Raw genomic sequence first — 69,630 nt, 5'->3', positions numbered from 1 at the left:
CCTGGGGCCTGATTTTTCAGTCGTCATCGATGCCGGCTAGGGCTATGTTTAGGGATGCTCAGAAACGGCGAACCCGGAGGGTCCAGTTGCATGTGGGGCTGCGTAAAGGCTCCCCTGGGGAGTTCTCTTGTACCCAAAGCCTTCCTTTGGGGGCACTTTTGGATGGGCGAAAGGGGCTCGCAATTCTTTTTCTGGGGCCCGGTTTTTCAATCGTCTCTGATGACGGCTAGAATTATATTTTTGGGTTGCTCGGAATGAGTGACCCCGGAGGGTCCAGTTGCATGTGGGGCTGCGTAAAGCCTCCCCTGGGGAGTTCGCTTGTACCCAAAGCCTTCCTCTGTGGGAATTTTTGGGTGGGTGAAAGTGGCTAGGAATGCGTTTCCTGGTGCTCAGATTTTCAGTCTTCTCCCATGCTGGTAAGGGCTATATTTAGGCTTGTTGTGAAAGGGTGAACCCGGAGGGTCCAGTTGCATGTGGGGCTGCGTAAAGGCTCCCCTGGGGAGTTCACTTGTACCCAAAGCCTTCATTTGGTGACACTTTTGTATGGTCCAAAGGGTCTCGTAACGCATTTCCTGGGTCTGATTTTTCACTCTTCTCCGATGACTGCTAGCGCTATGTTTAGGGTTGCTTGGAAACAGCGAACCCGGAGGGTCCAGTTGCATGTGGGGCTGCGTAAAGGCTCCCCTGGGAACTTCAGATGTACCCAAAGCCTTCCTTTGGGGGCACTTTTCGATGGGCGAAAAGGGCTCGCAACGCATTTCCTGGGCCTTGATTTTTCAGTCGTCTTCGATGCCGGCTACGGCTATGTTTAGGGATGCTCGGAAACAGCGAACCCGGAGGGTCCAGTTGCATGTGGGGCTGCGTAAAGGCTCCCCTGGGGAGTTCTCTTGTACCCAAAGCCTTCCTTTGGTGACACTTTTGGATGGTCCAAAGGGGCTCGCAACGCATTTCCTGGGGCCTGATTTTTCACTCGTCTCCGATGACTGCTAGGGATAGGTTTATGGTTGCTTGGAAACAGCGAACCCGGAGGGTCCAGTTGCATATGGGGCTGCGTAAAGACTCCTCTGGGAACTTCAGATGTACCCAAAGCCTTCCTTTGGGGGCACTATTGGATGGTCCAAAGGGGTTCGCAACGCATTTCCTGGGGCCTGATTTTTCACTCGTCTCCAATGACGGCTAGGGCTACGTTTAGGTTTGCTCAGGAACAGCGAACCCGGAGGGTCCAGTTGCATGTGGGGCTGCGTAAAGTCTCCCCTGGGGAGTTCACTTGTACCCAAAGCCTTCCTTTGGGGGCACTTTTAGATGGGCGAAAAGGGCTCGCAACGCATTTCCTGGGCACTGATTTTTCAGTCGTCTTCGATGCCGGCTAGGGCTATGTTTAGGGATGCTCGGAAACAGCGAACCCTGAGGGTCCAGTTGCATGTGGGGCTGCGTAAAGGCTCCCCTGGGGAATTCACTTGTACACAAAGCCTTCCTTTGTGGGCACTTTTGGATGGGTGAAAAGGGCTCGTAACGCATTTCCTGACGCCTGATTTTTCACTCGTCTCCGATGCCGGCTAGGGCTATGTTTATGGATGCTCAGAAACAGCGAACCCGGAGGGTCCAGTTGCATGTGGGGCTGCGTAAAGGCTCCCCTGGGGAGTTCACTTGTACCCAAAGCCTTCCTTTGGTGACACTTTTGGATGGTCCAAAGGGGATCGCAACGCATTTCCTTGGGCCTGATTTTTCACTCGTCTCCAATGACTGCTAGGGCTACGTTTATGGTTGCTCAGAAACAGCGAACCCGGAGGGTCCAGTTGCATGTGGGGCTGCGTAAGGGCTGCCCTGGGGAGTTCACTTGTACCCAAAGCCTTCCTTTGGGGGTACTTTTGGATGGGCGAAATGGGCTCACAACGAGTTTTCTCGGGCTTGGTTTTTCAGTCTTCTCCCACGCAAGCTAGGGATATATTAAGGCTTGCTGTGAAAGAGTGAACCCGGAGGGTCCCGTTGCATGTGGTGCTGCATGAAGGCTCCCCTGGGGAGTTCACTTGTACCCAAAGCCTTCCTTTGCGGGAATTTTTGGATGGGTGAAAGGGGCTAGGAATGCGTTTCCTGGTGCCCAGATTTTCAGTCTTCTCCCATGCCGGTAAGGGCTATATTTAGGCTTGTTGTGAAAGGGTGAACCCGGAGGGTCCAGTTGCATGTGGAGCTGCGTAAAAGCTCCCCTGGGGAGATCACTTGTACCCAAAGCCTTCCTTTGGGGGCACTTTTGGATGGGCGAAATGGGCTCGCAACGCGTTTCCGTTGGCCCGATTTTTCAGTCGTCTTCTATGCCGGCTAGGGCTATATTAATTCTTGCTCGGAAACAGCGAACCCGGAGGGTCCAGTTGCATGTGGGGCTGCGTAAAGTCTCCCCTGGGGAGTTCACTTGTACCCAAAGCCTTCCTTTGGGGGCACTTTTGGATGGGCGAAAGGGGCTCGCAATTCTTTTTCTGGGGCCCGGTTTTTCAATCGTCTCTGATGACGGCTAGAATTATATTTTTGGGTTGCTCGGAATGAGTGACCCCGGAGGGTCCAGTTGCATGTGGGGCTGCGTAAAGCCTCCCCTGGGGAGTTCGCTTGTATGCAAAGCCTTCATTTGGTGACACTTTTGGATGGTCCAAAGGGGCTCGGAACGCATTTCCTGGGGCCTGATTTTTCACTCGTCTCCGATGACGGCTAGGGCTACGTTTAGGTTTGCTCATGAACAGCGAACCGGGAGGGTCCAGTTGCATGTGGGGTAGTGTAAAGGCTCCCCTGGGGAGTTCACTTGTACCAAAAGCCTTCCTTTGGTGACACTTTGGGATGGTCCAAAGGGGCTTGCAAGGCGTTTTGTGGGGCCCGGTTTTTTAGTCTTCTCCCATGCCGGCTAGTGATATAGTTAGCGTTGCTCGAAAAAATCGAACCGGGAGGTTCCAGTTGCATGTGGGGCTGCGTAAAGGCTCCCCTGGGGAGTTCACTTGTACCCAAAGACTTCCTTTGGGGGCACTTTTGGATGGTCCAAAGGGGCTCGCAACGCATTTCCTGGGGCCTGATTTTTCACTCGTCTCCAATGACGGCTAGGGCTACGTTTAGGTTTGCTCAGGAACAGCGAACCCGGAGGGTCCAGTTGCATGTGGTGCTGCGTAAAGGCTCCCCTAGGGAGTTCACTTGTACCCAAAGCCTTCCTTTGGGGGCACTTTTCGATGGGCGAAAAGGGCTCGCAACGCATTTCCTGGGCCTTGATTTTTCAGTCGTCTTCGATGCCGGCTACGGCTATGTTTAGGGATGCTCGGAAACAGCGAACCCGGAGGGTCCAGTTGCATGTGGGGCTGCGTAAAGGCTCCCCTGGGGAGTTCTCTTGTACCCAAAGCCTTCCTTTGGTGACACTTTTGGATGGTCCAAAGGGGCTCGCAACGCATTTCCTGGGGCCTGATTTTTCACTCGTCTCCGATGACTGCTAGGGCTAGGTTTATGGTTGCTTGGAAACAGCGAACCCGGAGGGTCCAGTTGCATATGGGGCTGCGTAAAGACTCCTCTGGGAACTTCAGATGTACCCAAAGCCTTCCTTTGGGGGCACTATTGGATGGTCCAAAGGGGTTCGCAACGCATTTCCTGGGGCCTGATTTTTCACTCGTCTCCAATGACGGCTAGGGCTACGTTTAGGTTTGCTCAGGAACAGCGAACCCGGAGGGTCCAGTTGCATGTGGGGCTGCGTAAAGTCTCCCCTGGGGAGTTCACTTGTACCCAAAGCCTTCCTTTGGGGGCACTTTTAGATGGGCGAAAAGGGCTCGCAACGCATTTCCTGGGCACTGATTTTTCAGTCGTCTTCGATGCCGGCTAGGGCTATGTTTAGGGATGCTCAGAAACAGCGAACCCGGAGGGTCCAGTTGCATGTGGGGCTGCGTAAAGGCTCCCCTGGGGAGTTCACTTGTACCCAAAGCCTTCCTTTGGTGACACTTTTGGATGGTCCAAAGGGGCTCGCAACGCATTTCCTTGGGCCTGATTTTTCACTCGTCTCCGATGACTGCTAGGGCTACGTTTATGGTTGCTCGGAAACAGCGAACCCGGAGGGTCCAGTTGCATGTGGGGCTGCGTAAGGGCTGCCCTGGGGAGTTCACTTGTACCCAAAGCCTTCCTTTGGGGGTACTTTTGGATGGGCGAAATGGGCTCACAACGAGTTTTCTCGGGCTTGGTTTTTCAGTCTTCTCCCACGCAAGCTAGGGATATATTAAGGCTTGCTGTGAAAGAGTGAACCCGGAGGGTCCCGTTGCATGTGGTGCTGCATGAAGGCTCCCCTGGGGAGTTCACTTGTACCCAAAGCCTTCCTTTGCGGGAATTTTTGGATGGGTGAAAGGGGCTAGGAATGCGTTTCCTGGTGCCCAGATTTTCAGTCTTCTCCCATGCCGGTAAGGGCTATATTTAGGCTTGTTGTGAAAGGGTGAACCCGGAGGGTCCAGTTGCATGTGGAGCTGCGTAAAGGCTCCCCTGGGGAGATCACTTGTACCCAAAGCCTTCCTTTGGGGGCACTTTTGGATGGGCGAAATGGGCTCGCAACGCGTTTCCGTTGGCCCGATTTTTCAGTCGTCTTCTATGCCGGCTAGGGCTATATAAATTCTTGCTCGGAAACAGCGAACCCGGAGGGTCCAGTTGCATGTGGGGCTGCGTAAAGTCTCCCCTGGGGAGTTCACTTGTACCCAAAGCCTTCCTTTGGGGGCACTTTTGGATGGGCGAAAGGGGCTCGCCATTCTTTTTCTGGGGCCCGGTTTTTCAATCGTCTCTGATGACGGCTAGAATTATATTTTTGGGTTGCTCGGAATGAGTGACCCCGGAGGGTCCAGTTGCATGTGGGGCTGCGTAAAGCCTCCCCTGGGGAGTTCGCTTGTACCCAAAGCCTTCCTCTGTGGGAATTTTTGGGTGGGTGAAAGTGGCTAGGAATGCGTTTCCTGGTGCTCAGATTTTCAGTCTTCTCCCATGCCGGTAAGGGCTATATTTAGGCTTGTTGTGAAAGAGTGAACCCAGAGGGTCCAGTTGCATGTGGGGCTGCGTAAAGGCTCCCCTGGGGAGTTCTCTTGTACCCAAAGCCTTCCTCTGGGGGCACTTTTGGATGGTCCAAAGGGGCTCGGAACGCATTTCCTGGGGCCTGATTTTTCACTCGTCTCCAATGACGGCTAGGGCTACGTATAGGTTTGCTCAGGAACAGCGAACCCGGAGGGGCCAGTTGCATGTGGGGCTGCGTAAAGGCTCCCCTGGGGAGTTCACTTGTACCCATAGTCTTCGTTTGGGGGCACGTTTGGATGGGCGAAAAGGGCTCGGAACGCATTTCCTGGGGCCTGATTTTTCAGTCGTCATCGATGCCGGCTAGCGATATGTTTAGGGATGCTCGGAAACAGCGAACACGGAGGGTCCAGTTGCATGTGTGGCTTCGTAAAGGCTCCCCTGGGGAGTTCACTTGTACCCAAAGCCTCCTTTGGGGGCACTTTTGGATGGCCAAAAATGGCTCGGAACGCATTTCCTGGGGCCTGATTTTTCAGTTGTCATCTATGCCGGCTAGCGATATGTTTAGGGATGCTCGGAAACAGCGAACCCTGAGGGTCCAGTTGCATGTGGGGCTGCGTAAAGGCTCCCCTGGGGAGTTCACTTGTACCCAAAGCCTTCCTTTGGGGGCACTTTTGGATGGTCCAAAGGGGCTCGCAACGCATTTCCTTGGGCCTGATTTTTCACTCGTCTCCGATGACTGCTAGGGCTACGTTTATGGTTGCTCGGAAACAGCGAACCCGGAGGGTCCAGTTGCATGTGGGGCTGCGTAAGGGCTGCCCTGGGGAGTTCACTTGTACCCAAAGCCTTCCTTTGGTGACACTTTTGGATGGTCCAAAGGGGCTCACAACGAGTTTTCTCGGGCTTGGTTTTTCAGTCTTCTCCGACGCAAGCTAGGGATATATTAAGGCTTGCTGTGAAAGAGTGAACCCGGAGGGTCCCGTTGCATGTGGTGCTGCATGAAGGCTCCCCTGGGGAGTTCACTTGTACCCAAAGCCTTCCTTTGGGGGCACTTTTGGATGGGCGAAAAGGGCTTGCAACGCATTTCCTGGGGCCTGATTTTTCAGTCGTCTTCGATGCCGGCTAGGGCTATGTTTAGGGATGCTCGGAAACAGCGAACCCGGAGGGTCCAGTTGCATGTGGGGCTGCATAAAGGCTCCCCTGGGGAGTTCACTTGTATGCAAAGCCTTCATTTGGTGACACTTTTGGATGGTCCAAATGGGCTTGCAACGCGTTTTCTGGGGCCCAGGTTTTCAGTCTTCTCCCATGCCGGCTAGTGATATATTTAGCGTTGCTCGGAAAAATCGAACCCGGAGGGTCCATTTGCATGTGGGGCTGCGTAAAGGCTCCCCTGGGGAGTTCACTTGTACCCAAAGCCTTCCTTTGGGGGCACTTTTGGATGGGCGAAAAGGGCTCGTAACGCATTTTCTGGGGCCTGATTTTTCAGTCGTCTTAGATGCCGGCTAGGGCTATGTTTAGGGATGCTCAGAAACAGCGAACCCGGAGGGTCCAGTTGCATGTGGGGCTGCGTAAAGGCTCCCCTGGGGAGTTCACTTGTACCCAAAGCCTTCCTTTGGGGGCACTTTTGGATGGTCCAAAGGGCTCGGAACGCATTTCCTGGGGCCTGATTTTTCAGTCGTCTTCGATGCCGGCAAGTGTTATGTTTAGGGATGCTCGGAAACAGCGAACCCAGAGGGTCCAGTTGCATGTGGGGCTGCGTAAAGGCTCCCCTGGGCAGTTCACTTGTACCCAAAGCCTTCCTTTGGGGGCACTTTTGGATGGTCCAAAGGGGCTTGCAACGTGTTTCCTGGGGCCTGATTTTTCAGTAGTCTTCGATGCCGGCTAGGGCTATGTTTAGGGTTGCTCAGAAAAAGCGAACCCGGAGGGTCCAGTTGCATGTGGGGCTGCGTAAAGGCTGCCCTGGGGACTTCACTTGTACCCAAAGCCTTCCTTTGGGGGCACTTTTGCATGGGCGAAAAGGGCTCGTAACGCATTTCCTGGGGCCAGATTTTTCAGTCGTCTTCGATGCCGGGTAGCGCTATGTTTAGGGATGCTCGGAAACAGCGAACCCGGAGGGTACAGTTGCATGTGGGGCTGCGTAAAGGCTCCCCTGGGGAGTTCTCTTGTACCCAAAGCCTTCTTTTGGGGGCACTTTTGGATGGGCGAAAAGGGCTCGCAACGCATTTCCTGGGGCCTGATTTTTCACTCGTCTCCAAGGTCGGCTAGGGCTACTTTTAGGTTTGCTCATGAACAGCGAACCCGGAGGGTCCAGTTGCATGTGGGGCTGCATAAAGGCTCCCCTGGGGAGTTCACTTGTACCCAAAGCCTTCCTTTGGGGGCACTTTTGGATGGTCCAAAGGGACTCGCAACGCATTTCCTGGGGCCTGATTTTTCACTCGTCTCCGATGACTGCTAGGGCTACGTTTAGGGTTGCTCGGAAACAGCAAACCCGGAGGGTCCAGTTGCATGTGGGGCTGCGTAAAGGCTCCCCTGGGGAGTTCACTTGTACCCAAAGCCTTCCTTTGGGGGCACATTTGGATGGGCGAAAAGGGCTTGTAACGCATTTTCTGTGGCCCGGGTTTTCAGTCTTCTCCCATGCCGGCTAGGGATATATTTAGGGTTGCTTGGAAAAATCGAACCCGGAGGGTCCAGTTGCATGTGGGGCTGCGTAAAGGCTCCCCTGGGGAGTTCTCTTGTACCCAAAGCCTTCTTTTGGGGGCACTTTTGGATGGGCGAAATGGGCTCGCAACGCATTTCCTGGGGCCTGATTTTTCACTCGTCTCCAAGGACGGCTAGGGCTACGTTTAGGTTTGCTCATGAACAGCGAACCCGGAGGGTCCAGTTGCATGTGGGGCTGCGTAAAGGCTCCCCTGGGGAGTTCCCTTATACCCAAAGCCTTCCTTTGGGGGCACTTTTGTATGGGCGAAAAGGGCTCGCAACGCATTTCCTGGGCCTGATTTTTCAGTCGTCTTCGATGCCGGCTAGGGCTATGTTTAGGGATGCTCAGAAACAGCGAACCCGGAGGGTCCAGTTGCATGTGGGGCTGCGTAAAGGCTCCCCTGGGGAGTTCACTTGTACCCAAAGCCTTCCTTTGGGGGCACTTTTGGATGGGCGAAAAGGGCTCGTAACGCATTTTCTGGGGCCTGATTTTTCAGTCGTCTTAGATGCCGGCTAGGGCTATGTTTAGGGATGCTCAGAAACAGCGAACCCGGAGGGTCCAGTTGCATGTGGGGCTGCGTAAAGGCTCCCCTGGGGAGTTCACTTGTACCCAAAGCCTTCCTTTGGGGGCACTTTTGGATTGTCCAAAGGGCTCGGAACGCATTTCCTGGGGCCTGATTTTTCAGTCGTCTTCGATGCCGGCAAGGGTTATGTTTAGGGATGCTCGGAAACAGCGAACCCAGAGGGTCCAGTTGCATGTGGGGCTGCGTAAAGGCTCCCCTGGGCAGTTCACTTGTACCCAAAGCCTTCCTTTGGGGGCACTTTTGGATGGTCCAAAGGGGCTTGCAACGTGTTTCCTGGGGCCTGATTTTTCAGTAGTCTTCGATGCCGGCTAGGGCTATGTTTAGGGTTGCTCAGAAAAAGCGAACCCGGAGGGTCCAGTTGCATGTGGGGCTGCGTAAAGGCTGCCCTGGGGACTTCACTTGTACCCAAAGCCTTCATTTGGTGACATTTTAGATGGGCGAAAAGGGCTCGCAACGCATTTCCTGGGGCCTGATTTTTCAGTCGTCTTCGATGCCGGCAAGGGCTATGTTTAGGGATGCTCGGAAACAGCGAACCCGGAGGGTCCAGTTGCATGTGGGGCTGCGTAAAGGCTCCCCTGGGGAGTTCACTTGTACCCAAAGCCTTCCTTTGGGGGCACTTTTGGATGGGCGAAAAGGGCTCGTAACGCATTTTCTGGGGCCTGATTTTTCAGTCGTCATCGATGCCGGCTAGGGCTATGTTTAGGGATGCTCAGAAACAGCGAACCCGGAGGGTCCAGTTGCATGTGGGGCTGCGTAAAGGCTCCCCTGGGGAGTTCACTTGTACCCAAAGCCTTCCTTTGGTGACACTTTGGGATGGTCCAAAGGGGCTCGCAACGCATTTCCTGGGGCCTGATTTTTCACTCGTCTCCGATGACTGCTAGGGCTACGTTTAGGGTTGCTCGGAAACAGCAAACCCGGAGGGTCCAGTTGCATGTGGGGCTGCGTAAAGGCTCCCCTGGGAACTTCACTTGTACCCAAAGCCTTCCTTTGGGGGCACATTTGGATGGGCGAAAAGGGCTTGTAACGCATTTTCTGTGGCCCGGGTTTTCAGTCTTCTCCCATGCCGGCTAGGGATCTATTTAGGGTTGCTTGGAAAAATCGAACCCGGAGGGTCCAGTTGCATGTGGGGCTGCGTAAAGGCTCCCCTGGGGAGTTCTCTTGTACCCAAAGCCTTCTTTTGGGGGCACTTTTGGATGGGCGAAAAGGGCTCGCAACGCATTTCCTGGGGCCTGATTTTTCACTCGTCTCCAAGGACGGCTAGGGCTACGTTTAGGTTTGCTCATGAACAGCGAACCCGGAGGGTCCAGTTGCATGTGGGGCTGCGTAAAGGCTCACCTGGGGAGTTCTCTTGTACCCAAAGCCTTCCTTTGGGGGCACTTTTGGATGGGCGAAAAGGGCTCGCAACGCATTTCCTGGGCCTGATTTTTCAGTCGTCTTCGATGCCGGCTAGGGCTATGTTTAGGGATGCTCAGAAACAGCGAACCCGGAGGGTCCAGTTGCATGTGGGGCTGCGTAAAGGCTCCCCTGGGGAGTTCACTTGTACCCAAAGCCTTCCTTTGGGGGCACTTTTGGATTGTCCAAAGGGCTCGTAACGCATTTTCTGGGGCCTGATTTTTCAGTCGTCATCGATGCCGGCTAGGGCTATGTTTAGGGATGCTCAGAAACAGCGAACCCGGAGGGTCCAGTTGCATGTGGGGCTGCGTAAAGGCTCCCCTGGGGAGTTCACTTGTACCCAAAGCCTTCCTTTGGTGACACTTTGGGATGGTCCAAAGGGGCTCGGAACGCATTTCCTGGGGCCTGATTTTTCACTCGTCTCCGATGACGGCTAGGGCTACGTTTAGGTTTGCTCATGAACAGCGAACCAGGAGGGTCCAGTTGCATGTGATGCTGCATAAAGGCTCCCCTGGGGAGTTCAGATGTACCCAATGCCTTCCTTTGGTGACACTTTGGGATGGTCCAAAGGGGCATGGAACGCGTTTTCTGGGGCCCGGGTTTTCAGTCTTCTCCCATGCCGGCTAGTGATATATTTAGCGTTGCTCGGAAAAATCGAACCCGGAGGGTCCAGTTGCATGTGGGGCTGCGAAAAGGCTCCTCTGGGGAGTTCACTTGTACCCAAAGCCTTCCTTTCGGGGCACTTTTGCATGGGCAAAAAGGGCTTGCAACGCATTTCCTGGGGCCTGATTTTTCAATCGTCTTCGATGCCGGCTAGGGCTATGTTTAGGGATGCTCGGAAACAGCGAACCCGGAGGGTCCAGTTGCATGTGGGGCTGCGTAAAGGCTCCCCAGGGGACTTCACTTGTACCCAAAGCCTTCCTTTGTGGGCACTTTTGGATGGGAGAAAAGGGCTCGTAACGCATTTCCTGGGGCCTGATTTTTCACTCGTCTCCGATGACGGCTAGTGTTATGTTTAGTGATGCTCGTAAACAGCGAGCCCGGAGGGTCCAGTTGCATGTGGGGCTGCGTAAAGGCTCCCCTGGGGAGTTCTCTTGTACCCAAAGCCTTCCTTTGGTGACACTTTTGGATGGTCCAAAGGGGCTTGCAACGCGTTTTCTGGGGCCCGGGTTTTCAGTCTTCTCCCATGCCGGCTAGGGATATATTTAGGGTTGCTCGGAAAAATAGAACCCGAAGGGTCCAGTTGCATGTGGGGCTGCGTAAAGGCTGCCCTGGGGACTTCACTTGTACCCAAAGCCTTCCTTTGGGGGCACTTTTGGATGGTCCAAAGGGCTCGGAACGCATTTCCTGGGGCCTGATTTTTCACTCGTCTCCGATGACTGCTAGGGCTACGTTTAGGGTTGCTCGGAAACAGCAAACCCGGAGGGTCCAGTTGCATGTGGGGCTGCGTAAAGGCTCCCCTGGGGAGTTCACTTGTACCCAAAGCCTTCCTTTGGGGGCACATTTGGATGGGCGAAAAGGGCTTGTAACGCATTTTCTGTGGCCCGGGTTTTCAGTCTTCTCCCATGCCGGCTAGGGATATATTTAGGGTTGCTTGGAAAAATCGAACCCGGAGGGTCCAGTTGCATGTGGGGCTGCGTAAAGGCTCCCCTGGGGAGTTCTATTGTACCCAAAGCCTTCTTTTGGGGGCACTTTTGGATGGGCGAAATGGGCTCGCAACGCATTTCCTGGGGCCTGATTTTTCACTCGTCTCCAAGGACGGCTAGGGCTACGTTTAGGTTTGCTCATGAACAGCGAACCCGGAGGGTCCAGTTGCATGTGGGGCTGCGTAAAGGCTCCCCTGGGGAGTTCCCTTATACCCAAAGCCTTCCTTTGGGGGCACTTTTGTATGGGCGAAAAGGGCTCGCAACGCATTTCCTGGGCCTGATTTTTCAGTCGTCTTCGATGCCGGCTAGGGCTATGTTTAGGGATGCTCAGAAACAGCGAACCCGGAGGGTCCAGTTGCATGTGGGGCTGCGTAAAGGCTCCCCTGGGGAGTTCACTTGTACCCAAAGCCTTCCTTTGGGGGCACTTTTGGATGGGCGAAAAGGGCTCGTAACGCATTTTCTGGGGCCTGATTTTTCAGTCGTCTTAGATGCCGGCTAGGGCTATGTTTAGGGATGCTCAGAAACAGCGAACCCGGAGGGTCCAGTTGCATGTGGGGCTGCGTAAAGGCTCCCCTGGGGAGTTCACTTGTACCCAAAGCCTTCCTTTGGGGGCACTTTTGGATTGTCCAAAGGGCTCGGAACGCATTTCCTGGGGCCTGATTTTTCAGTCGTCTTCGATGCCGGCAAGGGTTATGTTTAGGGATGCTCGGAAACAGCGAACCCAGAGGGTCCAGTTGCATGTGGGGCTGCGTAAAGGCTCCCCTGGGCAGTTCACTTGTACCCAAAGCCTTCCTTTGGGGGCACTTTTGGATGGTCCAAAGGGGCTTGCAACGTGTTTCCTGGGGCCTGATTTTTCAGTAGTCTTCGATGCCGGCTAGGGCTATGTTTAGGGTTGCTCAGAAAAAGCGAACCCGGAGGGTCCAGTTGCATGTGGGGCTGCGTAAAGGCTGCCCTGGGGACTTCACTTGTACCCAAAGCCTTCATTTGGTGACATTTTAGATGGGCGAAAAGGGCTCGCAACGCATTTCCTGGGGCCTGATTTTTCAGTCGTCTTCGATGCCGGCTAAGGATATGTTTAGGGATGCTCGGAAACAGCGAACCCGGAGGGTCCAGTTGCATGTGGGGCTGCGTAAAGGCTCCCCTGGGGAGTTCACTTGTACCCAAAGCCTTCCTTTGGGGGCACTTTTGGATGGGCGAAAAGGGCTCGTAACGCATTTTCTGGGGCCTGATTTTTCAGTCGTCATCGATGCCGGCTAGGGCTATGTTTAGGGATGCTCAGAAACAGCGAACCCGGAGGGTCCAGTTGCATGTGGGGCTGCGTAAAGGCTCCCCTGGGGAGTTCACTTGTACCCAAAGCCTTCCTTTGGTGACACTTTGGGATGGTCCAAAGGGGCTCGCAACGCATTTCCTGGGGCCTGATTTTTCACTCGTCTCCGATGACTGCTAGGGCTACGTTTAGGGTTGCTCGGAAACAGCAAACCCGGAGGGTCCAGTTGCATGTGGGGCTGCGTAAAGGCTCCCCTGGGAACTTCACTTGTACCCAAAGCCTTCCTTTGGGGGCACATTTGGATGGGCGAAAAGGGCTTGTAACGCATTTTCTGTGGCCCGGGTTTTCAGTCTTCTCCCATGCCGGCTAGGGATCTATTTAGGGTTGCTTGGAAAAATCGAACCCGGAGGGTCCAGTTGCATGTGGGGCTGCGTAAAGGCTCCCCTGGGGAGTTCTCTTGTACCCAAAGCCTTCTTTTGGGGGCACTTTTGGATGGGCGAAAAGGGCTCGCAACGCATTTCCTGGGGCCTGATTTTTCACTCGTCTCCAAGGACGGCTAGGGCTACGTTTAGGTTTGCTCATGAACAGCGAACCCGGAGGGTCCAGTTGCATGTGGGGCTGCGTAAAGGCTCACCTGGGGAGTTCTCTTGTACCCAAAGCCTTCCTTTGGGGGCACTTTTGGATGGGCGAAAAGGGCTCGCAACGCATTTCCTGGGCCTGATTTTTCAGTCGTCTTCGATGCCGGCTAGGGCTATGTTTAGGGATGCTCAGAAACAGCGAACCCGGAGGGTCCAGTTGCATGTGGGGCTGCGTAAAGGCTCCCCTGGGGAGTTCACTTGTACCCAAAGCCTTCCTTTGGGGGCACTTTTGGATTGTCCAAAGGGCTCGTAACGCATTTTCTGGGGCCTGATTTTTCAGTCGTCATCGATGCCGGCTAGGGCTATGTTTAGGGATGCTCAGAAACAGCGAACCCGGAGGGTCCAGTTGCATGTGGGGCTGCGTAAAGGCTCCCCTGGGGAGTTCACTTGTACCCAAAGCCTTCCTTTGGTGACACTTTGGGATGGTCCAAAGGGGCTCGGAACGCATTTCCTGGGGCCTGATTTTTCACTCGTCTCCGATGACGGCTAGGGCTACGTTTAGGTTTGCTCATGAACAGCGAACCAGGAGGGTCCAGTTGCATGTGATGCTGCATAAAGGCTCCCCTGGGGAGTTCAGATGTACCCAATGCCTTCCTTTGGTGACACTTTGGGATGGTCCAAAGGGGCATGGAACGCGTTTTCTGGGGCCCGGGTTTTCAGTCTTCTCCCATGCCGGCTAGTGATATATTTAGCGTTGCTCGGAAAAATCGAACCCGGAGGGTCCAGTTGCATGTGGGGCTGCGAAAAGGCTCCTCTGGGGAGTTCACTTGTACCCAAAGCCTTCCTTTCGGGGCACTTTTGCATGGGCAAAAAGGGCTTGCAACGCATTTCCTGGGGCCTGATTTTTCAATCGTCTTCGATGCCGGCTAGGGCTATGTTTAGGGATGCTCGGAAACAGCGAACCCGGAGGGTCCAGTTGCATGTGGGGCTGCGTAAAGGCTCCCCAGGGGACTTCACTTGTACCCAAAGCCTTCCTTTGTGGGCACTTTTGGATGGGAGAAAAGGGCTCGTAACGCATTTCCTGGGGCCTGATTTTTCACTCGTCTCCGATGACGGCTAGTGTTATGTTTAGTGATGCTCGTAAACAGCGAGCCCGGAGGGTCCAGTTGCATGTGGGGCTGCGTAAAGGCTCCCCTGGGGAGTTCTCTTGTACCCAAAGCCTTCCTTTGGTGACACTTTTGGATGGTCCAAAGGGGCTTGCAACGCGTTTTCTGGGGCCCGGGTTTTCAGTCTTCTCCCATGCCGGCTAGGGATATATTTAGGGTTGCTCGGAAAAATAGAACCCGAAGGGTCCAGTTGCATGTGGGGCTGCGTAAAGGCTGCCCTGGGGACTTCACTTGTACCCAAAGCCTTCCTTTGGGGGCACTTTTGGATGGTCCAAAGGGCTCGGAACGCATTTCCTGGGGCCTGATTTTTCAGTCGTCTTCGATGCCGGCAAGTGTTATGTTTAGGGATGCTCGGAAACAGCGAACCCAGAGGGTCCAGTTGCATGTGGGGCTGCGTAAAGGCTCCCCTGGGCAGTTCACTTGTACCCAAAGCCTTCCTTTGGGGGCACTTTTGGATGGTCCAAAGGGGTTCGCAACGAATTTTCTGGGGCCTGATATTTCACTCGTCTCCGATGACGGCTAGGGCTACGTTTAGTTTTTCTCAGGAACAGCGAACCCGGAGGGTCCAGTTGCATGTGGGGCTGCGTAAAGGCTCCCCTGGGCAGTTCACTTGTACCCAAAGCCTTTCTTTGGGGGCACTTTTGGATGGGTGAAAAGGGCTTCTTACGCATTTCCTGGGGCCTGATTTTTCAGTCGTCTTCGATGCCGGCTAGGGCTCTGTTTGTGATGCTCGGAAACAGCGAACCCGGAGGGTCCAGTTGCATGTGGGGCTGCGTAAAGGCTCCCCTGGGCAGTTCACTTGTACCCAAAGCCTTCCTTTGGGGGCACTTTTGGACGGTCCAAAGGGGTTCGCAACGCATTTCCTGAGGCCTGATTTTGCACTCGTCTCCGATGACGGCTAGGGCTACGTTTAGGTTTGCTCATGAACAGCGAACCCGGAGGGTCCAGTTGCATGTGGGGCTGCGTAAAGGCTCCCCTGGGGAGTTCTCTTGTACCCAAAGCCTTCCTTTGGTGACACTTCGGGATTGTCCAAAGGGACTCGGAACGCATTTCCTGGGGCCTGATTTTTCACTCGTCTTCGATGCCGGCTAGGGCTATGTTTAGGGATGCTCGGAAACAGCGAACCCGGAGGGTCCAGTTGCATGTGGGGCTGCGTAAAGGCTCCCCTGGGGAGTTCTCTTGTACCCAAAGCCTTCCTTTGGGGGCACTTTTGGATGGGCGAAAAGGGCTCGTAACGCATTTCCTGGGGCCTGATTTTTCAGTCGTCATCGATGCCGGCTAGGTCTATGTTTAGGGATGCTCGGAAACAGCGAACCCGGAGGGTCCAGTTGCATGTGGGGCTGCGTAAAGGCTCCCCTGGGGAGTTCACTTGTACCCAAAGCCTTCCTTTGGGGGCACTTTTGGATAGGAGAAAAGGGCTCGCAACACATTTCCTGGGGCCTTATTTTTCAGTCGTCTTCGATGCCGGTTAGGACTATGTTTAGGGATGCTCGGAAACAGCGAACCCTGAGGGTCCAGTTGCATGTGGGGCTGCGTAAAGGCTCCCCTGGGGAGTTCACTTGTACCCAAAGCCTTCCTTTGGTGACACTTCGGGATGGTCCAAAGGGGCTCGGAACGCATTTCCTGGGGCCTGATTTTTCACTCGTCTTCGATGCCGGCTAGGGCTATGTTTAGGTTTGCTCGGAAACAGCGAACCCGGAGGGTCCAGTTGCATGTGGGGCTGCGTAAAGGCTCCCCTGGGGAGTTCTCTTGTACCCAAAGCCTTCCTTTGGGGGCACTTTTGGATGGGCGAAAAGGGCTGGTAACGCATTTCCTGGGGCCTGATTTTTCACTCCTCTCCGATGACGGCTAGGGCTACGTTAAGGTTTGCTCATGAACAGCGAACCCGTAGGGTCCAGTTGCATGTGGGGCAGTGTAAAGGCTCCCCTGGGGAGTTCACTTGTACCAAAAGCCTTCCTTTGGTGACACTTTTGGATGGTCCAAAGGGGCTTGCAACGCGTTTTCTGGGGCCCGGGTTTTCAGTCTTCTTCGATGCCGGTTAGGTCTATGTTTAGGGATGCTCGGAAACAGCGAACCCGGAGGGTCTAGTTGCATGTGGGGCTGCATAAAGGCTCCCCTGGGGAGTTCACTTGTACCCAAAGCCTTCCTTTGGGGGCACTTTTGGATGGTCCAAAGGGGTTCGCAACGCATTTTCTGGGGCCTGATATTTCACTCGTCTCCGATGACGGCTAGGGCTACGTTTAGTTTTTCTCAGGAACAGCGAACCCGGAGGGTCCAGTTGCATGTGGGGCTGCGTAAAGGCTCCCCTGGGAGTTCTCTTGTACCCAAAGCCTTCCTTTGGGGGCACTTTTGGATGGGCGAAAAGGGCTCGCAACTCATTTCCTGGGGCCTGATTTTTCACACGTCTTAGATGACGGCTAAGGCTACGTTTAGTTTTGGTCAGGAACAGCGAACCCGGAGGGTCCAGTTGCATGTGGGGCTGCGTAAAGGCTCCCCTGGGGAGTTCTCTTGTACCCAAAGCCTTCCTTTGGGGGCACTTTTGGATGGGCGAAAAGGGCTCGCAACGCATTTCCTGGGGCCTGATTTTTCAGTCGTCTTCGATGCCGGCAAGGGCTATGTTTAGGGATGCTCGGAAACAGCGAACCCGGAGGGTCCAGTTGCATGTGGGGCTGCGTAAAGGCTCCCCTGGGGAGTTCTCTTGTACCCAAAGCCTTCCTTTGGGGGCACTTTTGGATGGGCGAAAAGGGCTCGCAACGCATTTCCTGGGGCCTGATTTTTCAGTCGTCTTCGATGCCGGCAAGGGCTATGTTTAGGGATGCTCGGAAACAGCGAACCCGGAGGGTCCAGTTGCATGTGGGGCTGCGTAAAGGCTCCCCTGGGCAGTTCACTTGTACCCAAAGCCTTTCTTTGGGGGCACTTTTGGATGGGTGAAAAGGTCTTGCAACGCATTTCCTGGGGCCTGATTTTTCACTCGTCATCGATGCCGGGTAGGGCTCTGTTTAGGGATGCTCGGAAACAGCGAACCCGGAGGGTCCAGTTGCATGTGGGGCTGCGTAAAGGCTCCCCTAGGCAGTTCACTTGTACCCAAAGCCTTCCTTTGGGGGCACTTTTGGACGGTCCAAAGGGGTTCGCAACGCATTTCCTGAGGCCTGATTTTGCACTCGTCTCCGATGACGGCTAGGGCTACGTTTAGGTTTGCTCATGAACAGCGAACCCGGAGGGTCCAGTTGCATGTGGGGCTGCGTAAAGGCTCCCCTGGTGAGTTCACTTGTACCTAAAGCCTTCCTTTGGTGACACTTTGGGATGGTCCAAAGGGGCTTGCAACGTGTTTCCTGGGGCCTGATTTTTCAGTCTTCTTCGATGCCGGCTAGGGCTATGTTTAGGGTTGCTCGGAAACAGCGAACCCGGAGGGTCCAGTTGCATGTGGGGCTGCGTAAAGGCTCCCCTGGGGAGTTCTCTTGTACCCAAAGCCTTCCTTTGGGGGCACTTTTGCATGGGCGAAAAGGACTCGCAACGCATTTCCTGGGGCCTGATTTTTCAGTCGTCATCGATGCCGGCTAGGGCTATGTTTAGGGATGCTCGGAAACAGCGAACCCGGAGGGTCCAGTTGCATGTGGGGCTGCGTAAAGGCTCCCCTGGGGAGTTCACTTGTACCCAAAGCCTTCCTTTGGGGGCACTTTTGGATGGGCGAAAAGGGCTCGCAACACATTTCCTGGGGCCTTATTTTTCAGTCGTCTTCGATGCCGGTTAGGACTATGTTTAGGGATGCTCGGAAACAGCGAACCCGGAGGGTCCAGTTGCATGTGGGGCTGCGTAAAGGCTCCCCTGGGGAGTTCACTTGTACCCAAAGCCTTCCTTTGGTGACACTTCGGGATGGTCCAAAGGGGCTCGGAACGCATTTCCTGGGGCCTGATTTTTCACTCGTCTTCGATGCCGGCTAGGGCTATGTTTAGGTTTGCTCGGAAACAGCGAACCCGGAGGGTCCAGTTGCATGTGGGGCTGCGTAAAGGCTCCCCTGGGGAGTTCTCTTGTACCCAAAGCCTTCCTTTGGGGGCACTTTTGGATGGGCGAAAAGGGCTCGTAACGCATTTCCTGGGGCCTGATTTTTCACTCGTCTCCGATGACGGCTAGGGCTACGTTTAGGTTTGCTCATGAATAACGAACCCGTAGGGTCCAGTTGCATGTGGGGCAGTGTAAAGGCTCCCCTGGGGAGTTCACTTGTACCAAAAGCCTTCCTTTGGTGACACTTTTGGATGGTCCAAAGGGGCTTGCAACGCGTTTTCTGGTGCCCGGGTTTTCAGTCTTCTTCGATGCCGGTTAGGTCTATGTTTAGGGATGCTCGGAAACAGCGAACCCGGAGGGTCTAGTTGCATGTGGGGCTGCATAAAGGCTCCCCTGGGGAGTTCACTTGTACCCAAAGCCTTCCTTTGGGGGCACTTTTGGATGGTCCAAAGGGGTTCGCAACGCATTTTCTGGGGCCTGATATTTCACTCGTCTCCGATGACGGCTAGGGCTACGTTTACTTTTTCTCAGGAACAGCGAACCCGGAGGGTCCAGTTGCATGTGGGGCTGCGTAAAGGCTCCCCTGGGGAGTTCTCTTGTACCCAAAGCCTTCCTTTGGGGGCACTTTTGGATGGGCGAAAAGGGCTCGCAACTCATTTCCTGGGGCCTGATTTTTCACACGTCTTAGATGACGGCTAAGGCTACGTTTAGTTTTGCTCAGGAACAGCGAACCCGGAGGGTCCAGTTGCATGTGGGGCTGCGTAAAGGCTCGCCTGGGGAGTTCTCTTGTACCCAAAGCCTTCCTTTGGGGGCACTTTTCGATGGGCGAAAAGGGCTCGCAACGCATTTCCTGGGGCCTGATTTTTCAGTCGTCTTCTATGCCGGCTAGGGCTATGTTTAGGGATGCTCGGAAACAGCGAACCCGGACGGTCCAGTTGCATGTGGGGCTGCGTAAAGGCTCCCCTGGGGAGTTCACTTGTACCCAAAGCCTTTCTTTGGGGGCACTTTTGGATGGGTGAAAAGGGCTTGCAACGCATTTCCTGCGGCCTGATTTTTCAGTCGTCTTCGATGCCGGCTAGGGCTCTGTTTAGGGATGCTCGGAAACAGCGAACCCGGAGGGTCCAGTTGCATGTGGGGCTGCGTAAAGGCTCCCCTGGGCAGTTCACTTGTACCCAAAGCCTTCCTTTGGGGGCACTTTTGGACGGTCCAAAGGGGTTCGCAACGCATTTCCTGAGGCCTGATTTTGCACTCGTCTCCGATTACAGCTAGGGCTACGTTTAGGTTTGCTCATGAACAGCGAACCCGGAGGGTCCAGTTGCATGTGGGGCTGCGTAAAGGCTCCCCTGGGGAGTTCACTTGTACCCAAAGCCTTCCTTTGGTGACACTTTTGGATGGTCCAAAGGGGCTTGCAACGTGTTTCCTGGGGCCTGATTTTTCAGTCTTCTTCGATGCCGGCTAGGGCTATGTTTAGGGTTGCTCGGTAACAGCGAACCCGTAGGGTCCAGTTGCATGTGGGGCTGCGTAAAGGCTCCCCTGGGGAGTTCTCTTGTACCCAAAGCCTTCCTTTGGGGGCACTTTTGCATGGGCGAAAAGGACTCGCAACGCATTTCCTGGGGCCTGATTTTTCACTCGTCATCGATGCCGGCTAGGGCTATGTTTAGGGATGCTCGGAAACAGCGAACCCGGAGGGTCCAGTCGCATGTGGGGCTGCGTAAAGGCTCCCCTGGGGAGTTCACTTGTACCCAAAGCCTTCCTTTGGGGGCACTTTTGGATGGGCGAAAAGGGCTCACAACACATTTCCTGGGGCCTTATTTTTCAGTCGTCTTCGATGCCGGTTAGGACTATGTTTAGGGATGCTCGGAAACAGCGAACCCGGAGGGTCCAGTTGCATGTAGGGCTGCGTAAAGGCTCCCCTGGGAACTTCACTTGTACCCAAAGCCTTCCTTTGGTGACACTTCGGGATGGTCCAAAGGGGCTCGGAACGCATTTCCTGGGGCCTGATTTTTCACTCGTCTTCGATGCCGGCTAGGGCTATGTTTAGGTTTGCTCGGAAACAGCGAACCCGGAGGGTCCAGTTGCATGTGGGGCTGCGTAAAGGCTCCCCTGGGGAGTTCTCTTGTACCCAAAGCCTTCCTTTGGGGGCACTTTTGGATGGGCGAAAAGGGCTCGTAACGCATTTCCTGGGGCCTGATTTTTCACTCCTCTCCGATGACGGCTAGGGCTACGTTTAGGTTTGCTCAGGAACAGCGAACCCGTAGGGTCCAGTTGCATGTGGGGCAGTGTAAATGCTCCCCTGGGGAGTTCACTTGTACCCAAAGCCTTCCTTTGGTGACACTTTTGGATGGTCCAAAGGGGCTTGCAACGCGTTTTCTGGGGCCCGGGTTTTCAGTCTTCTTCGATGCCGGCTAGGTCTATGTTTAGGGATGCTCGGAAACAGCGAACCCGGAGGGTCCATTTGCATGTGGGGCTGCGTAAAGGCTCCCCTGGGGAGTTCACTTGTACCCAAAGCCTTCCTTTGGGGGCACTTTTCGATGGGCGAAAAGGGCTCGCAACGCATTTCCTGGGGCCTGATTTTTCAGTCGTCTTCGATGCCGGCTAGGGCTATGTTTAGGGATGCTCGGAAACAGCGAACCCGGATGGTCCAGTTGCATGTGGGGCTGCGTAAAGGCTCCCCTGGGAGTTCTCTTGTACCCAAAGCCTTCCTTTGGGGGCACTTTTGGATGGGCGAAAAGTGCTCGCAACTCATTTCCTGGGGCCTGATTTTTCACACGTCTTAGATGGCGGCTAAGGCTACGATTAGTTTTGGTCAGGAACAGCGAACCCGGAGGGTCCAGTTGCATGTGGGGCTGCGTAAAGGCTCCCCTGGGAGTTCTCTTGTACCCAAAGCCTTCCTTTGGGGGCACTTTTGGATGGGCGAAAAGTGCTCGCAACTCATTTCCTGGGGCCTGATTTTTCACACGTCTTAGATGGCGGCTAAGGCTACGATTAGTTTTGGTCAGGAACAGCGAACCCGGAGGGTCCAGTTGCATGTGGGGCTGCGTAAAGGCTCCCCTGGGGAGTTCTCTTGTACCCAAAGCCTTCCTGTGGGGGTACTTTTCGATGGGCGAAAAGGGCTCGCAACGCATTTCCTGGGGCCTGATTTTTCAGTCGTCTTCGATGCCGGCTAGGGCTATGTTTAGGGATGCTCGGAAACAGCGAACCCGGAGGGTCCAGTTGCATGTGGGGCTGCGTAAAGGCTCCCCTGGGGAGTTCACTTGTACCCAAAGCCTTTCTTTGGGGGCACTTTTGGATGGGTGAAAAGGTCTTGCAACGCATTTCCTGGGGCCTGATTTTTCAGTCGTCTTCGATGCCGGCTAGGGCTCTGTTTAGGGATGCTCGGAAACAGCGAACCCGGAGGGTCCAGTTGCATGTGGGGCTGCGTAAAGGCTCCCCTGGGCAGTTCACTTGTACCCAAAGCCTTCCTTTGGGGGCACTTTTGGATGGTCCAAAGGGGCTCGGAACGCATTTCCTGGGGCCGGATTTTTCACTCGTCTCCAAGGACGGCTAGGGCTACGTTTAGTTTTTCTCAGGAACAGCGAACCCGGAGGGTCCAGTTGCATGTGGGGCTGCGTAAAGGCTCCCCTGGGAGTTCTCTTGTACCCAAAGCCTTCCTTTGGGGGCACTTTTGGATGGGCGAAAAGGGCTCGAAACTCATTTCCTGGGGCCTGATTTTTCACACGTCTTAGATGACGGCTAGGGCTACGTTTAGTTTTGGTCAGGAACAGCGAACCCGGAGGGTCCAGTTGCATGTGGGGCTGCGTAAAGGCTCCCCTGGGGAGTTCTCTTGTACCCAAAGCCTTCCTTTGGGGGCACTTTTGCATGGGCGAAAAGGGCTCGGAACGCATTTCCTGGGGCCTGATTTTTCAGTCGTCTTCGATGCCGGCTAGGGCTATGTTTAGGGTTGCTCGGAAACAGCGAACCCGGAGGGTCCAGTTGCATGTGGGGCTGCGTAAAGGCTCCCCTGGGGAGTTCACTTGTACCCAAAGCCTTCCTTTGGGGGCACTTTTGGATGGGTGAAAAGGGCTTGCAACGCATTTCCTGGGGCCTGATTTTTCAGTCGTCTTCGATGCCGGCTAGGGCTCTGTTTAGGGATGCTCGGAAACAGCGAACCCGGAGGGTCCAGTTGCATGTGGGGCTGCGTAAAGGCTCCCCTGGGCAGTTTACTTGTACCCAAAGCCTTCCTTTGGGGGCACTTTTGGACGGTCCAAAGGGGTTCGCAACGCATTTCCTGAGGCCTGATTTTGCACTCGTCTCCGATGACGGCTAGGGCTACGTTTAGGTTTGCTCATGAACAGCGAACCCGGAGGGTCCAGTTGCATGTGGGGCTGCGTAAAGGCTCCCCTGGGGAGTTCACTTGTACCCAAAGCCTTCCTTTGGTGACACTTTTGGATGGTCCAAAGGGGATTGCAACGTGTTTCCTGGGGCCTGATTTTTCAGTCGTCTTCGATGCCGGCTAGGGCTATGTTTATGTTTGCTCATGAACAGCGAACCCGGAGGGTCCAGTTGAATGTGGGGCAGTGTAAAGGCTCCCCTGGGGAGTTCACTTCTACCGAAAGCCTTCATTTGGTGACACTTTTGGATGGTCCAAAGGGGCTTGCAACGCGTTTTCTGGGGCCCGGGTTTTCAGTCTTCTCCCATGCCGGCTAGTGATATATTTAGCGTTGCTCGGAAAAATCGAACCCGGAGGGTCTAGTTGCATGTGGGGCTGCGTAAAGGCTCCCCTGGGGAGTTCTCTTGTACCCAAAGCCTTCCTTTGGGGGCACTTTTGGATGGTCCAAAGGGGTTCGCAACGCATTTCCTGGGGCCTAATTTTTCACTCGTCTCCGATGACGGCTAGGGCTACGTTTAGTTTTGCTCAGGAACAGCGAACCCGGAGGGTCCAGTTGCATGTGGGGCTGCGTAAAGGCTCCCCTGGGGAGTTCTCTTGTACCCAAAGCCTTCCTTTGGGGGCACTTTTGCATGGGCGAAAAGGGCTCGCAACGCATTTCCTGGGGCCTGATTTTTCAGTCGTCTTAGATGCCGGTTAGGGCTATGTTTAGGGATGCTCGGAAACAGCGAACCCGGAGGGTCCAGTTGCATGTGGGGCTGCGTAAAGGCTCCCCTGTGGAGTTCAATTGTACCCAAAGCCTTCCTTTGGTGACACTTTGGGATGGTCCAAAGGGGCTTGCAACGCATTTTCTGGGGCCTGATTTTTCAGTCATCATCGATGCCGGCTTGGGCTATGTTTAGGGTTGCTCGGTAACAGCGAACCCGGACGGTCCAGTTGCATGTGGGGCTGCGTAAAGGCTCCCCTGGGGAGTTCACTTGTACCCAAAGCCTTCCTTTGGTGACACTTTTGGATGGTCCAAAAGGTCTCAAAACACATTTCCTGGGTCTGATTTTTCACTCGTCTCCGATGACTGCTAGGGCTATGTTTAGGGTTGCTCGGTAACAGCGAACCCGGACGGTCCAGTTGCATGTGGGGCTGCGTAAAGGCTCCCCTGGGGAGTTCACTTGTACCCAAAGCCTTCCTTTGGGGGCACTTTTGGATGGGCGAAAAGGGCTCGCAATGCATTTCCTGGGGCCTGATTTTTCAGTCGTCATCGATGCCGGCTAGCGCTATGTTTAGGGATGCTCGGAAACAGCGAACCCGGAGGGTCCAGTTGCATGTGGGGCTGCGTAAAGGCTCCCCTGGGGAGTTCACTTGTACCCAAAGCCTTCCTTTGGTGACAGTTTTGGATGGTCCAAAGGGGTTCGCAACTCATTTCATGGGGTCTGATTTTTCAGCCGTCTCCAATGACTGCTAGGGTTATGTTTAGGATTGCTCGGAAACAGCGAACCCGGAGGGTCCAGTTGCATATGGGGCTGCGTAAAGGCTCCCCTGGGAACTTCTGATGTACCCAAAGCCTTCCTTTGGTGACACTTTTGGATGGTCCAAAGAGGCTTGCAACGCGTTTTCTGGGGCCCGGGTTTTCAGTCTTCTCCAATGCCAGCTAGTGATATATTTAGCGTTGCTCGGAAGCAGCGAACCCGGAGGGTCCAGTTGCATGTGGGGTTGCGTAAAGGCTCCCCTGGGGAGTTCTCTTGTACCCAAAGCCTTCCTTTGGGGGCACTTTTGGATGGGCGAAAAGGGCTCGCAACGCGTTTCCTGGGGCCTGATTTTTCAGTCTTCTTCGATGCCGGCTAGGGTTATGTTTAGGGATGCTCGGAAACAGCGAACCCGGAGGGTCCAGTTGCATGTGGGGCTGCGTAAAGGCTCCCATGGGGACTTCACTTGTACCCAAAGCCTTCCTTTGGGGGCACTTTTGGATGGGCGAAAAGGGCTCGTAACTCATTTCCTGGGGCCTGATTTTTCAGTCGTCTTCGATGCCGGCTAGGGCTATGCTTAGGGATGCTCAGAAACAGCGAACCCGGAGGGTCCAGTTGCATGTGGGGCTGCGTAAAGGCTCCCCTGGGGAGTTCTCTTGTACCCAAAGCCTTCCTTTGGTGACACTTTTGGATGGTCCAAAGGGGCTCGCAACGCATTTCCTGGGGCCTGATTTTTCACTCGTCTCCGATGACTGCTAGGGCTACGTTTATGGTTGCTCGGAAACAGCGAACCCGGAGGGTCCAGTTGCATGTGGGGCTGCGTAAAGGCTCCCCTGCGGAGTTCACTTGTACCCAAAGCCTTCCTTTGGGGGCACTTTTGGATGGGCGATAAGGGCTCGCAACACATTTCCTGGGGCCTTATTTTTCAGTCGTCTTCGATGCCGGTTAGGACTATGTTTAGGGATGCTCAGAAACAGCGAACCCGGAGGGTACAGTTGCATGTGGGGCTGCGTAAAGGCTCCCCTGGGGAGTTCTCTTGTACCCAAAGCCTTCCTTTGGGGGCACTTTTGGATGGGCGAAAAGGGCTCGGAACGCATTTCCTGGGGCCTGATTTTTCACTCGTCTCCCATGACGGCTAGGGCTACGTTTAGGTTTGCTCATGAACAGCGAACCCGGAGGGTCCAGTTGCATGTGGGGCAGTGTAAAGGCTCCCCTGGGGAGTTCACTTGTACCAAAAGCCTTCCTTTGGTGACACTTTTGGATGGTCCAAAGGGGCTTGCAACGCGTTTTCTGGGGCCCGGGTTTTCAGTCTTCTTCGATGCCGGCTAGGTCTATGTTTAGGGATGCTCGGAAACAGCGAACCCGGAGGGTCCAGTTGCATGTGGGGCTGCGTAAAGGCTCCCCTGGGGAGTTCTCTTGTACCCAAAGCCTTCCTTTGGGGGCACTTTTGGATGGTCCAAAGGGGTTCGCAACGAATTTTCTGGGGCATGATATTTCACTCGTCTCCGATGACGGCTAGGGCTACGTTTAGTTTTTCTCAGGAACAGCGAACCCAGAGGGTCCAGTTGCATGTGGGGCTGCGTAAAGGCTCCCCTGGGAGTTCTCTTGTACCCAAAGCCTTCCTTTGGGGGCACTTTTGGATGGGCGAAAAGGGCTCGCAACTCATTTCCTGGGGCCTGATTTTTCACACGTCTTAGATGACGGCTAGGGCTACGTTTAGTTTTGGTCAGGAACAGCGAACCCGGAGGGTCCAGTTGCATGTGGGGCTGCGTAAAGGCTCCCCTGGGGAGTTCTCTTGTACCCAAAGCCTTCCTTTGGGGGCACTTTTGCATGGGCGAAAAGGGCTCGCAATGCATTTCCTGGGGCCTGATTTTTCAGTCGTCTTAGATGCCGGTTAGGGCTATGTATAGGGATGCTCGGAAACAGCGAACCCGGAGGGTCCAGTTGCATGTGGGGCTGCGTAAAGGCTCCCCTGGGGAGTTCACTTGTACCCAAAGCCTTCCTTTGGTGACACTTTTGGATGGTCCAAAGGGGCTTGCAACGCATTTTCCGGGGCCTGATTTTTCAGTCATCATCGATGCCGGCTTGGGCTATGTTTAGGGATGCTCGGAAACAGCGAACCCGGAGGGTCCAGTTGCATGTGGGGCTGCGTAAAGGCTCCCCTGGGGAGTTCACTTGTACCCAAAGCCTTCCTTTGGTGACACTTTTGGATGGTCCAAAGGGGCTCGGAACGCATTTCCTGGGGCCTGATTTTTCACTCGTCTCCGATGACTGCTAGGGTTATGTTTAGGGTTGCTTGGAAACAGCGAACCCGGAGGGTCCAGTTGCATATGGGGCTGCGTAAAGGCTCCCCTGGGGAGTTCACTTGTACCCAAAGCCTTCCTTTCGGGGCACTTTTGGATGGTTCAAAGGGGCTTGCAACGTGTTTCCTGGGGCCTGATTTTTCAGTCGTCTTCGATGCCGGCTAGGGCTATGTTTAGGGTTGCTCGGTAACAGCGAACCCGGAGGGTCCAGTTGCATGTGGGGCTGCGTAAAGGCTCCCCTGGGGAGTTCACTTGTACCCAATGCCTTCCTTTGGGGGCACTTTGGGATGGTCCAAAGGGGCTCGGAACGCATTTCCTGGGGCCTGATTTTTCACTCGTCTCCGATGACGGCTAGGGCTACGTTTATGTTTGCTCATGAACAGCGAACCCGGAGGGTCCAGTTGAATGTGGGGCAGTGTAAAGGCTCCCCTGGGGAGTTCACTTCTACCGAAAGCCTTCATTTGGTGACACTTTTGGATGGTCCAAAGGGGCTTGCAACGCGTTTTCTGGGGCCCGGGTTTTCAGTCTTCTCCCATGCCGGCTAGTGATATATTTAGCGTTGCTCGGAAAAATCGAACCCGGAGGGTCTAGTTGCATGTGGGGCTGCGTAAAGGCTCCCCTGGGGAGTTCTCTTGTACCCAAAGCCTTCCTTTGGGGGCACTTTTGGATGGTCCAAAGGGGTTCGCAACGCATTTCCTGGGGCCTAATTTTTCACTCGTCTCCGATGACGGCTAGGGCTACGTTTAGTTTTGCTCAGGAACAGCGAACCCGGAGGGTCCAGTTGCATGTGGGGCTGCGTAAAGGCTCCCCTGGGGAGTTCTCTTGTACCCAAAGCCTTCCTTTGGGGGCACTTTTGCATGGGCGAAAAGGGCTCGCAACGCATTTCCTGGGGCCTGATTTTTCAGTCGTCTTAGATGCCGGTTAGGGCTATGTTTAGGGATGCTCGGAAACAGCGAACCCGGAGGGTCCAGTTGCATGTGGGGCTGCGTAAAGGCTCCCCTGGGGAGTTCACTTGTACCCAAAGCCTTCCTTTGGGGGCACTTTTGGATGGGCGAAAAGGGCTCGCAATGCATTTCCTGGGGCCTGATTTTTCAGTCGTCATCGATGCCGGCTAGCGCTATGTTTAGGGATGCTCGGAAACAGCGAACCCGGAGGGTCCAGTTCCATGTGGGGCTGCGTAAAGGCTCCCCTGGGGAGTTCACTTGTACCCAAAGCCTTCCTTTGGTGACAGTTTTGGATGGTCCAAAGGGGTTCGCAACTCATTTCATGGGGTCTGATTTTTCAGCCGTCTCCAATGACTGCTAGGGTTATTTTTAGGGTTACTCGGAAACAGCGAACACGGAGGGTCCAGTTGCATATGGGGCTGCGTAAAGGCTCCCCTGGGAACTTCTGATGTACCCAAAGCCTTCCTTTGGTGACACTTTTGGATGGTCCAAAGAGGCTTGCAACGCGTTTTCTGGGGCCCGGGTTTTCAGTCTTCTCCAATGCCAGCTAGTGATATATTTAGCGTTGCTCGGAAGCAGCGAACCCGGAGGGTCCAGTTGCATGTGGGGTTGCGTAAAGGCTCCCCTGGGGAGTTCTCTTGTACCCAAAGCCTTCCTTTGGGGGCACTTCTGGATGGGCGAAAAGGGCTCGCAACGCGTTTCCTGGGGCCTGATTTTTCAGTCTTCTTCGATGCCGGCTAGGGTTATGTTTACGGATGCTCGGAAACAGCGAACCCGGAGGGTCCAGTTGCATGTGGGGCTGCGTAAAGGCTCCCCTGGGGAGTTCACTTGTACCCAAAGCCTTCCTTTGGGGGCACTTTTGGATGGGCGAAAAGGGCTCGGAACGCATTTCCTGGGGCCTGATTTTTCAGTCGTCATCGAAGCCGGCTAGGGTTATGTTTAGGGATGCTCAGAAATAGCGAACCCGGAGGGTCCAGTGGCATGTGGGGCTGCGTAAAGGCTCCCCTGGGAACTTCTGATGTACCCAAAGCCTTCCTTTGGTGACACTTTTGGATGGTCCAAAGGGGCTTGCATCTCGTTTTCTGGGGCCCGGGTTTTCAGACTTCTCCTATGCCGGCTAGTGATATATTTAGCGTTGCTCGGAAACAGCGAACCCGGAGGGTCCAGTTGCATGTGGGGCTGCGTAAAGGCTCCCCTGGGGAGTTCTCTTGTACCCAAACCCTTCCTTTGGGGGCACTTTTAGATGGGCGAAAAGGGCTCGTATCCCTTTTCCTGGGGCCTGATTTTTCAGTCGTCATCGATGCCGGCTAGCGCTATGTTTAGGGATGCTCGGAAACAGCGAACCCGGAGGGTCCAGTTGCATGTGGGGCTGCGTAAAGGCTCCCCTGGGGAGTTCACTTGTACCCAAAGCCTTCCTTTGGGGGCACTTTTGGATGGGCGAAAAGGGCTCGTAACTCATTTCCTGGGGCCTGATTTTTCAGGCGTCTCCGATGACGGCTAGGGCTACGTTTAGGTTTGCTCAGGAACAGTGAACCCGGAGGGTCCAGTTGCATATGGGGCTGCGTAAAGACTCCCCTGGGAACTTAAGATGTACCCAAAGCCTTCCTTTGGGGGCACTTTTGGATGGTCCAAAGGGGCTCGCAACGCATTTCCTGGGGCCTGATTTTTCAGTCGTCTTCGATGCCGGCTAGGGCTATGTTTAGGGATGCTCAGAAACAGCGAACCCGGAGGGTCCAGTTGCATGTGGGGCTGCGTAAAGGCTCCCCTGGGGAGTTCACTTGTACCCAAAGCCTTCCTTTGGTGACACTTTGGGATGGTCCAAAGGGGCTCGCAACGCATTTCCTGGGGCCTGATTTTTCACTCGTCTCCGATGACTGCTAGGGCTACGTTTATGGTTGCTCGGAAACAGCGAACCCGGAGGGTCCAGTTGCATGTGGGGCTGCGTAAAGGCTCCCCTGGGGAGTTCACTTGTACCCAAAGCCTTCCTTTGGGGGCACTTTTGGATGGGCGATAAGGGCTCGCAACACATTTCCTGGGGCCTTATTTTTCAGTCGTCTTCGATGCCGGTTAGGACTATGTTTAGGGATGCTCAGAAACAGCGAACCCGGAGGGTACAGTTGCATGTGGGGCTGTGTAAAGGCTCCCCTGGGGAGTTCTCTTGTACCCAAAGCCTTCCTTTGGGGGCACTTTTGGATGGGCGAAAAGGGCTCGGAACGCATTTCCTGGGGCCTGATTTTTCACTCGTCTCCAAGGACGGCTAGGGCTACGTTTAGGTTTGCTCATGAACAGCGAACCCGGAGGGTCCAGTTGCATGTGGGGCAGTGTAAAGGCTCCCCTGGGGAGTTCACTTGTACCAAAAGCCTTCCTTTGGTGACACTTTTGGATGGGCGATAAGGGGCTTGCAACGCGTTTTCTGGGGCCCGGGTTTTCAGTCTTCTTCGATGCCGGCTAGGTCTATGTTTAGGGATGCTCGGAAACAGCGAACCCGGAGGGTCCAGTTGCATGTGGGGCTGCGTAAAGGCTCCCCTGGGGAGTTCTCTTGTACCCAAAGCCTTCCTTTGGGGGCACTTTTGGATGGTCCAAAGGGGTTCGCAACGAATTTTCTGGGGCCTGATATTTCACTCGTCTCCGATGACGGCTAGGGCTACGTTTAGTTTTTCTCAGGAACAGCGAACCCGGAAGGTCCGGTTGCATGTGGGGCTGCGTAAAGGCTCCCCTGGGAGTTCTCTTGTACCCAAAGCCTTCCTTTGGGGGCACTTTTGGATGGGCGAAAAGGGCTCGCAACTCATTTCCTGGGGCCTGATTTTTCACACGTCTTAGATGACGGCTAGGGCTATGTTTAGGGATGCTCGGAAACAGCGAACCCGGAGGGTCCAGTTGCATGTGGGGCTGCGTAAAGGCTCCCCTGGGGAGTTCACTTGTACCCAAAGCCTTCCTTTGGTGACACTTTGGGATGGTCCAAAGGGGCTTGCAACGCATTTTCTGGGGCCTGATTTTTCAGTCATCATCGATGCCGGCTTGGGCTATGTTTTGGGTTGCTCGGTAACAGCGAACCCGGAGGGTCCAGTTGCATGTGGGGCTGCGTAAAGGCTCCCCTGGGGAGTTCACTTGTACCCAAAGCCTTCCTTTGGTGACACTTTTGGATGGTCCAAAAGGGCTCGGAACGCATTTCCTGGGTCTGATTTTTCACTCGTCTCCGATGACTGCTATGGCTATGTTTAGGGTTGCTCGGTAACAGCGAACCCGGAGGGTCCCGTTGCATGTGGGGCTGCGTAAAGGCTCCCCTGGGGAGTTCACTTGTACCCAAAGCCTTCCTTTGGTGACACTTTTGGATGGTCCAAAGGGGCTCGCAACGCGTTTTCTGGGGCCCGGGTTTTCAGTCTTCTCCTATGCCGGCTAGTGATATATTTCGCGTTGCTCGGAAAAATCGAATCCGGAGGGTCCAGTTGCATATGGGGCTGCGTAAAGGCTCCCCTGGGAACTTCAGATGTACCCAAAGCCTTCCTTTGGGGGCACTTTTGGATGGTCCAAAGGGGCTCACAACGCATTTCCTGGGTCTGATTTTTCACTTGTCTCCGATGACGGCTAGGGCTACGTTTAGGTTTGCTCATGAACAGCGAACCCGGAGGGTCCAGTTGCATGTGGGGCAGTGTAAAGGCTCCCCTGGGGAGTTCACTTGTACCCAAAGCCTTCCTTTGGTGACAATTTTGGATGTTCCAAAGGGGCTTGCAACGCGTTTTCTGGGGCCCGGGTTTTCAGTCTTCTCCCATTCCAGCTAGTGATATATTTAGCGTTGCTCGGAAACAGCGAACCCGGAGGGTCCAGTTGCATGTGGGGCTGCGTAAAGGCTCCCTTGGGGAGCTCACTTGTACCCAAAGCCTTCCTTTGGGGGCACTTTTGGATGCGCGAATGGGGCTTCTAACGCATTTCGTGGGGCCTGATTTTTCAGTCGTCATCGATGCCGGCTAGGGCCATGTTTAGGGATGCTCGGAAACAGCGAACCCGGAGGATCCAGTTGCATGTGGGGCTGCGTAAAGGCTCCCCTGGGGAGTTCACTTGTACCCAAAGCCTTCCTTTGGGGGCACTTTTGGATGGGCGAAAAGGGCTCGCAATGCATTTCCTGGGAACTGATTTTTCAGTCGTCATCAATGCCGGCTAGCGCTATGTTTAGGGATGCTCGGAAACAGCGAACCCGGAGGGTCCAGTTGCATGTGGGGCTGCGTAAAGGCTCCCCTGGGGAGTTCACTTGTACCCAAAGCCTTCCTTTGGTGACACTTTTGGATGGTCCAAAGGGGTTCGCAACTCATTTCATGGGGTCTGATTTTTCAGCCGTCTCCAATGACTGCTAGGGTTATGTTTAGGGTTGCTCGGAAACAGCGAACCCGGAGGGTCCAGTTGCATATGGGGCTGCGTAAAGGCTCCCCTGGGAGCTTCTGATGTACCCAAAGCCTTCCTTTGGTGACACTTTTGGATGGTCCAAAGGGGCTTGCAACGCGTTTTCTGGGGCCCGGGTTTTCAGTCTTCTCCCATGCCGGCTAGTGATATATTTAGCGTTGCTCGGAAACAGCGAACCCGGAGGGTCCAGTTGCATGTGGTGCTGCGTAAAGTCTCCCCTGGGGAGTTCACTTGTACCCAAAGCCTTCCTTTGGGGGCACTTTTGGATGGGCGAAAATGGCTCGCAACGCATTTCCTGGGGCCTGATTTTTCAGTCTTCTTCGATGTCGGCTAGGGTTATGTTTAGGGATGCTCAGAAACAGCGAACCCGGAGGGTCCAGTTGCATGTGGGGCTGCGTAAAGGCTCCCCTGGGGAGTTCACTTGTACCCAAAGCCTTCCTTTGGGGGCACTTTTGGATGTGCGAAAAGGGCTCGTAACGCATTTCCTGGGGCCTGATTTTTCAGTCGTCATCGAAGCCGGCTAGGGTTATGTTTAGGGATGCTAAGAAATAGCGAACCCGGAGGGTCCAGTGGCATGTGGGGCTGCGTAAAGGCTCCCCTGGGGAGTTCACTTGTACCCAATGCCTTCCTTTGGTGGCACTTTTGGATGGGCGAAAAGGGCTCGGAACGCATTTCCTGGGGCCCGGGTTTTAAGTCTTCTCCCATGCCTGCTAGTGATATATTAAGCGTTGCTCGGAAACAGCGAACCCGGACGGTCCAGTTGCATGTGGGGCTGCGTAAAGGCTCCCCTGGGGAGTTCTCTTGTACCCAAAGCCTTCCTTTGGGGGCACTTTTGGATGGGCGAAATGGGCTCGTAACTCATTTCCTGGGGCCTGATTTTTCAGGCGTCTCCGATGACGGCTAGGGCTACGTTTAGGTTTGCTCAGGAACAGTGAACCCGGAGGGTCCAGTTGCATATGGGGCTGCGTAAAGACTCCCCTGGGAACTTCAGATGTACCCAAAGCCTTCCTTTGGGGGCACTTTTGTATGATCCAAAGGGGCTCGCAACGCATTTCCTGGGGCCTGATTTTTCACTCGTCTCCGATGACTGCTAGGGCTACGTTTATGGTTGCTCGGAAACAGCGAACCTGGAGGGTCCAGTTGCATGTGGGGCTGCGTAAAGACTCCCCTGGGAACTTCAGATGTACCCAAAGCCTTCCTTTGGGAGCACTTTTGGATGGTCCAAAGGGGCTCGCAACGCATTTCCTGGGGCCTGATTTTTCACTCGTCTCCGATGACGGCTAGGGATATGTTTACATTTGCTCATGAACAGCGAACCCGGAGGGTCCAGTTGCATGTGGGGCTGCGTAAAGGCTCCCCTGGGGAGTTCACTTGTACCCAAAGCCTTCCTTTCGGGGCACTTTTGGATGGGCGAAAAGGGCTTGCAACGCATTTCCTGGGGCCTGATTTTTCAGTCGTCTTCGATGCCGGCAAGGGCTATGTTTAGGGATGCCTGGAAACAGCGAACCCGGAGGGTCCAGTTGCATATGGGGCTGCGTAAAAGCTCCCCTGGGGAGTTCACTTGTACCCAAAGCCTTCCTTTGGTGACAATTTGGGTTGGTCCAAAGGGGCTTGCAACGTGTTTCCTGGGGCCTGATTTTTCAGTCGTCTTCGATGCCGGCTAGCGATATGTTTAGGGATGCTCAGAAACAGCGAACCCGGAGGGTCCAGTTGCATGTGGGGCTGCGTAAAGGCTCCCCTGGGGAGTTCACTTGTACCCAAAGCCTTTCTTTCGGGGCACTTTTGGATAGGCGAAAAGGGCTCGGAACGCATTTCCTGGGGCCTGATTTTTCACTCGTCTCCGATGACGGCTAGGGCTCCGTTTAGGTTTGCTCATGAACAGCGAACCCGGAGGGTCCAGTTGCATGTGGGGCAGTGTAAAGGCTCCCCTGGGGAGTTCACTTGTACCCAAAGCCTTCCTTTGGGGGCACTTTTAGATGGGTGAAAAGGGCTCGAAACGCATTTCCTGGGGCCTGATTTTTCACTCGTCTCCGATGACGGCTAGGGCTATGTTTAGGGTTGCTCGGAAACAGCGAACCCGGAGGGTCTTGTTGCATATGGGGCTGCGTAAAGGCTCCCCTGGGAACTTCAGATGTACCCAAAGCCTTCCTTTGGGGGCACTTTTAGATGGGTGAAAAGGGCTCGTAACGCATTTCCTGGGGCCTGATTTTTCACTCGTCTCCGATGACGGCTAGGGCTACGTTTAGGTTTGCTCATGAACAGCGAACCCGGAGGGTCCAGTTGCATGTGGGGCAGTGTAAAGGCTCCCCTGGGGAGTTCTCTTGTACCCAAAGCCTTCCTTTGGTGACACTTTTGGATGGTCCAAAGGGGCTCGCAACGCGTTTTCTGGGGCCCGGGTTTTCAGTCTTCTCTTATGCCGGCTAGTGATATATTTCGCGTTGCTCGGAAAAATCGAATCCGGAGGGTCCAGTTGCATATGGGGCTGCGTAAAGGCTCCCCTGGGAACTTCAGATGTACCCAAAGCCTTCCTTTGGGGGCACATTTGGATGGTCCAAAGGGGCTCGCAACGCATTTCCTGGGTCTGATTTTTCACTCGTCTCCGATGACGGCTAGGGCTACGTTTAGGTTTGCTCATGAACAGCGAACCCGGAGGGTCCAGTTGCATGTGGGGCAGTGTAAAGGCTCCCCTGGGGAGTTCACTTGTACCCAAAGCCTTCCTTTGGTGACAATTTTGGATGGTGCAAAGGGGCTTGCAACGCGTTTTCTGGGGCCCGGGTTTTCAGTCTTCTCCCATTCCAGCTAGTGATATATTTAGCGTTGCTCGGAAACAGCGAACCCGGAGGGTCCAGTTGCATGTGGGGCTGCGTAAAGGCTCCCTTGGGGAGCTCACTTGTACCCAAAGCCTTCCTTTGGGGGCACTTTTGGATGCGCGAATGAGGCTTCTAACGCATTTCGTGGGGCCTGATTTTTCAGTCGTCATCGATGTCGGCTAGGGCCATGTTTAGGGATGCTCGGAAACAGCGAACCCGGAGGATCCAGTTGCATGTGGGGCTGCGTAAAGGCTCCCCTGGGGAGTTCACTTGTACCCAAAGCCTTCCTTTGGGGGCACTTTTGGATGGGCGAAAAGGGCTCGCAATGCATTTCCTGGGAACTGATTTTTCAGTCGTCATCAATGCCGGCTAGCGCTATGTTTAGGGATGCTCGGAAACAGCGAACCCGGAGGGTCCAGTTGCATGTGGGGCTGCGTAAAGGCTCCCCTGGGGAGTTCACTTGTACCCAAAGCCTTCCTTTGGTGACAGTTTTGGATGGTCCAAACGGGTTCGCAACTCATTTCATGGGGTCTGATTTTTCAGCCGTCTCCAATGACTGCTAGGGTTATGTTTAGGGTTGCTCGGAAACAGCGAACCCGGAGGGTCCAGTTGCATATGGGGCTGCGTAAAGGCTCCCCTGGGAGCTTCTGATGTACCCAAAGCCTTCCTTTGGTGACACTTTTGGATGGTGCAAAGGGGCTTGCAACGCGTTTTCTGGGGCCCGGGTTTTCAGTCTTCTCCCATGCCGGCTAGTGATATATTTAGCGTTGCTCGGAAACAGCGAACCCGGAGGGTCCAGTTGCATGTGGTGCTGCGTAAAGTCTCCCCTGGGGAGTTCACTTGTACCCAAAGCCTTCCTTTGGGGGCACTTTTGGATGGGCGAAAAGGGCTCGCAACGCATTTCCTGGGGCCTGATTTTTCAGTCTTCTTCGATGTCGGCTAGGGTTATGTTTAGGGATGCTCAGAAACAGCGAACCCGGAGGGTCCAGTTGCATGTGGGGCTGCGTAAAGGCTCCCCTGGGGAGTTCACTTGTACCCAAAGCCTTCCTTTGGGGGCACTTTAGGATGTGCGAAAAGGGCTCGTAACGCATTTCCTGGGGCCTGATTTTTCAGTCGTCATCGAAGCCGGCTAGGGATATGTTTAGGGATGCTCAGAAATAGCGAACCCGGAGGGTCCAGTGGCATGTGGGGCTGCGTAAAGGCTCCCCTGGGGAGTTCACTTGTACCCAAAGCCTTCCTTTCGGGGCACTTTTGGATGGGCGAAAAGGGCTCGGAACGCATTTCCTGGGGTCCGGGTTTTCAGTCTTCTCCCATGCAGGCTAGTGATATATTAAGCGTTGCTCGGAAACAGCGAACCCGGAGGGTCCAGTTGCATGTGGGGCTGCGTAAAGGCTCCCCTGGGGAGTTCTCTTGTACCCAAAGCCTTCCTTTGGGGGCACTTTTGCATGGGCGAAAAGGGCTCGTATCCCTTTTCCTGGGGCCTGATTTTTCAGTCGTCATCGATGCCGGCTAGCGCTATGTTTAGGGATGCTCGGAAACAGCGAACCCGGAGGGTCCAGTTGCATGTGGGGCTGCGTAAAGGCTCCCCTGGGGAGTTCACTTGTACCCAAAGCCTTCCTTTGGTGACACTTTTGGATGGTCCAAAGGGGCTTTCATCTCGTTTTCTGGGGCCCGGGTTTTCAGTCTTCTCCCATGCCGGCTAGTGATATATTAAGCGTTGCTCGGAAACAGCGAACCCGGAGGGTCCAGTTGCATGTGGGGCTGCGTAAAGGCTCCCCTGGGGAGTTCACTTGTACCCAAAGCCTTCCTTTGGGGGCACTTTTCAATGGGCGAAAAGGGCTCGTATCCCTTTTCCTGGGGCCTGATTTTTCAGTCGTCATCGATGCCGGCTAGCGATATGTTTAGGGATGCTCGGAAACAGCGAACCCGGAGGGTCCAGTTGCATGTGGGGCTGCGTAAAGGCTCCCCTGGGGACTTCACTTGTACCCAAAGCCTTCCTTTGGTGGCACTTTTGGATGGGCGAAAAGGGCTCGGAACGCATTTCCTGGGGCCCGGGTTTTCAGTCTTCTCCCATGCCGGCTAGTGATATATTAAGCGTTGCTCGGAAACAGCGAACCCGGAGGGTCCAGTTGCATGTGGGGCTGCGTAAAGGCTCCCCTGGGGAGTTCTCTTGTACCCAAAGCCTTCCTTTGGGGGCACTTTTCAATGGGCGAAAATGGCTCGTATCCCTTTTCCTGGGGCCTGATTTTTCAGTCGTCATCGATGCCGGCTAGCGCTATGTTTAGGGATGCTCGGAAACAGCGAACCCGGAGGGTCCAGTTGCATGTGGGGCTCCGTAAAGGCTCCCCTGGGAACTTCTGATGTACCCAAAGCCTTCCTTTGGTGACACTTTTGGATGGTCCAAAGGGGCTTGCATCTCGTTTTCTGGGGCCCGGGTTTTCAGTATTCTCCCATGCCGGCTAGTGATATATTAAGCATTGCTCGGAAACAGCGAACCTGGACGGTCCAGTTGCATGTGGGGCTGCGTAAAGGCTCCCCTGGGGAGTTCTCTTGTACCCAAAGCCTTCCTTTGGGGGCACTTTTCGATGGGCGAAAAGGGCTCGTATCCCTTTTCCTGGGGCCTGATTTTTCAGTCGTCATCGATGCCGGCTAGCGCTATGTTTAGGGATGCTCGGAAACAGCGAACCCGGATGGTCCAGTTGCATGTGGGGCTGCGTAAAGGCTCCCCTGGGGACTTCACTTGTACCCAAAGCCTTCCTTTGGGGGCACTTTTGGATGGGCGAAAAGGGCTCATAACTCATTTCCTGGGGCCTGATTTTTCAGGCGTCTCCGATGACGGCTAGGGCTACGTTTAGGTTTGCTCAGGAACAGTGAACCCGGAGGGTCCAGTTGCATATGGGGCTGCGTAAAGGCACCCCTGTGGAGTTCACTTGTACCCAAAGCCTTCCTTTGGGGGCACTTTTGTATGGTCCAAAGGGGCTCGCAAAGCATTTCCTGGGGCCTGATTTTTCACTCGTCTTCGATGCCGGCTAGGGCTATGTTTAGGGATGCTCAGAAACAGCTAACCCGGAGGGTCCAGTTGCATGTGGGGCTGCGTAAAGGCTCCCCTGGGGAGTTCTCGTGTACCCAAAGCCTTCCTTTGGTGACACTTTTGGATGGTCCAAAGGGGCTCGCAACGCATTTCCTGGGGCCTGATTTTTCACTCGTCTCCGATGACTGCTAGGGCTACGTTTATGGTTGCTCGGAAACAGCGAACCTGGAGGGTCCAGTTGCATGTGGGGCTGCGTAAAGACTCCCCTGGGAACTTCAGATGTACCCAAAGCCTTCCTTTGGGAGCACTTTTGGATGGTCCAAAGGGGCTCGCAACGCATTTCCTGGGGCCTGATTTTTCACTCGTCTCCGATGACGGCTAGGGATATGTTTACATTTGCTCATGAACAGCGAACCCGGAGGGTCCAGTTGCATGTGGGGCTGCGTAAAGGCTCCCCTGGGGAGTTCACTTGTACCCAAAGCCTTCCTTTGGGGGCACTTTTGGATGGGCGAAAAGGGCTTGCAACGCATTTCCTGGGGCCTGATTTTTCAATCGTCTTCGATGCCGGCAAGGGCTATGTTTAGGGATGCCTGGAAACAGCGAACCCGGAGGGTCCAGTTGCATGTGGGGCTGCGTAAAGGCTCCCCTGGGGAGTTCACTTGTACCCAAAGCCTTCCTTTGGTGACAATTTGGGTTGGTCCAAAGGGGCTTGCAACGTGTTTCCTGGGGCCTGATTTTTCAGTCGTCTTCGATGTCGGCTAGCGATATGTTTAGGGATGCTCAGAAACAGCGAACCCGGAGGGTCCAGTTGCATGTGGGGCTGCGTAAAGGCTCCCCTGGGGAGTTCACTTGTACCCAAAGCCTTCCTTTGGGGGCACTTTTGGATGGGCGAAAAGGGCTCGGAACGCATTTCCTGGGGCCCGATTTTTCACTCGTCTCCGATGACTGCTAGGGCTATGTTTAGGGTTGCTTGGAAACAGCGAACCCGGAGGGTCCTGTTGCATATGGGGCTGCGTAAAGGCTCCCCTGGGAACTTCAGATGTACCCAAAGCCTTCCTTTGGGGGCACTTTTAGATGGGTGAAAAGGGCTCGAAACGCATTTCCTGGGGCCTGATTTTTCACTCGTCTCCGATGACGGCTAGGGCTACGTTTAGGTTTGCTCATGAACAGCGAACCCGGAGGGTCCAGTTGCATGTGGGGCAGTGTAAAGGCTCCCCTGGGGAGTTCACTTGTACCCAAAGCCTTCCTTTGGTGACACTTTTGGATGGTGCAAAGGGGCTTGCAACGCGTTTTCTGGGGCCCGGGTTTTCAGTCTTCTCCCATGCCGGCTAGTGACATATTTAGCGTTGCTCAGAAAAATCGAACCCGGAGGGTCCAGTTGCATGTGGGGCTGCGTAAAGGCTCCCCTGGGGAGTTCACTTGTACCCAAAGCCTTCCTTTGGGGGCTCTTTTGGATGGTCCAAACGGGTTCGCAATGCATTTTCTGGGGCCTGATTTTTCACTCGTCTCCGATGACGGCTAGGGCTATGTTTAGGCATGCTCGGAAACAGCGAACCCGGAGGGTCCAGTTGCATGTGAGGCTGCGTAAAGGCTCCGCTGGGGAGTTCACTTGTACCCAAAGCCTTCCTTTGGGGGCACTTATCGATGGGCGAAAAGGGCTTGCAACGCATTTCCTGGGGCCTGATTTTTCAGTCGTCTTCGATGCCGGCTAGGGCTATGTTTAGGGATGCTCGGAAACAGCGAATCCGGAGGGTCCAGTTGCATGTGGGGCTGCGTAAAGGCTCCCCTGGGAGTTCACTTGTACCCAATGCCTTCTTTTGGGGGCACTTTTGCATGGTCCAAAGGGGCTCGGAACGCATTTCCTGGGGCCTGATTTTTCACTCGTCTCCGATGACGGCTAGGGCTACGTTTAGGTTTGCTCATGAACACCGAAACCGGAGGGTCCAGTTTCATGTGGGGCTGCGTAAAGGCTCCCCTGGGGAGTTCTCTTTTACCCAAAGCCTTCCTTTGGTGACACTTTTGGATGGTCCAAAGGGTCTTGCTACGCATTTTCTGGGGCCCGGGTTTTCAGTCTTCTCCCATGCCGGCTAGGGATATATTTAGGGTTGCTCAGAAAAATCGAACCCGAAGGGTCCAGTTGCATGTGGGGCTGCGTAAAGGCTCCCCTGGGGAGTTCTCTTGTATGCAAAGCCTTCCTTTGGGGGCAATTTTGGATGGGCGAATGGGGCTTGTAACGCATTTCCTGGGGCCTGATTTTTCAGTCGTCATCGATGCCGGCTAGGGCTATGTTTAGGGATGCTCGGAAACAGCAAACCCGGAGGGTCCAGTTGCATGTGGGGCTGCGTAAAGGCTCCCCTGGGGAGTTCACTTGTACCCAAAGCCTTCCTTTGGGGGCACATTTGGATGGGCGAAAAGGGCTTGCAACGCATTTTCTGGGGCCTGATTTTTCAGTCGTCTTCGATGCCGGCTAGCGCTATGTTTAGGGTTGCTTGGAAACAGCGAACCCAAAGGGTCCAGTTGCATATGGGGCTGTGTAAAGGCTCCCCTGGGAACTTCAGATGTACCCAAAGCCTTCCTTTGGGGGCACTTTTGGATGGTCCAAAGGGGCTTGCAACGTATTTCCTGGGGCCTGATTTTTCACTCGTCTCCAATGACGGCTTGGGCTACGTTTAGGTTTGCTCAGGAACAGCGAACCCGGAGGGTCCAGTTGCATGTGGGGCTCCGTAAAGGCTCCGATTGGGAGTTCACTTGTACCCAAAGCCTTCCTTTGCGGGCAATTTTGAATGGGCGAATGGGGCTTGTAACGCATTTCCTGGGGTCTGATTTTTCAGTCGTCATCGATGCGGGCTAGGGCTATGTTTAGGGATGCTCAGGAACAGCGAACCCGGAGGGTCCAGTTGCATGTGGGGCTGCGTAAAGGCTCCCCTGGGGAGTTCACTTGTACCCAAAGCCTTCCTTTGGTGACACTTTTGGATGGTCCAAAGGGGCTCGGAACGCATTTCCTGGGGCCTGATTTTTCACTAGTCTCCGATGACTGCTAGGGCTATGTTTAGGGTTGCTTGGAAACAGCGTAACCGGAGGGTCCAGTTGCATATGGGGCTGCGTAAAGGCTCCCCTGGGAACTTCAGATGTACCCAAAGCCTTCCTTTGGGGGCACTTTTAGATGGGTGAAAAGGGCTCGAAACGCATTTCCTGGGGCCTGATTTTTCACTCGTCTCCGATGACGGCTAGGGCTACGTTTAGGTTTGCTCATGAACAGCGAACCCGGAGGGTCCAGTTGCATGTGGGGCAGTGTAAAGGCTCCCCTGGGGAGTTCACTTGTACCCAAAGCCTTCCTTTGGTGACACTTTTGGATGGTGCAAAGGGGCTTGCAACGCGTTTTCTGGGGCCCGGGTTTTCAGTCTTCTCCCATGCCGGCTAGTGACATATTTAGCGTTGCTCAGAAAAATCGAACCCGGAGGGTCCAGTTGCATGTGGGGCTGCGTAAAGGCTCCCCTGGGGAGTTCACTTGTACCCAAAGCCTTCCTTTGGGGGCTCTTTTGGATGGTCCAAACGGGTTCGCAATGCATTTTCTGGGGCCTGATTTTTCACTCGTCTCCGATGACGGCTAGGGCTATGTTTAGGCATGCTCGGAAACAGCGAACCCGGAGGGTCCAGTTGCATGTGAGGCTGCGTAAAGGCTCCGCTGGGGAGTTCACTTGTACCCAAAGCCTTCCTTTGGGGGCACTTATCGATGGGCGAAAAGGGCTTGCAACGCATTTCCTGGGGCCTGATTTTTCAGTCGTCTTCGATGCCGGCTAGGGCTATGTTTAGGGATGCTCGGAAACAGCGAATCCGGAGGGTCCAGTTGCATGTGGGGCTGCGTAAAGGCTCCCCTGGGAGTTCACTTGTACCCAATGCCTTCTTTTGGGGGCACTTTTGCATGGTCCAAAGGGGCTCGGAACGCATTTCCTGGGGCCTGATTTTTCACTCGTCTCCGATGACGGCTAGGGCTACGTTTAGGTTTGCTCATGAACACCGAAACCGGAGGGTCCAGTTTCATGTGGGGCTGCGTAAAGGCTCCCCTGGGGAGTTCTCTTTTACCCAAAGCCTTCCTTTGGTGACACTTTTGGATGGTCCAAAGGGTCTTGCTACGCATTTTCTGGGGCCCGGGTTTTCAGTCTTCTCCCATGCCGGCTAGGGATATATTTAGGGTTGCTCAGAAAAATCGAACCCGAAGGGTCCAGTTGCATGTGGGGCTGCGTAAAGGCTCCCCTGGGGAGTTCTCTTGTATGCAAAGCCTTCCTTTGGGGGCAATTTTGGATGGGCGAATGGGGCTTGTAACGCATTTCCTGGGGCCTGATTTTTCAGTCGTCATCGATGCCGGCTAGGGCTATGTTTAGGGATGCTCGGAAACAGCAAACCCGGAGGGTCCAGTTGCATGTGGGGCTGCGTAAAGGCTCCCCTGGGGAGTTCACTTGTACCCAAAGCCTTCCTTTGGGGGCACATTTGGATGGGCGAAAAGGGCTTGCAACGCATTTTCTGGGGCCTGATTTTTCAGTCGTCTTCGATGCCGGCTAGCGCTATGTTTAGGGTTGCTTGGAAACAGCGAACCCAAAGGGTCCAGTTGCATATGGGGCTGTGTAAAGGCTCCCCTGGGAACTTCAGATGTACCCAAAGCCTTCCTTTGGGGGCACTTTTGGATGGTCCAAAGGGGCTTGCAACGTATTTCCTGGGGCCTGATTTTTCACTCGTCTCCAATGACGGCTTGGGATACGTTTAGGTTTGCTCAGGAACAGCGAACCCGGAGGGTCCAGTTGCATGTGGGGCTCCGTAAAGGCTCCGATGGGGAGTTCACTTGTACCCAAAGCCTTCCTTTGCGGGCAATTTTGAATGGGCGAATGGGGCTTGTAACGCATTTCCTGGGGTCTGATTTTTCAGTCGTCATCGATGCGGGCTAGGGCTATGTTTAGGGATGCTCAGGAACAGCGAACCCGGAGGGTCCAGTTGCATGTGGGGCTGCGTAAAGGCTCCCCTGGGGAGTTCACTTGTACCCAAAGCCTTCCTTTGGTGACACTTTGGGATGGTCCAAAGGGGCTTGCAACGCGTTTTCTGGGTCCCGGGTTTTCAGTCTTCTCCCATGCCGGCTAGTGATATATTTAGCGTTGCTCGGAAAAATCGAACCCGGAGGGTCCAGTTGCATGTGGGGCTGCGTAAAGGCTCCCCTGGGGAGTTCACTTGTATCCAAAGCCTTCCTTTGGGGGCACTTTTGGATGGGCGAAAAGGGCTCGCAACGCATTTCCTGGGGCCTGATTTTTCACTCGTCTTCTATGCCGGCTAGGGCTATGTTTAGGGATGCTCGGAAACAGCGAACGCGGATGGTCCAGTTGCATGTGGGGCTGCGTAAAGGCTCCCCTGGGGAGTTCACTTGTATCCAAAGCCTTCCTTTGGGGGCACTTTTGTATGGGCGAAAAGGGCTTGCAACGCATTTCCTGGGGCCTTTTTTTTCAGTCGTATTCGATGCCGGCTAGGGCTATGTTTAGGGATGCTCAGAAACAGCGAACCCGGAGGGTCCAGTTGCATGTGGGGCTGCGTAAAGGCTCCCCTGGGCAGTTCACTTGTACCCAAAGCCTTCCTTTGGTGACACTTTTGGATGGTCCAAAGGGGCTCGGAACGCATTTCCTGGGGCCTGATTTTTCACTAGTCTCCGATGACTGCTAGGGCTATGTTTAGGGTTGCTTGGAAACAGCGTAACCGGAGGGTCCAGTTGCATATGGGGCTGCGTAAAGGCTCCCCTGGGAACTTCAGATGTACCCAAAGCCTTCCTTTGGGGGCACTTTTGGATGGGTGAAAAGAGCTCGTAACGCATTTCCTGGGGCCTGATTTTTCAGTCGTCATCGATGCCGGGTAGGGCTTTGTTTAGGGATGCTCGGAAACAGCGAACCCGGAGGGTCCAGTTGCATGTGGGGCTGCGTAAAGGCACCCCTGGGGAGTTCACTTGTACCCAAAGCCTTCATTTGGTGACACTTTTGGATGGTCCAAAGGGGCTTGCAACGCGTTTTCTGGGGCCAGGGTTTTCAGTCTTCTCCCATGCCGGCTAGTGATATATTTAGCGTTGCTCGGAAAAATCGAACCCGGAGGGTTTAGTTGCATGTGGGGCTGCGTAAAGGCTCCCCTGAGGAGTTCACTTGTACCAAAAGCCTTCCTTTGGTGACACTTTGGGATGGTCCAAAGGGGCTTGCAACGCGTTTTCTGGGGCCTGATTTTTCAGTCTTCTCCCATGCCGGCTAGGGATACATTTAGGGTTGCTCAGAAAAATCGAACCCGAAGGGTCCAGTTGCATGTGGTGCTGCGTAAAGGCTCCCCTGGGGAGTTCTCTTTTACCCAAAGCCTTCCTTTGGTGACACTTTTGGATGGTCCAAAGGGTCTTGCTACGCATTTTCTGGGGCCCGGGTTTTCAGTCTTCTCCCATGCCGGCTAGGGATATATTTAGGGTTGCTCAGAAAAATCGAACCCGAAGGGTCCAGTTGCATGTGGGGCTGCGTAAAGGCTCCCCTGGGGAGTTCTCTTGTATGCAAAGCCTTCCTTTGGGGGCAATTTTGGATGGGCGAATGGGGCTTGTAACGCATTTCCTGGGGCCTGATTTTTCAGTCGTCATCGATGCCGGCTAGGGCTATGTTTAGGGATGCTCGGAAACAGCAAACCCGGAGGGTCCAGTTGCATGTGGGGCTGCGTAAAGGCTCCCCTGGGGAGTTCACTTGTACCCAAAGCCTTCCTTTGGGGGCACATTTGGATGGGCGAAAAGGGCTTGCAACGCATTTTCTGGGGCCTGATTTTTCAGTCGTCTTCGATGCCGGCTAGCGCTATGTTTAGGGTTGCTTGGAAACAGCGAACCCAAAGGGTCCAGTTGCATATGGGGCTGTGTAAAGGCTCCCCTGGGAACTTCAGATGTACCCAAAGCCTTCCTTTGGGGGCACTTTTGGATGGTCCAAAGGGGCTTGCAACGTATTTCCTGGGGCCTGATTTTTCACTCGTCTCCAATGACGGCTTGGGCTACGTTTAGGTTTGCTCAGGAACAGCGAACCCGGAGGGTCCAGTTGCATGTGGGGCTCCGTAAAGGCTCCGATTGGGAGTTCACTTGTACCCAAAGCCTTCCTTTGCGGGCAATTTTGAATGGGCGAATGGGGCTTGTAACGCATTTCCTGGGGTCTGATTTTTCAGTCGTCATCGATGCGGGCTAGGGCTATGTTTAGGGATGCTCAGGAACAGCGAACCCGGAGGGTCCAGTTGCATGTGGGGCTGCGTAAAGGCTCCCCTGGGGAGTTCACTTGTACCCAAAGCCTTCCTTTGGTGACACTTTTGGATGGTCCAAAGGGGCTCGGAACGCATTTCCTGGGGCCTGATTTTTCACTAGTCTCCGATGACTGCTAGGGCTATGTTTAGGGTTGCTTGGAAACAGCGTAACCGGAGGGTCCAGTTGCATATGGGGCTGCGTAAAGGCTCCCCTGGGAACTTCAGATGTACCCAAAGCCTTCCTTTGGGGGCACTTTTAGATGGGTGAAAAGGGCTCGAAACGCATTTCCTGGGGCCTGATTTTTCACTCGTCTCCGATGACGGCTAGGGCTACGTTTAGGTTTGCTCATGAACAGCGAACCCGGAGGGTCCAGTTGCATGTGGGGCAGTGTAAAGGCTCCCCTGGGGAGTTCACTTGTACCCAAAGCCTTCCTTTGGTGACACTTTTGGATGGTGCAAAGGGGCTTGCAACGCGTTTTCTGGGGCCCGGGTTTTCAGTCTTCTCCCATGCCGGCTAGTGACATATTTAGCGTTGCTCAGAAAAATCGAACCCGGAGGGTCCAGTTGCATGTGGGGCTGCGTAAAGGCTCCCCTGGGGAGTTCACTTGTACCCAAAGCCTTCCTTTGGGGGCTCTTTTGGATGGTCCAAACGGGTTCGCAATGCATTTTCTGGGGCCTGATTTTTCACTCGTCTCCGATGACGGCTAGGGCTATGTTTAGGCATGCTCGGAAACAGCGAACCCGGAGGGTCCAGTTGCATGTGAGGCTGCGTAAAGGCTCCGCTGGGGAGTTCACTTGTACCCAAAGCCTTCCTTTGGGGGCACTTATCGATGGGCGAAAAGGGCTTGCAACGCATTTCCTGGGGCCTGATTTTTCAGTCGTCTTCGATGCCGGCTAGGGCTATGTTTAGGGATGCTCGGAAACAGCGAATCCGGAGGGTCCAGTTGCATGTGGGGCTGCGTAAAGGCTCCCCTGGGAGTTCACTTGTACCCAATGCCTTCTTTTGGGGGCACTTTTGCATGGTCCAAAGGGGCTCGGAACGCATTTCCTGGGGCCTGATTTTTCACTCGTCTCCGATGACGGCTAGGGCTACGTTTAGGTTTGCTCATGAACACCGAAACCGGAGGGTCCAGTTTCATGTGGGGCTGCGTAAAGGCTCCCCTGGGGAGTTCTCTTTTACCCAAAGCCTTCCTTTGGTGACACTTTTGGATGGTCCAAAGGGTCTTGCTACGCATTTTCTGGGGCCCGGGTTTTCAGTCTTCTCCCATGCCGGCTAGGGATATATTTAGGGTTGCTCAGAAAAATCGAACCCGAAGGGTCCAGTTGCATGTGGGGCTGCGTAAAGGCTCCCCTGGGGAGTTCTCTTGTATGCAAAGCCTTCCTTTGGGGGCAATTTTGGATGGGCGAATGGGGCTTGTAACGCATTTCCTGGGGCCTGATTTTTCAGTCGTCATCGATGCCGGCTAGGGCTATGTTTAGGGATGCTCGGAAACAGCAAACCCGGAGGGTCCAGTTGCATGTGGGGCTGCGTAAAGGCTCCCCTGGGGAGTTCACTTGTACCCAAAGCCTTCCTTTGGGGGCACATTTGGATGGGCGAAAAGGGCTTGCAACGCATTTTCTGGGGCCTGATTTTTCAGTCGTCTTCGATGCCGGCTAGCGCTATGTTTAGGGTTGCTTGGAAACAGCGAACCCAAAGGGTCCAGTTGCATATGGGGCTGTGTAAAGGCTCCCCTGGGAACTTCAGATGTACCCAAAGCCTTCCTTTGGGGGCACTTTTGGATGGTCCAAAGGGGCTTGCAACGTATTTCCTGGGGCCTGATTTTTCACTCGTCTCCAATGACGGCTTGGGATACGTTTAGGTTTGCTCAGGAACAGCGAACCCGGAGGGTCCAGTTGCATGTGGGGCTCCGTAAAGGCTCCGATGGGGAGTTCACTTGTACCCAAAGCCTTCCTTTGCGGGCAATTTTGAATGGGCGAATGGGGCTTGTAACGCATTTCCTGGGGTCTGATTTTTCAGTCGTCATCGATGCGGGCTAGGGCTATGTTTAGGGATGCTCAGGAACAGCGAACCCGGAGGGTCCAGTTGCATGTGGGGCTGCGTAAAGGCTCCCCTGGGGAGTTCACTTGTACCCAAAGCCTTCCTTTGGTGACACTTTGGGATGGTCCAAAGGGGCTTGCAACGCGTTTTCTGGGTCCCGGGTTTTCAGTCTTCTCCCATGCCGGCTAGTGATATATTTAGCGTTGCTCGGAAAAATCGAACCCGGAGGGTCCAGTTGCATGTGGGGCTGCGTAAAGGCTCCCCTGGGGAGTTCACTTGTATCCAAAGCCTTCCTTTGGGGGCACTTTTGGATGGGCGAAAAGGGCTCGCAACGCATTTCCTGGGGCCTGATTTTTCACTCGTCTTCTATGCCGGCTAGGGCTATGTTTAGGGATGCTCGGAAACAGCGAACGCGGATGGTCCAGTTGCATGTGGGGCTGCGTAAAGGCTCCCCTGGGGAGTTCACTTGTATCCAAAGCCTTCCTTTGGGGGCACTTTTGTATGGGCGAAAAGGGCTTGCAACGCATTTCCTGGGGCCTTTTTTTTCAGTCGTATTCGATGCCGGCTAGGGCTATGTTTAGGGATGCTCAGAAACAGCGAACCCGGAGGGTCCAGTTGCATGTGGGGCTGCGTAAAGGCTCCCCTGGGCAGTTCACTTGTACCCAAAGCCTTCCTTTGGTGACACTTTTGGATGGTCCAAAGGGGCTCGGAACGCATTTCCTGGGGCCTGATTTTTCACTAGTCTCCGATGACTGCTAGGGCTATGTTTAGGGTTGCTTGGAAACAGCGTAACCGGAGGGTCCAGTTGCATATGGGGCTGCGTAAAGGCTCCCCTGGGAACTTCAGATGTACCCAAAGCCTTCCTTTGGGGGCACTTTTGGATGGGTGAAAAGAGCTCGTAACGCATTTCCTGGGGCCTGATTTTTCAGTCGTCATCGATGCCGGGTAGGGCTTTGTTTAGGGATGCTCGGAAACAGCGAACCCGGAGGGTCCAGTTGCATGTGGGGCTGCGTAAAGGCACCCCTGGGGAGTTCACTTGTACCCAAAGCCTTCATTTGGTGACACTTTTGGATGGTCCAAAGGGGCTTGCAACGCGTTTTCTGGGGCCAGGGTTTTCAGTCTTCTCCCATGCCGGCTAGTGATATATTTAGCGTTGCTCGGAAAAATCGAACCCGGAGGGTTTAGTTGCATGTGGGGCTGCGTAAAGGCTCCCCTGAGGAGTTCACTTGTACCAAAAGCCTTCCTTTGGTGACACTTTGGGATGGTCCAAAGGGGCTTGCAACGCGTTTTCTGGGGCCTGATTTTTCAGTCTTCTCCCATGCCGGCTAGGGATACATTTAGGGTTGCTCAGAAAAATCGAACCCGAAGGGTCCAGTTGCATGTGGTGCTGCGTAAAGGCTCCCCTGGGGAGTTCTCTTGTACCCAAAGCCTTCCTTTGGGGGCACTTTTGGATGGGCGAAAAGGGCTCGCAACGCATTTCCTGGGGCCTGATTTTTCAGTCGTCTCCGATGACGGCTAGGGCTATGTTTAGGGATGCTCGGAAACAGCGAACCTGGAGGGTCCAGTTGCATGTGGGGCTGCGTAAAGGCTCCCCTGGGGAGTTCACTTGTACCCAAAGCCTTCCTTTCGTGACACTTTGGGATGGTCCAAAGGGGCTCGCAACGCATTTTCTGGGGCCTGATTTTTCAGTCTTCTCCCATGCCGGCTAGGGATATATTTAGGGATGCTCGGAAACAGCGAACCCGAAGGGTCCAGTTGCATGTGGGGCTGCGTAAAGGCTCCCCTGGGGAGTTCACTTGTACCCAAAGCCTTCCTTTGGGGGCAATTTTGGATGGGCGAATGGGGCTTGTAACGCATTTCCTGGGGCCTGATTTTTCAGTCGTCATCGATGCCGGCTAGGGCTATGTTTAGGGATGCTCAGGAACAGCGAACCCGGAGGGTCCAGTTGCATGTGGGGCTGCGTAAAGGCTCCCCTGGGGAGTTCACTTGTACCCAAAGCCTTCCTTTGGGGGCACATTTGGATGGGCGAAAAGGGCTTGCAACGCATTTCCTGGGGACTGATTTTTAAGTCGTCTTCGATGCCGGCTAGCGCTATGTTTAGGGTTGCTTGGAAACAGCGAACCCAAAGGGTCCAGTTGCATATGGGGCTGTGTAAAGGCTCCCCTGGGAACTTCAGATGTACCCAAAGCCTTCCTTTGGGGGCACTTTTGGATGGTCCAAAGGGGCTTGCAATGTATTTCCTGGGGCCTGATTTTTCACTCGTCTCCAATGACGGCTTGGGCTACGTTTAGGTTTGCTCAGGAACAGCGAACCCGGAGGGTCCAGTTGCATGTGGGGCTCCGTAAAGTCTCCGATGGGGAGTTCACTTGTACCCAAAGCCTTCCTTTGCGGGCAATTTTGAATGGGCGAATGGGGCTTGTAACGCATTTCCTGGGGTCTGATTTTTCAGTCGTCATCGATGCGGGCTAGGGCTATGTTTAGGGATGCTCAGGAACAGCGAACCCGGAGGGTCCAGTTGCATGTGGGGCTGCGTAAAGGCTCCCCTGGGGAGTTCACTTGTACCCAAAGCCTTCCTTTGGTGACACTTTGGGATGGTCCAAAGGGGCTTGCAACGCGTTTTCTGGGTCCCGGGTTTTCAGTATTCTCCCATGCCGGCTAGTGATATATTTAGCGTTGCTCGGAAAAATCGAACCCGGAGGGTCCAGTTGCATGTGGGGCTGCGTAAAGGCTCCCCTGGGGAGTTCACTTGTATCCAAAGCCTTCCTTTGGGGGCACTTTTGGATGGGCGAAAAGGGCTTGCAACGCATTTCCTGGGGCCTTATTTTTCAGTCGTATTCGATGCCGGCTAGGGCTATGTTTAGGGATTCTCAGAAACAGCGAACCCGGAGGGTCCAGTTGCATGTGGGGCTGCGTAAAGGCTCCCCTGGGCAGTTCACTTGTACCCAAAGCCTTCCTTTGGTGACACTTTTGGATGGTCCAAAGGGGCTCGGAACGCATTTCCTGGGGCCTGATTTTTCACTCGTCTCCGATGACTGCTAGGGCTATGTTTAGGGTTGCTTGGAAACAGCGTAACCAGAGGGTCCAGTTGCATATGGGGCTGCGTAAAGGCTCCCCTGGGAACTTCAGATGTACCCAAAGCCTTCCTTTGGGGGCACTTTTGGATGGGTGAAAAGAGCTCGTAACGCATTTCCTGGGGCCTGATTTTTCAGTCGTCATCGATGCCGGGTAGGGGTTTGTTTAGGGATGCTCGGAAACAGCGAACCCGGAGGGTCCAGTTGCATGTGGGGCTGCGTAAAGGCACCCCTGGGGAGTTCACTTGTACCCAAAGCCTTCATTTGGTGACACTTTGGGATGGTCCAAAGGGGCTTGCAACGCGTTTTCTGGGGCCTGATTTTTCAGTCTTCTCCCATGCCGGCTAGGGATACATTTAGGGTTGCTAAGAAAAATCGAACCCGAAGGGTCCAGTTGCATGTGGTGCTGCGTAAAGGCTCCCCTGGGGAGTTCTCTTGTACCCAAAGCCTTCCTTTGGGGGCACTTTTGGATGGGCGAAAAGGGCTCGCAACGCATTTCCTGGGGCCTGATTTTTCAGTCGTCTCCGATGACGGCTAGGGCTATGTTTAGGGATGCTCGGAAACAGCGAACCCGGAGGGTCCAGTTGCATGTGGGGCTGCGTAAAGGCTCCCCTGGGGAGTTCACTTGTACCCAAAGCCTTCCTTTGGTGACACTTTGGGATGGTCCAAAGGGGCTCGCAACGCGTTTTCTGGGGCCCGGGTTTTCAGTCTTCTCCCATGCCGGCTAGTGATATATTTAGCGTTGCTCGGAAAAATCGAACCCGGAGGGTCCAGTTGCATGTGGGGCTGCGTAAAGGCTCCCCTGGGGAGTTCTCTTGTACCCAAAGCCTTCCTTTGGGGGCACTTTTGGATGGTCCAAAGGGGTTCGCAACGCATTTCCTGGGGCCTAATTTTTCACTCGTCTCCGATGACAGCTAGGGCTACGTTTAGTTTTGCTCAGGAACAGCGAACCCGGAGGGTCCAGTTGCATGTGGGGCTGCGTAAAGGCTCCCCTGGGGAGTTCTCTTGTACCCAAAGCCTTCCTTTGGGGGCACTTTTGCATGGGCGAAAAGGGCTCGCAACGCATTTCCTGGGGCCTGATTTTTCAGTCGTCTTAGATGCCGGTTAGGGCTATGTTTAGGGATGCTCGGAAACAGCGAACCCGGAGGGTCCAGTTGCATGTGGGGCTGCGTAAAGGCTCCCCTGGGGAGTTCACTTGTACCCAAAGCCTTCCTTTGGTGACACTTTGGGATGGTCCAAAGGGGCTTGCAACGCATTTTCTGGGGCCTGATTTTTCAGTCATCATCGATGCCGGCTTGGGCTATGTTTAGGGTTGCTCGGTAACAGCGAACCCGGAGGGTCCAGTTGCATGTGGGGCTGCGTAAAGGCTCCCCTGGGCAGTTCACTTGTACCCAAAGCCTTCCTTTGGTGACACTTTTGGATGGTCCAAAAGGGCTCGGAACGCATTTCCTGGGTCTGATTTTTCACTCGTCTCCGACGACTGCTAGGGCTATGTTTAGGGTTGCTCGGTAACAGCGAACCCGGAGGGTACAGTTGCATGTGGGGCTGCGTAAAGGCTCCCCTGGGGAGTTCACTTGTACCCAAAACCTTCCTTTGGTGACACTTTTGGATGGTCCAAAGGGGCTCGCAACGCGTTTTCTTGGGCCCGGGTTTTCAGTCTTCTCCTATGCCGGCTAGTGATATATTTCGCGTTGCTCGGAAAAATCGAATCCGGAGGGTCCAGTTGCATATGGGGCTGCGTAAAGGCTCCCCTGGGAACTTCAGATGTACCCAAAGCCTTCCTTTGGGGGCACTTTTGGATGGTCCAAAGGGGCTCGCAACGCATTTCCTGGGGCCTGATTTTTCACTCGACTCCGATGACGGCTAGGGCTACGTTTAGGTTTGCTCAGGAACAGCGAACCCGGAGGGTCCAGTTTCATGTGGGGCTGCGTAAAGGCTCCCCTGGGGAGTTCACTTGTACCCAAAGCCTTCCTTTGGGGGCACTTTTGGATGGGCGAAAAGGCTCGGAACGCATTTCCTGGGGCCTTATTTTTCAGTCGTCATCGATGCCGCCTAGCGCTATGTTTAGGGATGCTCGGAAGCAGCGAACCCGGAGGGTCCAGTTGCATGTGGGGCTGCGTAAAGGCTCCCCTGGGGAGTTCACTTGTACCCAAAGCCTTCCTTTGGGGGCACTTTTGGATGGGCGAAAAGGGCTCGGAACGCATTTCCTGGGGCCTGATTTTTCAGTCGTCTTCGATGCCGGCTAGGGCTATGTTTAGGGATGCTCGGAAACAGCGAACCCGGAGGGTCCAGTTGCATGTGGGGCTGCGTAAAGGCTCCCCTGGGGAGTTCACTTGTACCCAAAGCCTTCCTTTGGTGACACTTTTGGATGGTCCAAAGGGGCTTGCAACGTGTTTCCTGGGGCCTGATTTTTCAGTCGTCTTCGATGCCGGCTTGGGCTATGTTTAGGGTTGCTCGGTAACAGCGAACCCGGAGGGTCCAGTTGCATGTGGGGCTGCGTAAAGGCTCCCCTGGGGAGTTCACTTGTACCCAATGCCTTCCTTTGGGGGCACTTTTGGATGGTCCAAAGGGGCTCGCAACGCATTTCCTGTGGCCTGATTTTTCACTCGTCTCCGAAGACGGCTAGGGCTACGTTTAGGTTTGCTCATGAACAGCGAACCCGGAGGGTCCAGTTGCATGTGGGGCTGCGTAAAGGCTCCCCTGGGGAGTTCACTTGTACCCAAAGCCTTCCTTTGGTGACACTTTTGGATGGTCCAAAGGGGCTCGGAACGCATTTCCTGGGGCCTGATTTTTCACACGTCTCCGATGAAGGCTAGGGCTACGTTTAGGTTTGCTCATGAACAGCAAACCCGGAGGGTCCAGTTGAATGTGGGGCAGTGTAAAGGCTCCCCTGGGACGTTCACTTGTACCCAAAGCCTTCATTTGGTGACACTTTGGGATGGTCCAAAGAGGCTTGCAACGCGTTTTCTGGGGCCCGGGTTTTCAGTCTTCTCCCATGCCGGCTAGTGATATATTTAGCGTTGCTCGGAAAAATCGAACCCGGAGGGTCTAGTTGCATGTGGGGCTGCGTAAAGGCTCCCCTGGGGAGTTCTCTTGTACCCAAAGCCTTCCTTTGGGGGCACTTTTGGATGGTCCAAAGGGGTTCGCAACGCATTTCCTGGGGCCTAATTTTTCACTCCTCTCCGATGACGGCTAGGGCTACGTTTAGTTTTGCTCAGGAACAGCGAACACGGAGGGTCCAGTTGCATGTGGGGCTGCGTAAAGTCTCCCCTGGGGAGTTCTCTTGTACCCAAAGCCTTCCTTTGGGGGCACTTTTGCATGGGCGAAAAGGGCTCGCAACGCATTTCCTGGGAACTGATTCTTCAGTCGTCTTAGATGCCGGTTAGGGCTATGTTTAGGGATGCTCGGAAACAGCGAACCCGGAGGGTCCAGTTGCATGTGGGGCTGCGTAAAGGCTCCCCTGGGGAGTTCACTTGTACCCAAAGCCTTCCTTTGGGGGCACTTTTGGATGAGCGAAAAGGCTCGGAACGCATTTCCTGGGGCCTGATTTTTCAGTCGTCATCGATGCCGCCTAGCGCTATGTTTAGGGATGCTCGGAAGCAGCGAACCCGGAGGGTCCAGTTGCATGTGGGGCTGCGTAAAGGCTCCCCTGGGGAGTTCACTTGTACCCAAAGCCTTCCTTTGGGGGCACTTTTGGATGGGCGAAAAGGCTCGGAACACATTTCCTGGGGCCTTATTTTTCAGTCGTCATCGATGCCGCCTAGCGCTATGTTTAGGGATGCTCGGAAGCAGCGAACCCGGAGGGTCCAGTTGCATGTGGGGCTGCGTAAAGGCTCCCCTGGGGAGTTCACTTGTACCCAAAGCCTTCCTTTGGGGGCACTTTTGGATGGGCGAAAAGGGATTGCAACACATTTCCTTTGGCCTGATTTTTCAGTCGTCTTCGATGCCGGCTAGGGCTATGTTTAGGGATGCTCGGAAACAGCGAACCCGGAGGGTCCAGTTGCATGTGGGGCTGCGTAAAGGCTCCCCTGGGGAGTTCACTTGTACCCAAAGCCTTCCTTTGGTGACACTTTTGGATGGTCCAAAGGGGCTTGCAACGTGTTTCCTGGGGCCTGATTTTTCAGTCGTCTTCGATGCCGGCTAGGGCTATGTTTAGGGTTGCTCGGTAACAGCGAACCCGGAGGGTCCAGTTGCATGTGGGGCTGCGTAAAGTCTCCCCTGGGGAGTTCACTTGTACCCAATGCCTTCCTTTGGGGGCACTTTTGGATGGTCCAAAGGGGCTCGCAACGCATTTCCTGTGGCCTGATTTTTCACTCGTCTCCGAAGACGGCTAGGGCTACGTTTATGTTTGCTCATGAACAGCGAACCCGGAGGGTCCAGTTGCATGTGGGGCTGCGTAAAGGCTCCCCTGGGGAGTTCACTTGTACCCAAAGCCTTCCTTTGGTGACACTTTTGGATGGTCCAAAGGGGCTCGGAACGCATTTCCTGGGGCCTGATTTTTCACTCGTCTCCGATGACGGCTAGGGCTACGTTTAGGTTTGCTCATGAACAGCGAACCCGGAGGGTCCAGTTGAATGTGGGGCAGTGTAAAGGCTCCCCTGGGACGTTCACTTGTACCCAAAGCCTTCATTTGGTGACACTTTGGGATGGTCCAAAGAGGCTTGCAACGCGTTTTCTGGGGCCCGGGTTTTCAGTCTTCTCCCATGCCGGCTAGTGATATATTTAGCGTTGCTCGGAAAAATCGAACCCGGAGGGTCTAGTTGCATGTGGGGCTGCGTAAAGGCTCCCCTGGGGAGTTCTCTTGTACCCAAAGCCTTCCTTTGGGGGCACTTTTGGATGGTCCAAAGGGGTTCGCAACGCATTTCCTGGGGCCTAATTTTTCACTCGTCTCCGATGACGGCTAGGGCTACGTTTAGTTTTGCTCAGGAACAGCGAACCCGGAGGGTCCAGTTGCATGTGGGGCTGCGTAAAGGCTCCCCTGGGGAGTTCACTTGTACCCAAAGCCTTCCTTTGGGGGCATTTTTGGATGGGCGAAATGGGCTCGGAACGCATTTCCTGGGGCCTGATTTTTCAGTCGTCTTCGATGCCGGCTAGGGCTATGTTTAGGGATGCTCGGAAACAGCGAACCCGGAGGGTCCAGTTGCATGTGGGGCTGCGTAAAGGCTCCCCTGGGGAGTTCACTTGTACCCAAAGCCTTCCTTTGGTGACACTTTTGGATGGTCCAAAGGGGCTTGCAACGTGTTTCCTGTGGCCTGATTTTTCACTCGTCTCCGAAGACGGCTAGGGCTACGTTTATGTTTGCTCATGAACAGCGAACCCGGAGGGTCCAGTTGCATGTGGGGCTGCGTAAAGGCTCCCCTGGGGAGTTCACTTGTACCCAAAGCCTTCCTTTGGTGACACTTTTGGATGGTCCAAAGGGGCTCGGAACGCATTTCCTGGGGCCTGATTTTTCACTCGTCTCCGATGACGGCTAGGGCTACGTTTAGGTTTGCTCATGAACAGCGAACCCGGAGGGTCCAGTTGAATGTGGGGCAGTGTAAAGGCTCCCCTGGGACGTTCACTTGTACCCAAAGCCTTCATTTGGCGACACTTTGGGATGGTCCAAAGAGGCTTGCAACGCGTTTTCTGGGGCCCGGGTTTTCAGTCTTCTCCCATGCCGGCTAGTGATATATTTAGCGTTGCTCGGAAAAATCGAACCCGGAGGGTCTAGTTGCATGTGGGGCTGCGTAAAGGCTCCCCTGGGGAGTTCTCTTGTACCCAAAGCCTTCCTTTGGGGGCACTTTTGGATGGTCCAAAGGGGTTCGCAACGCATTTCCTGGGGCCTAATTTTTCACTCGTCTCCGATGACGGCTAGGGCTACGTTTAGTTTTGCTCAGGAACAGCGAACCCGGAGGGTCCAGTTGCATGTGGGGCTGCGTAAAGGCTCCCCTGGGGAGTTCTCTTGTACCCAAAGCCTTCCTTTGGGGGCACTTTTGGATGGTCCAAAGGGGTTCGCAACGCATTTCCTGGGGCCTAATTTTTCACTCGTCTCCGATGACGGCTAGGGCTACGTTTAGTTTTGCTCAGGAACAGCGAACCCGGAGGGTCCAGTTGCATGTGGGGCTGCGTAAAGGCTCCCCTGGGGAGTTCACTTGTACCCAAAGCCTTCCTTTGGTGACACTTTTGGATGGTCCAAAGGGGCTCGGAACGCATTTCCTGGGGCCTGATTTTTCACTCGTCTCCGATGACTGCTAGGGTTATGTTTAGGGTTGCTTGGAAACAGCGAACCCGGAGGGTCCAGTTGCATATGGGGCTGCGTAAAGGCTCCCCTGGGGAGTTCACTTGTACCCAAAGCCTTCCTTTGGGGGCACTTTTGGATGGTCCAAAGGGGCTTGCAACGTGTTTCCTGGGGCCTGATTTTTCAGTCGTCTTCGATGCCGGCTAGGGCTATGTTTAGGGTTGCTCGGTAACAGCGAACCCGGAGGGTCCAGTTGCATGTGGGGCTGCGTAAAGGCTCCCCTGGGGAGTTCACTTGTACCCAATGCCTTCCTTTAGGGGCACTTTGGGATGGTCCAAAGGGGCTCGGAACGCATTTCCTGGGGCCTGATTTTTCACTCGTCTCCGATGACGGCTAGGGCTACGTTTATGTTTGCTCATGAACAGCGAACCCGGAGGGTCCAGTTGAATGTGGGGCAGTGTAAAGGCTCCCCTGGGGAGTTCACTTCTACCGAAAGCCTTCATTTGGTGACACTTTTGGATGGTCCAAAGGGGCTTGCAACGCGTTTTCTGGGGCCCGGGTTTTCAGTCTTCTCCCATGCCGGCTAGTGATATATTTAGCGTTGCTCGGAAAAATCGAACCCGGAGGGTCTAGTTGCATGTGGGGCTGCGTAAAGGCTCCCCTGGGGAGTTCTCTTGTACCCAAAGCCTTCCTATGGGGGCACTTTTGGATGGTCCAAAGGGGTTCGCAACGCATTTCCTGGGGCCTAATTTTTCACTCGTCTCCGATGACGGCTAGGGGTACGTTTAGTTTTGCTCTGGAACAGCGAACCCGGAGGGTCCAGTTGCATGTGGGGCTGCGTAAAGGCTCCCCTGGGGAGTTCTCTTGTACCCAAAGCCTTCCTTTGGGGGCACTTTTGGATGGGCGAAAAGGGCTCGCAACGCATTTCCTGGGGCCTGATTTTTCAGTCGTCTTAGATGCCGGTTAGGGCTATGTTTAGGGATGCTCGGAAACAGCGAACCCGGAGGGTCCAGTTGCATGTGGGGCTGCGTAAAGGCTCCCCTGGGGAGTTCACTTGTACCCAAAGCCTTCCTTTGGTGACACTTTGGGATGGTCCAAAGGGGCTTGCAACGCATTTTCTGGGGCCTGATTTTTCAGTCATAATCGATGCCGGCTTGGGCTATGTTTAGGGTTGCTCGGTAACAGCGAACCCGGACGGTCCAGTTGCATGTGGGGCTGCGTAAAGGCTCCCCTGGGAACTTCTGATGTACCCAAAGCCTTCCTTTGGTGACACTTTTGGATGGTCCAAAGAGGCTTGCAACGCGTTTTCTGGGGCCCGGGTTTTCAGTCTTCTCCAATGCCAGCTAGTGATATATTTAGCGTTGCTCGGAAGCAGCGAACCCGGAGGGTCCAGTTGCATGTGGGGTTGCGTAAAGGCTCCCCTGGGGAGTTCTCTTGTACCCAAAGCCTTCCTTTGGGGGCACTTTTGGATGGTCCAAAGGGGCTCGCAACGCATTTCCTGGGGCCTGATTTTTCAGTCGTCTTCGATGCCGGCTAGGGCTATGGTTAGGGATGCTCAGAAACAGCGAACCCGGAGGGTCCAGTTGCATGTGGGGCTGCGTAAAGGCTCCCCTGGGGAGTTCACTTGTACTCAAAGCCTTCCTTTGGGGGCACTTTTGGATGGTCCAAAGGGGCTCGCAACGCATTTCCTGGGGCCTGATTTTTCAGTCGTCTTCGATGCCGGCTAGGGCTATGGTTAGGGATGCTCAGAAACAGCGAACCCGGAGGGTCCAGTTGCATGTGGGGCTGCGTAAAGGCTCCCCTGGGGAGTTCTCTTGTACCCAAAGACTTCCTTTGGGGGCACTTTTGGATGGTCCAAAGGGGCTCGCAACGCATTTCCTGGGGCCTGATTTTTCAGTCGTCTTCGATGCCGGCTAGGGCTATGGTTAGGGATGCTCAGAAACAGCGAACCCGGAGGGTCCAGTTGCATGTGGGGCTGCGTAAAGGCTCCCCTGGGGAGTTCTCTTGTACCCAAAGCCTTCCTTTGGTGACACTTTTGGATGGTCCAAAGGGGCTCGCAAAGCATTTCCTGGGGCCTGATTTTTCACTCGTCTCCGATGACTGCCAGGGCTACGTTTATGGTTGCTCGGAAACAGCGAACCCGGAGGGTCCAGTTGCATGTGGGGCTGCGTAAAGGCTCCCCTGGGGAGTTCACTTGTACCCAAAGCCTTCCTTTGGGGGCACTTTTGGATGGGCGATAAGGGCTCGCAACACATTTCCTGGGGCCTTATTTTTCAGTCGTCTTCGATGCCGGTTAGGACTATGTTTAGGGATGCTCAGAAACAGCGAACCCGGAGGGTCCAGTTGCATGTGGGGCTGCGTAAAGGCTCCCCTGGGGAGTTCTCTTGTACCCAAAGCCTTCCTTTGGGGGCACTTTTGGATGGGCGAAAAGGGCTCGGAACGCATTTCCTGGGGCCTGATTTTTCACTCGTCTCCGATGACGGCTAGGGCTACGTTTAGGTTTGCTCATGAACAGCGAACCCGGAGGGTCCAGTTGCATGTGGGGCAGTGTAAAGGCTCCCCTGGGGAGTTCTCTTGTACCCAAAGCCTTCCTTTGGTGACACTTTTGGATGGTCCAAAGGGGCTTGCAACGCGTTTTCTGGGGCCCGGGTTTTCAGTCTTCTTCGATGCCGGCTAGGTCTATGTTTAGGGATGCTCGGAAACAGCGAACCCGGAGGGTCCAGTTGCATGTGGGGCTGCGTAAAGGCTCCCCTGGGAGTTCTCTTGTACCCAAAGCCTTCCTTTGGGGGCACTTTTGGATGGGCGAAAAGGGCTCGCAACTCATTTCCTGGGGCCTGATTTTTCACACGTCTTAGATGACGGCTAGGGATACGTTTCGTTTTGGTCAGGAACAGCGAACCCGGAGGGTCCAGTTGCATGTGGGGCTGCGTAAAGGCTCCCCTGGGGAGTTCACTTGTACCCAAAGCCTTCCTTTGGTGACACTTTTGGATGGTCCAAAGGGGCTCGGAACGCATTTCCTGGGGCCTGATTTTTCAGTCGTCTCAGATGCCGGTTAGGGCTATGTTTAGGGATGCTCGGTAACAGCGAACCCGGACGGTCCAGTTGCATGTGGGGCTGCGTAAAGGCTCCCCTGGGGAGTTCACTTGTACCCAAAGCCTTCCTTTGGTGACACTTTTGGATGGTCCAAAAGGGCTCGCAACGCATTTCCTGGGTCTGATTTTTCACTCGTCTCCGATGACTGCTAGGGCTATGTTTAGGGTTGCTCGGTTACAGCGAACCCGGAGGGTCCAGTTGCATGTGGGGCTGCGTAAAGGCTCCCCTGGGGAGTTCACTTGTACCCAAAGCCTTCCTTTGGTGACACTTTTGGATGGTCCAAAGGGGTTCGCAACGCGTTTTCTCTGGCCCGGGTTTTCAGTCTTCTCCTATGCCGGCTAGTGATATATTTCGCGTTGCTCGGAAAAATCGAATCCGGAGGGTCCAGTTGCATATGGGGCTGCGTAAAGGCTCCCCTGGGAACTTCAGATGTACCCAAAGCCTTCCTTTGGGGGCACTTTTGGATGGTCCAAAGGGGCTCGCAACGCATTTCCTGGGTCTGATTTTTCACTCGTCTCCGATGACGGCTAGGGCTACGTTTAGGTTTGCTCATGAACAGCGAACCCGGAGGGTCCAGTTGCATGTGGGGCAGTGTAAAGGCTCCCCTGGGGAGTTCACTTGTACCCAAAGCCTTCCTTTGGTGACAATTTTGGATGGTGCAAAGGGGCTTGCAACGCGTTTTCTCGGGCCCGGGTTTTCAGTCTTCTCCCATTCCAGCTAGTGATATATTTAGCGTTGCTCGGAAACAGCGAACCCGGACGGTCCAGTTGCATGTGGGGCTGCGTAAAGGCTCCCTTGGGGAGCTCACTTGTACCCAAAGCCTTCCTTTGGGGGCACTTTTGGATGCGCGAATGGGGCTTCTAACGCATTTCGTGGGGCCTGATTTTTCAGTCGTCATCGATGCCGGCTAGGGCCATGTTTAGGGATGCTCGGAAACAGCGAACCCGGAGGATCCAGTTGCATGTGGGGCTGCGTAAAGGCTCCCCTGGGGAGTTCACTTGTACCCAAAGCCTTCCTTTGGGGGCACTTTTGGATGGGCGAAAAGGGCTCGCAACGCATTTCCTGGGGTCTGATTTTTCAGTCGTCTTCGATGCCGGCTAGGGCTATGTTTAGGGATGCTCGGAAACAGCGAACCCGGAGGGTCCAGTTGCATGTGGGGCTGCGTAAAGGCTCCCCTGGGGAGTTCACTTGTACCCAAAGCCTTCCTTTGGTGACACTTTTGGATGGTCCAAAGGGGCTTGCAACGTGTTTCCTGGGGCCTGATTTTTCAGTCGTCTTCGATGCCGGCTAGGGCTATGTTTAGGGTTGCTCGGTAACAGCGAACCCGGAGGGTCCAGTTGCATGTGGGGCTGCGTAAAGTCTCCCCTGGGGAGTTCACTTGTACCCAATGACTTCCTTTGGGGGCACTTTTGGATGGTCCAAAGGGGCTCGCAACGCATTTCCTGTGGCCTGATTTTTCACTCGTCTCCGAAGACGGCTAGGGCTACGTTTATGTTTGCTCATGAACAGCGAACCCGGAGGGTCCAGTTGCATGTGGGGCTGCGTAAAGGCTCCCCTGGGGAGTTCACTTGTACCCAAAGCCTTCCTTTGGTGACACTTTTGGATGGTCCAAAGGGGCTCGGAACGCATTTCCTGGGGCCTGATTTTTCACTCGTCTCCGATGACGGCTAGGGCTACGTTTAGGTTTGCTCATGAACAGCGAACCCGGAGGGTCCAATTGAATGTGGGGCAGTGTAAAGGCTCCCCTGGGGCGTTCACTTGTACCCAAAGCCTTCATTTGGTGACACTTTGGGATGGTCCAAAGGGGCTTGCAACGCGTTTTCTGGGCCCGGGTTTTCAGTCTTCTCCCATGCCGGCTAGTGATATATTTAGCGTTGCTCGGAAAAATCGAACCCGGAGGGTCTAGTTGCATGTGGGGCTGCGTAAAGGCTCCCCTGGGGAGTTCTCTTGTACCCAAAGCCTTCCTTTGGGGGCACTTTTGGATGGTCCAAAGGGGCTTGCAACGCGTTTTCTGGGGCCCGGGTTTTCAGTCTTCTCCCATGCCGGCTAGTGATATATTTAGCGTTGCTCGGAAAAATCGAACCCGGAGGGTCTAGTTGCATGTGTGGCTGCGTAAAGGCTCCCCTGGGGAGTTCTCTTGTACCCAAAGCCTTCCTATGGGGGCACTTTTGGATGGTCCAAAGGGGTTCGCAACGCATTTCCTGGGAACTGATTTTTCAGTCGTCTTAGATGCCGGTTAGGGCTATGTTAAGGGATGCTCGGAAACAGCGAACCCAGAGGGTCCAGTTACATGTGGGGCTGCGTAAAGGCTCCCCTTGGGAGTTCACTTGTACCCAAAGCCTTCCTTTGGTGACACTTTTGGATGGTCCAAAGGGGCTCGGAACGCATTTCCTGGGGCCTGATTTTTCACTCGTCTCCGATGACTGCTAGGGTTATGTTTAGGGTTGCTTGGAAACAGCGAACCCGGAGGGTCCAGTTGCATATGGGGCTGCGTAAAGGCTCCCCTGGGGAGTTCACTTGTACCCAAAGCCTTCCTTTGGGGGCACTTTTGGATGGTCCAAAGGGGCTTGCAACGTGTTTCCTGGGGCCTGATTTTTCAGTCGTCTTCGATGCCGGCTAGGGCTATATTTAGGGTTGCTCGGTAACAGCGAACCCGGAGGGTCCAGTTGCATGTGGGGCTGCGTAAAGGCTCCCCTGGGGAGTTCTCTTGTACCCAAAGCCTTCCTATGGGGGCACTTTTGGATGGTCCAAAGGGGTTCGCAACGCATTTCCTGGGGCCTAATTTTTCACTCGTCTCCGATGACTGCTAGGGTTATGTTTAGGGTTGCTTGGAAACAGTGAACCCGGAGGGTCCAGTTGCATATGGGGCTGCGTAAAGGCTCCCCTGGGGAGTTCACTTGTACCCAAAGCCTTCCTTTGGGGGCACTTTTGGATGGGCGAAAAGGGCTCGTATCCCTTTTCCTGGGGCCTGATTTTTCAGTCGTCATCGATGCCGGCTAGCGCTATGTTTAGGGATGCTCGGAAACAGCGAACCCGGAGGGTCCAGTTGCATGTGGGGCTGCGTAAAGTCTCCCCTGGGGACTTCACTTGTACCCAAAGCCTTCCTTTGGTGACACTTTTGGATGGTCCAAAGGGGCTTGCATCTCGTTTTCTGGGGCCCGGGTTTTCAGTCTTCTCCCATGCCGGCTAGTGATATATTAAGCGTTGCTCGGAAACAGCGAACCCGGACGGTCCAGTTGCATGTGGGGCTGCGTAAAGGCTCCCCTGGGGAGTTCTCTTGTACCCAAAACCTTCCTTTGGGGGCACTTTTGGATGGGCGAAAAGGGCTCGTATCCCTTTTCCTGGGGCCTGATTTTTCACTCGTCTTCGATGCCGGTTAGGGCTATGTTTAGGGATGCTCAGAAACAGCGAACCCGGAGGGTCCAGTTGCATGTGGGGCTGCGTAAAGGCTCCCCTGGGGAGTTCTCGTGTACCCAAAGCCTTCCTTTGGTGACACTTTTGGATGGTCCAAAGGGGCTCGCAACGCATTTCCTGGGGCCTGATTTTTCACTCGTCTCCGATGACTGCTAGGGCTAGGTTTATGGTTGCTCGGAAACAGCCAACCTGGAGGGTCCAGTTGCATGTGGGGCTGCGTAAAGGCTCCCCTTGGGAGTTCACTTGTACCCAAAGCCTTCCTTTGGTGACACTTTTGGATGGTCCAAAGGGGCTCGGAACGCATTTCCTGGGGCCTGATTTTTCACTCGTCTCCGATGACGGCTAGGGATATGTTTACATTTGCTCATGAACAGCGAACCCGGAGGGTCCAGTTGCATGTGGGGCTGCGTAAAGGCTCCCCTGGGGAGTTCACTTGTACCCAAAGCCTTCCTTTCGGGGCACTTTTGGATGGTCCAAAGGGGCTTGCAACGCGTTTTCTGGGGCCCGGGTTTTCAGTCTTCTCCCATGCCGGCTAGTGATATATTTAGCGTTGCTCAGAAAAATCGAACCCGGAGTGTCCAGTTGCATGTGGGGCTGCGTAAAGGCTCCCCTGGGGAGTTCACTTGTACCCAAAGCCTTCCTTTCGGGGCACTTTTGGATGGTCCAAAGGGGCTTGCAACGCGTTTTCTGGGGCCCGGGTTTTCAGTCTTCTCCCATGCCGGCTAGTGATATATTTAGCGTTGCTCGGAAAAATCGAACCCGGAGGGTCCAGTTGCATGTGGGGCTGCGTAAAGGCTCCCCTGGGGAGTTCACTTGTATCCAAAGCCTTCCTTTGGGGGCACTTTTGGATGGGCGAAAAGGGCTCGCAACGCATTTCCTGGGGCCTGATTTTTCAGTCGTCTTCTATGCCGGCTAGGGCTATGTTTAGGGATGCTCGGAAACAGCGAACGCGGATGGTCCAGTTGCATGTGGGGCTGCGTAAAGGCTCCCCTGGGGAGTTCACTTGTATCCAAAGCCTTCCTTTGGGGGCACTTTTGGATGGGCGAAAAGGGCTTGCAACGCATTTCCTGGGGCCTTATTTTTCAGTCGTATTCGATGCCGGCTAGGGATATGTTTAGGGATGCTCAGAAACAGCGAACCCGGAGGGTCCAGTTGCATGTGGGGCTGCGTAAAGGCTCCCCTGGGGAGTTCACTTGTACCCAAAGCCTTCCTTTGGTGACACTTTGGGATGGTCCAAAGGGGCTCGCAACGCGTTTTCTGGGGCCTGATTTTTCAGTCTTCTCCCATGCCGGCTAGGGATATATTTAGGGTTGCTCAGAAAAATCGAACTCGAAGGGTCCAGTTGCATGTGGGGCTGCGTAAAGGCTCCCCTGGGGAGTTCTCTTGTATGCAAAGCCTTCCTTTGGGGACAATTTTGGATGGGCGAATGGGGCTTGTAACGCATTTCCTGGGGCCTGATTTTTCAGTCGTCATCGATGCCGGCTAGGGCTATGTTTAGGGATGCTCAGGAACAGCGAACCCGGAGGGTCCAGTTGCATGTGGGGCTGCGTAAAGGCTCCCCTGGGGAGTTCACTTGTACCCAAAGCCTTCCTTTGGGGGCACTTTTGGATGGGCGAAAAGGGCTTGCAACGCATTTCCTGGGGCCTGATTTTTCAGTCGTCTTCGATGCCGGCTAGCGTTATGTTTAGGGATGCTCGGAAACAGCGAACCCGGAGGGTCCAGATGCATGTGGGGCTGCGTAAAGGCTCCCCTGGGGAGTTCACTTGTACCCAAAGCCTTCCTTTGGTGACACTTTTGGATGGTCCAAAGGGGCTCGGAACGCATTTCCTGGGTTTGATTTTTCACTCGTCTCCGATGACTCCTAGGGCTATGTTTAGGGTTGCTTGGAAACAGCGAACCCAAAGGGTCCAGTTGCATATGGGACTGTGTAAAGGCTCCCCTGGGAACTTCAGATGTACCCAAAGCCTTCCTTTGGGGGCACTTTTGGATGGTCCAAAGGGGCTCGCAACGTATTTCCTGGGGCCTGATTTTTCACTCGTCTCCAATGACGGCTAGGGATACGTTTAGGTTTGCTCAGGAACAGCGAACCCGGAGGGTCCAGTTGCATGTGGGGCAGTGTAAAGGCTCCCCTGGGGAGTTCACTTGTACCCAAAGCCTTCCTTTGGGGGCACTTTTGGATGGGTGAAAAGGGCTTGCAACGCATTTCCTGGGGCCTGATTTTTCAGTCGTCTTCGATGCCGGCTAGCGCTATGTTTAGGGATGCTCGGAAACAGCGAACCTGGAGGGTCCAGTTGCATGTGGGGCTGCGTAAAGGCTCCCCTGAGGAGTTCCTTGTACCAAAAGCCTTCCTTTGGTGACACATTGGAATGGTCCAAAGGGGATTGCAACGCGTTTTCTGGGGCCTGATTTTTCAGTCTTCTCCCATGCCGGCTAGGGCTATGTTTAGGGTTGCTCAGAAAAATCGAACCCGAAGGGTCCAGTTGCATGTGGGGCTGCGTAAAGGCTCCCCTGGGGAGTTCTCTTGTACCCAAAGCCTTCCTTTGGGGGCACTTTTGGATGGGCGAAAAGGGCTCGCAACGCATTTCCTGGGGCCTGATTTTTCAGTCGTCTTCTATGCCGGCTAGGGCTATGTTTAGGGATGCTCGGAAACAGCGAACCCGGAGGGTCCAGTTGCATATGGGGCTGCGTAAAGGCTCCCCTGGGAACTTTAGATGTACCCAAAGCATTCCTTTGGGGGCACTTTTGGATGGACCAAAGGGGCTCGCAACGCCTTTCGTGGGGCCTGATTTTTCACTCGTCTCCGATGAGGGCTAGGGCTACGTTTAGGTTTGCTCATGTACAGCGAACCCGGAGGGTCCAGTTGCATGTGGGGCTGCGTAAAGGCTCCCCTGGGGAGTTCACTTGTACCCAAAGCCTTCATTTGGTGACACTTTGGGATGGTCCAAAGGGGCTTGCAACGTGTTTTCTGGGGCCCGGGTTTTCAGTCTTCTCACATGCCGGCTAGTGATATATTTAGCGTTGCTCGGAAACAGCGAACCCGGAGGGTCCAGTTGCATGTGGGGCTGCATAAAGGCTCCCCTGGGGAGTTCACTTGTACCCAAAGCCTTCCTTTAGTGACAGTTTTGGATGGTCCAAAGGGGTTCGCAACGCATTTCATGGTGTCTGATTTTTCAGTCGTCTCCGATGACTGCTAGGGTTATGTTTAGGGTTGCTCGGAAACAGCGAACCCGGAGGGTCCAGTTGCATATGGGGCTGCGTAAAGGCTCCCCTGGGAACTTCTGATGTACCCAAAGCCTTCCTTTGGTGACACTTTTGGATGGTCCAAAGGGGCTTGCAACGCGTTTTCTGGGGCCCGGGTTTTCAGTCTTCTCACATGCCGGCTAGTGATATATTTAGCGTTGCTCGGAAACAGCGAACCCGGAGGGTCCAGTTGCATGTGGGGCTGCGTAAAGGCTCCCCTGGGGAGTTCACTTGTACCCAAAGCCTTCCTTTGGGGGCACTTTTGGATGGGCGAATGGGGCTTGTAACGCATTTCCTGGGGCCTGATTTTTCAGTCGTCATCGATGCCGGCTAGCGCTATGTTTGGGGATGCTCGGAAACAGCGAACCCGGAGGGTCCAGTTGCATGTGGGGCTGCGTAAAGGCTCCCCTGGGGAGTTCACTTGTACCAAAAGCCTTCCTTTGGTGACACTTTGGAATGGTCCAAAGGGGCTTGCAACGCATTTTCTGGGGCCTGACTTTTCAGTCCTCTCCCATGCCGGCTAGGGATATATTTAGGGTTGTTCAGAAAAATCGAACCCGGAGGGTCCAGTTGCATGTGGCGCTGCGTAAAGGCTCCCCTGGGGAGTTCTCTTGTACCCAAAGCCTTCCTTTGGGGGCACTTTTGGATGGGCGAAAAGGGCTTGCAACGCATTTCCTGGGGCCTGATTTTTCAGTCGTCTTCTATGCCGGCTAGGGCTATGTTTAGGGATGCTCGGAAACAGCGAACCCGGAGGGTCCAGTTGCATGTGGCGCTGCGTAAAGGCTCCCCTGGGGAGTTCAATTGTATGCAAAGCCTTCCTTTGGGGGCAAGCTTGGATGGGCGAATGGGGCTTGTAACGCATTTCCTGGGGCCTGATTTTTCAGTCGTCATCGATGCCGGCTAGGGCTATGTTTAGGGATGCTCGGAAACAGCGAACCCGGAGGGTCCAGTTGCATGTGGGGCTGCGTAAAGGCTCCCCTGGGGAGTTCACTTGTACCCAAAGCCTTCCTTTGGGGGCACATTTGGATGGGCGAAAAGGGCTCGGAACGCATTTCCTGGGGCCTGATTTTTCAGTCGTCTTCGATGCTGGCTAGGGCTATGTTTAGGGATGCTCGGAAACAGCGAACCCGGAGGGTCCAGTTGCATGTGGGGCTGCGTAAAGGCTCCCCTGGGGAGTTCACTTGTTCCCAAAGCCTTCCTTTAGTGACACTTTTGGATGGTCCAAAGGGGTTCGCAACGCATTTCATGGGGTCTGATTTTTCAGTCGTCTCCGATGACTGCTAGGGCTATGTTTAGGGTTGCTCGGAAACAGCGAACCCGGAGGGTCCAGTTGCATATGGGGCTGCGTAAAGGCTCCCCTGGGAACTTCTGATGTACCCAAAGCCTTCATTTGGTGACACTTTTGGATGGTCCAAAGGGGCTTGCAACACGTTTTCTGGGGCCCGGGTTTTCAGTCTTCTCCCATGCCGGCTAGTGATATATTTAGCGTTGCTCGGAAACAGCGAACCCGGAGGGTCCAGTTGCATGTGGGGCTGCGTAAAGGCTCCCCTGGGGAGTTCTCTTGTACCCAAAGCCTTCCTTTGGGGGCACTTTTCGATGAGCGAAAAGGGCTCGTATCCCTTTTCCTGGGGCCTGATTTTTCAGTCGTCATCGATGCCGGCTAGCGCTATGTTTAGGGATGCTCGGAAACAGCGAACCCGGAGGGTCCAGTTGCATGTGGGGCTGCGTAAAGGCTCCCCTGGGGAGTTCACTTGTACCCAAAGCCTTCCTTTGGTTGCACTTTTGGATGGGCGAAAACGGCTCGAAACGCATTTCCTGGGGCCTGATTTTACAGTATTCTTCGATGCCGGCTAGGGTTATGTTTAGGGATGCTCCGAAACAGAGAACCCGGAGGGTCCAGTTGCATGTGGGGCTGCGTAAAGGCTCCCCTGGGGAGTTCACTTGTACCCACAGCCTTCCTTTGGGGGCACTTTTGGATGGGCGAAAAGGGCTTGTAACGCATTTCCTGGGGCGTGATTTTTCAGTCGTCTTCCATGCCGGCTAGCGCTATGTTTAGGGATGCTCGGAAACAGCGAACCCGGAGGGTCCAGTTGCATGTGGGGCTGCGTAAAGGCTCCCCTCTGGAGTTCACTTGTACCCAAAGCCTTCCTTTGGGGGCACTTTTGGATGGGCGAATGGGGTTTGTAACGCATTTCCTGGGGCCTGATTTTTCAGTCGTCTTCGATGTCAGCTAGCGATATGTTTAGGGATGCTCGGAAACAGCGAACCCGGAGGGTCCAGTTGCATGTGGGGCTGCGTAAAGGCTCCCCTGGGAACTTCTGATGTACCCAAAGCCTTCCTTTGGGGGCACTTTTCGATGGTCCAAAGGGGCTTGCAATGCATTTTCTAGGGCCCGGGACTTCAGTCTTCTCCCATGCCGACTAGTGATATATTTAGCGTTGCTCGGAAACAGCGAACCCGGACGGTCCAGTTGCATATGGGGCTGCGTAAAGGCTCCGCTTTGGAGTTCACTTGTACCCAAAGCCTTCCTTTCGTGACACTTTTATATGGTCCAAAGGGGCTTGCAACGCATTTCCTGGGGCCTGATATTACACTCATCTTTGATGACGGCTAGGGATACGTTTAGTTTTGCTCAGGAACAGCGAAATTGGAGGGTCCAGTTGCATGTGGGGCTGCGTAAAGGCTCCCCTGGGGAGGTCTCTTGTACCCAAAGCCTTCCTTTGGTTGCACTTTTTGATAAGCGAAAAGGGCTCGCAACGCATTTCCTGGGGCCTGATTTTTCAGTCGTCATCGATGCCGGCTAGGGCTATGGTTAGGGATGCTCGGAAACAGTGAACCCGGAGGGTCCAGTTGCATGTGGGGCTGCGTAAAGGCTCCCCTGGGGAGTTCACTTGTACCCAAAGCCTTCCTTTGGGGGCACTTTTGGATGGGCGAAAAGGGCTCGCAACGCATTTCCTGGGGCCTGATTTTTCACTCGTTTTCGATGCCGGCTAGCGCTATGTTTAGGGATGCTCGGAAACAGCGAACCTGGAGGGTCCAGTTGCATGTGGGGCTGCGTAAAGGCTCCCCTGGGGAGTTCACTTGTACCCAAAGCCTTCCTTTGGGGGCACTTTTGGATGGGCGAAAAGGGCTTGCAACGCATTTCCTGGGGCCTGATTTTTCAGTTGTCTTCGATGCCGGCTAGGGCTATGTTTAGGGATGCTCGGAAACAGCGAACCCGGAGGGTCCAGTTGCATGTGGGGCTGCGTAAAGGCTCCCCTGGGGAGTTCACTTGTACCCAAAGCCTTCCTTTGGGGGCACTTTTGGATGGGCGAAAAGGGCTCGCAACGCAATTCCTGGTGCCTGATTTTTCAGTCGTCATCGATGCCGGCTAGGGCTATGTTTAGGGATGCTCGGAAACAGCGAACCTGGAGGGTCCAGTTGCATGTGGGGCTGCGTAAAGGCTCCCCTGGGGAGTTCTCTTGTACCCAAAGCCTTCCTTTGGTGACACTTTGGGATGGTCCAAAGGGGCTTGCAACGCGTTTTCTGGGGCCCGGGTTTTCAGTCTTCTCACATGCCGACTAGGAATATATTTAGGGTTGCTTGGAAAAATCGAACCCGAAGGGTCCAGTTGCATGTGGGGCTGCGTAAAGGCTCCCCTGGGGAGTTC

This window comes from Anas platyrhynchos, chromosome 29 (genome assembly GCF_047663525.1).
Source record: "Anas platyrhynchos isolate ZD024472 breed Pekin duck chromosome 29, IASCAAS_PekinDuck_T2T, whole genome shotgun sequence".
Classification (NCBI taxonomy): Eukaryota; Metazoa; Chordata; class Aves; order Anseriformes; family Anatidae; genus Anas; species Anas platyrhynchos.
The sequence above is the reverse complement of the archived record's forward strand: the minus strand, read 5'-3'. Positions refer to the sequence as shown.